Consider the following 53,631-nt stretch of genomic DNA (forward strand, 5'->3'; position numbering starts at 1 on the left):
CATTATTAGGGTTTTGGGAACCTTTTAAAAGAGGGCGTGATTATGGCTCAAACTCTTTTGCATAAAAGATGAGCGTGAATACAGCTTTTAAGCGCCTGACCAGAATAACGCAATAAACAAAAGCTTTTACTGGTGCGCAGGCTAAAGAGTTAGATTAATAACCTTCAACACTAGGCCACGTAAACGAGAATGTGAAAGTAAACTTCATGTAATGACATACCACAAGGGCCATTTGTATATATTCTCCCTTTTCATCGTTTGCAAATTAAACGAGAGTAATTAATTAAGAAAGCAGTTTTTTTTTCTGTGCTAACTAATTCGTTGATTAGATCACAGAGAAGGCAGTGTCTGTATATGAATACATCATGCATGATGAGGTTGGATCAGGATTCTTGGGTGCAGGAGCTTCCAAAGGCTAGACAAGAAGACAAACACAAGGTAATCAGTATATATGTTACGCATGTATGTATAAAAGTGGTCCCGAAGAACATCAATACACAAGGGAAACCAACTCATGAAACTTCAACTCCCAACATATATATATGAGCATAATAACAAAATAGAGGCTGTCAGAGTGGGGGGAAGGTCACCTTTTCCAGCAATAAATCCGTGGGGATTTCCCTTCTGAAAACCCTTATCATCTCTGGCCAGCGGACAGGACCACTCCGAGCTATTATATCAAACAAAGGTTCCACCACACTTTGTTGTGTTGTGCAGTCTTCACAATCTTCAGATATATATTGGTCCAGTTCGTGTGTTATCAATACAAATCCGCCCCACAAGTCCATCCATGATCCAACCCACCCACCTCCCCTTCCTTCAACCCCTTCACCTCCATCTCCACCTCCAGCCCTCTTGATGTCTCTTTCTACCATGTGCATATGAAACTCAGAGATCTCTTAGCTTGTGCTGTTCAAGCAAGTCAATCCCTGCTCTAAAGTCTGAACTACCCAACTACCATGCATACACCCTCCCGGGCCTCCCCCCCTCCCTCCTCTCTCTCTCTCTCTAGGATCAAGGGCCTCTCTAGTTAATTCTGTACCGTTCCTGTGATTCTTATGATTTTTGGTGTAAATTCGTAAATTTTTTGTGTAATCGTGAATAAGTTGCACGAGTTAACAACGTTTACACCAAAATCGTATCATTTTTCACTAAATGTTATAAATATTGCACAACTAGATGGAAGTTTTTAAGGGTAGACACTACTGCAGATTTTTAGCTCTAGAATATGTCAAATTAGTTGCTAGAAGTAGCCCTAGGTTTTCAGTTTTTTTTTTTTTTTTTGGACTAATGCAAGTTTTTCTTTAATTCCAGGTATTGTTGTTGAAATTCCATTGGGGATAATTGAGTTTGTAAACGAAAGCTGATTAACGAGATACTTAAGCCTTTTTTTTCAGTTTCTAAATACAAATCATGATATCTATTTTATACTTTAATCAACAGTAGATAATACACAATACTCTCCTGAACCTATAAAGAAGAAAAAAAAAAAAAGACAAGGACAAAAAAAGAAAAGATAAACAAATGATAGGAACCAAAAAAAAAAAAAAACGAAAAAAAACGATGATGATGTGATTGTTTTATGCTTGTTGTCCCCAGGAATCAAGATCCAACTCGCGTTACATCTTCTTTAGACGTGAACAACAGAGATTCTCATAACACGCCAAGGTTCAAAACTAAAAATTGCAGATAATGCTGATTGCCTGCTTCTTAACAATCAACTTGAAGTAGAAAATCCTTTTCTAGCAAATGCATCAAGAAAAGTACAAAACTATGTCTTTTTGGTTTTATCTCATGAATATTTTTTTTTTCTGCAGCCAAAACCTTGGACAAACACAATTAAATTAGCTTATTCAATATACAGAAAGCTTCATTCCCTTTTCAGTTGATCTTATGTTTATGCAATTTTCTTTGACATTTTTTCTGGTTAAATTTTCTGATTCCCAAGAAAAATGTCTTCATCGTTTCATCAAGTAATATCTGACTGGCCGGGCATGCTATGGCGGCTATCAACCGTCGACCCACCGAGCGGAGAAAACCTGTGGCACATTATTTTATTTTGGTCTTACATTTTCATTATGTTTTATTTTCTGTACACATATACAAATAAAGCAATTAAAACGTAAAGCTAACATGTACGGAATTTATATCTACCTTATTCTTGATTTTTTAGATTTTATTTGAGGCTATCTGCAAGTAATTTGCGTTAAGTACCTTAAATTGATACGTCCAGAGCACCTTGTATACATTTCAGTTATTTTAGACTTATTTGGGAGTGTGTGATTTAGTTATTTTCATTAGGTTGTAGTAGGAATTAAATACTTACACACGGAGTGAGATAGCTTTTTCAAAACTTTTTGCACGAAACTTTTATCAAATTTAAAACATATTTAAAACGATTAATCTTTAATGTGGAAAAAACAAACATAAGGGCCGTGAAACGGGAAAAAAAGAAAAGAAAAGAAAAGAAAAGAGGCAGTCAATTTCGTAAGCTGAGCAAAAATTTGGTATCCTGCTCGAAGTACCATCCTGCACATTTAAAGCAGCTATCTGACATTTTAAGTAGTTTTGAGCTGTGGGTATAAGTGACAGGTTTCGCGTTCCAGATATTCCATTTATACAGAAAAAAGGTAATTCTGTATTGAATTAGTTTATTACGTAAACTAAACGATTAATCTAGACTACACTAACAGCTATATTATATAAGCGAAATACATAAACTAAACGATTAATCTAGACTACACTAACAGCTTATAAAAGCATGTAAAGATTTTTTTTTTTTTGGTGAAAATAGGGATTAAACATTAATAAACAACATAGTTTCGTCCTATCTATTACATTGCAGAAGAGATAGTGCGGAGAAAACAGATCCCTTTCAAGTCCTCATCATAAACAAAAGCAAGGTCTTGAAGACAATTAGCAAAAATTACAAAGTTGGATTGTAATCTGCCTCCCATTCTTACGAGTGCATCCGCGCATGGATATAGTTCATATTAAAGATGCATCTCATGCACAAACCTTAAAAATATAGTTCATATTAAGTAACATAGATATATAGGCTGGTATATATACTGTTAGAAAAGAAAACATATATTTTAAGCTAAAATGTTCAATTGAGCGAAGGACTGGTTAACTACATACAGTGGTTAGTTCAATTCTCATGGTAACAAAACGTATTTTCAGACTAGAAGACTCAATTAGGAGCCTAACTGGTTTTGTTAGGTGAGCGGACTTTGAGAAGAAACCGATATTCCATGTTCAAGTAGAGGTGCCTTTAATTAGGGAATGAGACTGGAATTGAGAAGAACCACAAGTCCATATACACATTCGTGTGGTGGCTGGTTCTGAACTCTGATATTGTTCTGACCGGTGGGGTACAAATTTCACACGGGAGGGTACGATTGTTTGGTTTGGTTTGGTTGGTTGGTTCATCTCTTTGATTTGGGCCCTGAATGTGTATGTACAGAAATCTCCCATGACAGTACTAAATACATGTATATCTTCTCAAGTGGGAAACACGCCAGTTGCTGTTGCCTGGTTGTCACCCGTCTCCTTTGAGGATTACATAATATTCTCTTTCCTTAGTCTACCCTTTGCACGTTGCTGGTATTGCCACGTCCATCAACCCTACACCATTTGCAGTTCTAGAGGATGTGTCCTTTTCCCATTTACTATAGCCATCTTCACTGTCTGATAATTTTGGAATGGGTAAAAAACAAAAAAAGTCTCCGGTGATAAATCTAATATATAGAAAAGTCTTCCGTGATTTCAAAATATATAACATGAGACTTCATACTTTGAACTAAATTATAAAAGTAACGAAATTCGTTAAATTTAATGGAAATGACTTATTGAAACTTTAAAAAAAAAATTTATACTTAATTTTTAACAAATATATCTATTCTACCCTTTAGCTATCAATTTTCTCTCTTTAGAGAATAAAACAAATGATTTTGTTAAGATGTCTTTTACTTAATTATATCAGGGCATTTTTGTCATTTCGTCCATTTCTGTTAAGTTTAACGGATTCCGTCACTTTTACAATTTAATTCAAAGCATGAGATCTCGTATTATACATTTTAAAATTATGAAAAAATTTTCTGTATATTAGGTTTATCACGGAGGGTTTTTTTTGTTTTTTTTTACCCTTTTGGAATTGACAACGTTTCAATGGAAGAATTACTATATGTCATGAGTTGGTTGAAATCCTGTTTGTTTTTCTGCATTGGGAATTTGATTACAGTTTTTCCTTTTTTAGTGAATTTGATCCAATTAGGATTAAATGTATTGACATGGATTTTCTATTAATAGAACTTTTTTTTCTACTTCAAACTTTTTTCTTGGGAGGAACAATGTGATCATATAGTCAAATATGGTATTGCTCTCAGTTGCTTTAGATTTTAGAAAATTTAATCACAGAAATTGATTATAAAGAATAATCATAATCAATAAAAGCTATTGTTTAGGTGATTATAAATTTTAATTTTTTAGTAATTAAAAAAATCTATAATCAGAATACAAAAACAGCAATCAATAACATAACAAAAACTGATTATCCAAAATCAGAATCCATAATTAGTTCAAATAATCAACTGAGAGCAAGCCCTATGTGATATTGTGGCTTCTTAGGAAAGTAGTTAAGTTAGTAGGATACATGATGTCTAATATGTCGAGGTTCCTAACGATTATCAAAACAAATAGCATATGAAGTGAGCTATTCAACATTTTCACCTATCTAGGATTTTTGGTCCGTATAATTTTGTTATAAGAAAGAATATATATATATATATATATATATATCTATATATATAGGGTAAATTACATTTTACCCCCCTGTGGTTTTCCCTTGTTTTACATAACCCCCTTATGGTTTCAAAAGCTATACATAACCTCCTCATGGTTTGGATTAAAGTATCAAAGTAACGGAAATAGTCACTCGTAACGGAACTTCTAAAAATGTCAAAATTACCCTTATAAATACATGACACATTAACCCCGTATGATTTTTATATTTTACCATATAACCCCCTTATGGTTTAATACTTTACCATATAACCCCCTTATGATTTTTAAAATATACACATAACCCCCCTTGGTTAATACATAAATTTCAACTTTACATAACGGTATTTTTGACATTTTAGGTGACACCGTTATGAATGATCATTTCCGTCACTTTGATAATTTAATCCAAACCATAAGGGGGTTATGTATAGCTTTTAAAACCATAGGAAGGTTATGTGAAAAAACGCTAAACCACAGGGGGGTAAAGTGGAATTTGCCCATATATATAAGAACATTTAAAAGAAGCTGTTATGTGATGTAATGTAAACCAATTAGCATTAATTCTCCGTTTTATGTACATAGTTTTTGACTCATGTTCTCGACTATCATAATCTGCAAGTTAAAAAGGGGAAAAAAGGGAAGAAAAGAAATGATCATGTGCCTTTCCATTGCCGTCCCTCTCTCCCTTTCTTGTGCCTTCTTAAAATTAACAATTGTTAGATAAAAGAAATGGAAAATGGCAATTCTCTTTAGGAAAAAAAAGAAAGAAAGAAAGAAAGAAAGAAAACGGACTTTAATTTCATTAATTGACAAATCCATATTCCTTCATCTAGCAGATTAGTTGCATGGAAGAATATCATAACCACATTCACGAGAATTAGAAACTACTCTTGCATAGGTGCTTAAAAGATTTGCTACAGTATTGGCATCTTTCCAATCCACTGAAGCTTATGGTCATGTATTTGTTGGAGAAATTAGCAAGTGACGGCAAAGGAAAAGGGATGTTAGTAAAGACATATATATTAGTAAAAACATATATTAGTATTAATATTGTGTTACAATTCATATACTAGTGGAAGCAAATACCAACCACAAACTAATAAGACTTAATTCCAAGACTATAATTTACAAGAACCCGATTTCCCCTGATATTCATAGATGTTATTCTAAACAATCCTGATTATCCTTGATATTCGTAGCAATTTACAGTTAAATTCCTAATAGGTTGCTACCAAAGTGCTCGAAAATAATTGGCACCAACATGATACTAAGTGCTAATTAACAAGTGGGGGGTTGAAAGCTAGCTAGATTCTAATGTGAGGAGCTTGTAACAATTCTCACCTAATCATGCATATATTTTTGCAACCACTAGCTAGGTATATTGTTAGCCTAATGCTAGCATTAAGGTAGCCTCAAAAAGGCATGGTAATAGAATAGATAACCAAGTGACAATTTGAGACTTGATATGAGACTCTCTTACTGTCTTAGAAACTCAAAGGATATATATTAGGACTGCCAGAATCATTCATTGGCAAACTTATCATGTCTTTTGGGAAGGTTATTTGCAATAAGCAGCTTTCGGGCAGAAGTCATGCATCAAATTAAGCTATACATTTTGAACTATTGGGAAACCTTCGCAGTTCGGAAGCTTGTCGAATGAGACTCGGAATTTGTTAATTTCAATATGATCCAAGGAGTACTTGATATTGGCCTATCAACCTTGTAAATCCAATAGAATAGTGAGACCCAAAAAAAAAACATTGAACTTCATCTAAAGCAAGCTGAAAGTATGGAAAGGTCTCAACTCTAAGCAAACGTAAGTGATAGGGGAAGGATCATTCACCAAAAAATATATATATATATTTCTAATAAGACAACAACTTAATCATAATAGGAGCTAACACATTTCATGTTTGTTACTTTTCATCATCTGCATCACCTACAGAGTTGAACCAAAGCATACCATACAAATGTCGAATGCACGATTCCTATCAAGAATCCGTCTAGTTTTGAAATTTTCATCAGATAGATCATTGCTATCCGATATTGGTCCATTCAAAGAGATTAATGGACTTAGCTAGAATATTGCAGAATGTTGCTGTATTGGCCCCATAAAAGTAATTTCCTTTCCCTATCTTGGGTCAATAGAGTCAAAGAATGCGGTTCAGATATTAAGATGAGTGATGACATTTTTTTTCTGAGGTCCAGTTGCTTTCTGTATTCAATAGTACTCGTACTATAAGCTGCGGACAAGCTTCTTGTAAAGAATTTTCTTTCCCTTTTTTTGTGTTAAACGAGATAGTAATTTCTTTTTCTCAGATGCTATACGAAAAGAGGCTCTGCTTTAATGATGACAAGCTATGGTGGGATACTGGCTTTAAATATTGTAGCATTCTCATCAGGTGCGAATGTTTTTTGAGCAGTGAGGGTTAAGCATAATTTATCATCATTAAATTTTGAGAAATGACAGAATGTGACTAGAGAATGAATGTCATGCCAATAGTTTCTCATAGTGATTTCCACCAATAATTGGATCTCAATTGTGGAGGTACATTTAGATTCAATTGATGATTTGACATAGACTTGAATCTAGAGGACCACAGCAACTAATGTGTACAAATCTGTGAAATCCCGTGGTAAAGTTTAATTGTTGGAGCATAAAAAGCTACTAGTATCTATTTTTATTTTCCTATTACAATTACTGTCGTAGTAGATTCAACAGAAGAAATTGAGAGTTTGTTGAATGCAATAATAATGTGTTTTGTTGGTTTTAGGCTCTTTTTCAGACAGTCAATAAGGGAGCCAAAAATCACCCCGAAAATTTTCTCAACTTTTGGGGACAGCTTGTTTTGAATTCTAAACTGTACATTCATCTACATAGAATTAGATTTTCATTTAATCTTGATGTTTCAGTTTCAACAGAATTCGAATGTATGCCAACAAAACAATTGTGTAAATAGGCAGAATGTTCATGCATATACCTTAAATGAAAGAAAGAAAGGAGGTGTGTACATATATTTCTCAGTTAAAAGTACAGTGAACAAAGGAAAAGGCCCGTGATTGTAGGTTATCTACATCACATTATCAGTATCATCTTGGTTGAAATTGATAGCTACTTTTTCCTTAAGGTGCAAATGAATTGCCAAAACTTAATTAAGCTTCCTTCTTCCAATAACTTGTTAAATGAAATGATTGTCTAATGGTCAGCATTAAAATTGCATAACTCAGAGGCCCTGTATCCCAATCTCCCTTCCCCCTCTCTACTTCTTAAAACTCATCTTTCTTCTGCTAAAAAAAAAAAGGATACAATAACGAAATGAGACCTTTTATTTTTCTTTCTTGTCACTGCTTTTTTTTTTTTTATTCATTTTGCTGAACATATCTCATCTTTTCTCAAATTTATCGTAGCACAACTCGTTTGAAGTCCTTAATTACATGAATTGCACCCTTTTGCAAGCAGGGTTCTCTGTTAGTGCTTTTTTCTCTTCTTATTCCAAAACTCTCCCCTCTCTGTCCTAAGAAACTTTTACAAGTATTCTGTTGATTTTTTTCTTTGGTTGCAACTTAATTACTGCATTCAACTGCAGTACCAACCGATGACTTCATCCGTGAAGTATTCACACTTGAAGCTTGTCCCATCATTTTGGCACACCTACCAACAGGAACAGCTTCACTGTCTAAAACTTGCATAATTTTTATTTCATCTTTCCATGAGCTTGGTGAATATTCTTGGACTGGTTTAACAACAAAGATCAATTGCAATATTTCTTGTTCTTGAATGCCTCTTCTCCATAGGCTGTCATTCATGCAACTATTGGTGCTACTAAATCCATTCCGGGCCTCTTGGCAAAGGAGATCAAGTCCCATATTAAAAGGGGATCCTACTCCAAAAAAATGATTCACCCTATCTCTTTTAATATAGCAAATTGATCCTTTTATTAATTAAACCATCAACCAATATATGGTGTCTTGTCCATTTTCACACCATTAGTAAATCTTTGAACATATGTATATATCCCGTATCACCACCAAGATCACGCACTTTTTAACTATTCAACCCTCAAACTAATTAGTGGAGAAACTTAAACAATTAATTAGTTGACTTAATTATTTTTTCCTAGATTTAATTAGTGAAAATAGATCTAATTGATGAACATATTAACTCAAAACCGCGTAGATGGGAAGAAACATGATGAGCCCGAGGAAAGCCCGGTCAGACCCATTTGCAATTGTTAGACATTCCAAGCAATGAGTGCTATAATCAGCCCCCACCATGGGGATCCATTGTCCCAGCTTCAACCAACATCTGGAATAATTATTATTGTGGTGAAGATTCCCAAATATTGCATTTGTGGGCCTCACGTAATTAAATACGATTAGCGAGGACCTCTGGTAATTAATTAGGACTAATATTCTACTGATAGCCTGCATAACATGTCTCCTGAACTTAAGGTGGTAACTCCTGATGAAAGGAAAATAAGCAAGGTAAAATGACCTGACTGACTGGTTGACCAAGGACCAGTTTGGAACGTGAATAAGTTTTGAAATTAATTAAAAGCTTTATCGATGACGTCATGGCATAGCTTCCCAGAATATGAATTCTGGTTTGGGTTTTTCTTAAAATTATCTAAAAATAAAATTTTCAAATTAATTTCTAAATGAATTTGAAAGAAATGAAATGCTTATGATAACGTTTTTCTTTTTTCCTTTTTTTTTCATCAAATTTGAAGCACAGTTTTTTTTTTTTTTTTTTTGGTGTTGTGACTTGTGAGTTTTAGAATTACATGTTAAAAAGACAAAAGAAGAATGCAGTAGCATGTTCTATCAAAAAATAGAGAAAAAAAAACCGAGATTCAATTAATTTCAGAACTTAAACTCTTGCAGAATCCTACAATCTAGTTTAGCATTGGTCAACTTTAATCTTTTGAAAGCAAAGCGGCCTTTCTGCTCATTTAACGGGCAGCCTCGGTTGGCAAAGCACGGACAGACATGCAAGAATGGAAGTGGTGAAACTAGTTTAACCACTAGTTAAAGTGCAGAATCCCTTTTGGCAATTTCTAAGAAAGATTCACCACGAGGACATGTCGAGAATTTGGTACGATTTGCTCAAATTTTATAATGGATCGATAAACAGAGAATCACTTTTCCTTCCTACAACAAAAAATCAAGGCTTTAGGGTGAAAGTCCCATCATGTTCATGCCACATTAATCCAAATCCTTCAGAAGCATCAGCAACAAGGACTGAAGGATTTGGATCAATCTGGCCATGATCATGATATATAGGACTTTAACCCTACAGCCGGATTCATTGTTGTAGGATGTATAAGTGATTGTTTGTTTGTGGATCCACTATCAAATTTGAGCAAATCCTACCAAATTCTTGAAGAAGTAGATTATGATATTACATGCTCATGAAGGTTTGATTTAATAGTTAAAAGTTGAGATTCTAAAACTTGAGGATCTAGTAATTAAAGTTGAGATGATAAAAATTACACATCCTCTTACCAGATGTCAGTTCACTCTAATTTCGACAAATTCTTGCATGTTTTCTTGGTCATGTTGCTCAAGAGTGGTATTATTATTCTTTTTATTTCAATTTGGCATGCAATTTAAAGCAAACATTCATTCCATCAGATCGTCATCTTCTTTGACATCTCGATAAAAAAAATATATATATATATTAAACTTTTTTCAAAAAAAATTTTAGAGCAGAAAATCCTTATGTCACTAAGTCAAAAAGAGGTTCTCAAAGTTCGATAGTCGATGCCCGGCCACAACAGGATTTTCAGTTAATATATGTCTGCTTTTCTACATATATAAATGAAGATTAACTAAAAGTTACAAAATGTAGATCAGCATTTCCCTTCATTTGCTTAATTCTCTTTCACTTTCCTCGATTTCCTCGGTTCACGTCCAGGATAGAGTCTTTCCCGGAACAAGGGCAACAAGGCTTTAGTGCATTTGATGAGGAAGATGATCAATGTTTGTATATCATCTCTCGGCAAAGTGATATTTGACTCGTATTTATACATATCTTAGTGGGTATTAGGACCACCAAATATCCCCTCAAGAACTTAGGTTATTGTAAAAGTAATAAGACTCCAAAAGTTTATTTATAGCTGGGAGTCACTTTCTTCAATGAGATAAGAAGGAGATGTTTCGATTCATAAAGCAAAAAACAGTCTCTTGTATTCTTGTGTGATTTAGACTCAACCAAGTCAAAAGATGAAGAGGGATGTGTTTATCTTTTGGGAAGCCCTTTTTGGACAGTATTTCGGAAAATGTGGTTGGGAAAGTTTGAGGTCGGCACTAACATGGATTTGGGAGAGGGGGCGCTTAAAACTCATATATAGGTAGGTTAGAAAGAAACAGGCCAGAATGGGGTTGGGGGGATGTTGACTGGGCAAGGGCACAGCTAGGGTTTTGGGATGTTTCCCTCTCTTACAGATGTGACCTGTCTCAACTTCACAACCATACCCTCAAAGCTTAGAATGCAATGATGTTTATTATTGCAATTAATTGATGTTCATCTCTTGTGCAGGAAAACCAAAAAAAAAAAATTTTTTTTTTTTTTTTTTACACAACATGCCATTTATGTCGATCAAACCATGTTTGTAAAATTTTTTTTACTTCTGCTCATTACGTACTAGGGAAATGCATGCAATTATAGATGCAAGTAATTAAATAGGAGGGAGTGATACCTTTTTGTTACCTAAGTTGAATAGAGTTGTCCAAATCCTACTGGCATGGTAGTGCAAACAGTGGAAAGTTGCTGCTTTTCAATTCATGAAACTATTTCCGGTGGATATTAATTAGATAAAGTACACTATAATTTAAAGGCTTTTTATAACGGGTGCCCTCGTTAACACATCTACATTTTACCCAACCAATCATGTATATAGACACACTAACAATTATTATTTTCTTGCACATTTATACAATTTTAGATAGAACGTAAATACAAGCATAACACTCCCCAATTGCGAATCACATGAGATTTAAAAGATTTGCAAAAGTAACTAAGACATTAGGCATGAAATACCTAAAATTTAAGCATAGAGAGATAAAATAATTATAAGATTGCGAAAATTAGCAATTATATTAATCTATAACTTTGAGACACATTGGATTTGTTACTTTCTCATTTTCTGTTGTAATTACCACTAGTTTTAGAGTTTGTTGATCTCTCAGGGTAGGTAGGGGTCCAAGCTTAAGTTTTGATTCCCCATTACTCTTCTAATAGTATAAAATTGAAAGAAATGGTAAGTTAATGCGTATCCCAAGTGCTTGTTTGGATTGTTAATTTTCAAAAATTTTGTAAAAAGAAATATGCTTTAACAATTTGATATAAGTGAGATAAAACGGTGATCCAGAAATGTGATCATAAAAAAAATTAAAAAATTTTCTTTGAAAAACTCCAATCAAACTCCAGTCCTCTAGGGTCTAATAGTTGCCACTTACATTTCAAATCATTAAAGCTCGTTCAATAGTAAACATCAGTCGGTTTTGTGTAGAGGAAGGGCATGTTAGTCTCATGGCATGAAAATGAGAGAGAGGGAGAGAGAGAGAGATTTTGTACAAGGCAGCTGGATGTTATTTAATGATATCAATTCAATGCATAAATCATTCGTTCATGTGTGTGCATATGCATGATGGGGCATTTGGGAGCTTCGCAGAAGAAACATGTAAACATACCATCTTAAATGGACCATTAGAAGGAATAAAAAGGAAAGATATAGAACCAATATCCAGTCACAAAACCATCCATCCATCCATCTTAGGACTGTCTATGCATAACTCCGATTGATAGAACAGTTACACTCAGCGAATTGAACTACCGGCATAATTAGTTGCAGTGATAATAATGTTTCTTCCAACATCTATCCCATTCAATCAATTTATAATTTCAATGAGTAAAACTTATCATTGTGTACACATTGTTTATGGTTGACTTGGTATCCTGCCTCGAATTATTTGCTTGCACATCATTGTGAACATCAAACTAAATTTAACGAGAGTAACGATGATGTAAGTCATGGGAAGTTATACTTTATTAAACCAAAAAAAAAAAGAAGAATAAAAAAGATGACGTGCATTCAGTAAATGGATCTGTTATTCAGTAAATGGATCTGTCTAACAGATATCTATTAAACACTCATTAAGATGTATTTCGTGTGTTAAATTTTTGAAACGGCAAGAATAATCAAAGAAAATGTATAAATATAAGAGAATATAATAACTGTTAATATATGTATATGCGTGATAGATTACATGAAATTTAGTTGCGTTAACCAGTATCTGATAGGTGGTTGTTAAAAAAACCTTTAGTAAATTGAGGAAATTTGAGGAGACAATTTCAGACCATGTCAGTACTCTAATAGTCTAACATGGTTCGCTTAACAAGCGCTTAGTGACACTGATTAAATGGGCAATGATGCTAACTTCTAGAAAAGTGTTGAATTGATTAAATGACGAGTGCCAATAAAGGTAAGTCTATGCGTTTAGATTGCAAATTGTGTGGATTAATGAGTAGCCCCATAGACATGCATTAGATAATCCCTTAATACTTTCTTGACTTTGATTTGTTTGATTGGACAAGTTATACATACAAGTCGAGCCATTCTGAAAAGGGAAGAAAAAAGAAAAGAAAAAGAGGAGAATATGTTCACAGGGATGTCCAACTTTAGGCCGCCACATAATTAAATTATTTTTTGCTCATATTATTGCAGCTCAAATTGCAAGCATCAGGGACAATATCTCACGTCTAAGCAACTCTTTCCCTACTTTTGAAACCAAAATTTTTCTACCATGATATTATTATAGTGTTAAAAAAAAAAAAAAAACAACAACAACTATACGAAATTCCTCTACCCTTTTTTTCCCCAACAAACCATTCATCCTTGGGAAAGTCATTGCTAATAAGTAGTACTAATAAAGGGAGAACCTTGCCGAAATTCATGGTCTATGATTGCTGATGGAACAACACATGAAAACACATGGAAAGAGTTTAAGCAACAATAAAAGGAAAAGTTTTTTCCCCACAAATTCATGCTTAATTTTGTTATTCTTTTACTTGGTTTGCATAAATTAATTCATCTAATACGATTAGAAAAAATGAAAGCTCAGTAATTGGGCGAGAAGATGATCATGCTAGTTACTTTAATACAGGACCACAAATCACTCTTCTTGCTTCCCTTAATCATGCCATTCCCAGTTCTTCACATATATTAAAATCACAACCCCCATAAAATAAACCCTAACAAAGATAAAATAAATCATTAGAACATCATAATAAAAATAAAAATTTCACCCACAAAAGCAAAAGCAAGGGCTTTTTGGTAATCTGGGCACATAAACAAATGTAGTAGTAACATGCCCTTGATCCCAAAAGATCAACATACCATGTATCTCCACGTGTCAATATACGATCCGTGGGAACCTGATAGAGCAATTTATGCAACCATTGGTATATATGCACATGAACCTCTATACATTGTTTCCCTATTTGCTACATTATTGCATTGAGTTATCTCTCTTTTCTCTTGCTATCTTCATTGAAAGTTCAGCAGACAAGAATAGGAAGAGGAAGAAGAAGAAGAAGAAAGAATAAAGGGATAGTGAGCTGAAGAGGGATTGATTTTTGGATGGAAGTTGCCCGGAAAATGACCACCATGCTAGGGGAAGAGCATGGTGGCTTGAACCTCAAAGCAACTGAGCTATGCCTTGGCCTGCCTGGAGGCGGAGGTTGCGCTGGAGCTGACACTGAGTTCCTGAAGATCACTGGGAAGAGAGGCTTCTCGGAGACAGTTGATCTCAAGCTCAACCTTCAACCTAACGAGCCTGTTGTGGATCTGAAGGAAAAGATGAAGGCTCCAGCTAAGGAAGCTACCAAAGATCCAGTAAAGCCTCCTGCAGCCAAGTAAGTCCTAAAAATCTCATACTTCCCTTGTTCCGTCATCATCTGCATGTTACTATTACTGACACTAGGCATGGAATCATATACACACTATCACACTCAGGGTCACACACACTACCGTACGTAAACTTTTATATTTTACTTTAGCAACAATTATTAGCCATGTATTAATCAACGAGCTATCGTTTAGGCATGTGTATATATAGAAAGTCTTGCTATATATCTTGGATGATTTTAGAATTATTATCATGAATAAGATGGATGGCTAATCATGAAAATATAAAATGTTTATGGTTTGAAATTGTTCCAGGGCACAAGTGGTGGGATGGCCACCAGTGCGATCATTTCGCAAGAATATCATGGCTCAGAAGAGCAACACTGAGGAGGCTGCTGCTGAGAAGGCTGGAAGCAGTGCTGCATTTGTCAAAGTTTCCATGGATGGTGCACCTTATCTTCGTAAGGTGGACTTGAAGATGTACAAGAGCTACCAAGAACTCTCTGATGCCTTGGCCAAAATGTTCAGCTCCTTCACCATGGGTGAGTGAGTAATTTTGTACTTTTAACCCGTAGCCCACATTAAAAAAAAAAAAAAAAATTGGTAGTAAAATAGGGAATTATCCTGGTTTCTCTTGATTATACATGTTCGTAGCCATCATGAAATCCAAATATGGGAAATGGTGATACTCAAGATCACCAAAAGTGGATCTTTGAATCATCGTCAAGATGCTATAGCCAACCATTTCTGATTGCCTTAATGTTAGTGTAACAATTAAAAAAAATCAACTCCACTACTCCTTATAAAATTCTGGTTGCAGGTAATTATGGGCCCCAGGGAATGATCGATTTTATGAATGAAAGCAAGCTAATGGATCTCTTGAACAGCTCTGAATATGTGCCCACATATGAAGATAAGGATGGGGACTGGATGCTTGTGGGAGATGTACCATGGGAGTAAGTTTGCCTTCTCTACTAAGAACTCTAACACATGCAACCTTAACCAAATTAATGTACACGAGCTGTCAGGATAGAGAAGTTTTGTTAACATATGTCCAAGGATTTACCAGATTTAAGATTAAGCACGTTAATCATGCATTGCCAAACTTGGGACTCATTAGCTAAATATTATCTGTATTTTGTCCGTGTCAGATTTTGCACATGAAATAATACACATCTTCCATACCAAGAATCACTTTCCCTTAACCGGCCGATATTTTGAATTAGCATTTAGCATTTCTTAGTTTAGTACTTGTAAAAATTTTGAGGAAATTGAACAAAGACTTGAGGATAAAAGTATCATGTGAATGGCAAAATTGGCAGCTTCTCAAATCACATGAAGCGATATACTAAAATAGATATCAAAACTGATGATTTGATTAACAAAAAGTTGAAAAAGACGTACAATTCCAAGAAATTAGCAAAATGATAGAGCAACAACCACGGCTTGCTAATTTTCACTTACTATCGTGCAGGATGTTTGTAGATTCGTGCAAGCGATTGCGCATCATGAAAGGATCAGAGGCAATTGGACTCGGTACGTTTGCAGAATTCCTGATTACAAATTAATCTTTCCTTTGCACTTAAAAGATTTTGAGCTCTCAAAAATTACAACTAACAATTTCAATATTCCAAAAAAGTTGAATTTTATTGAGACGAGAGCTAGCAAAAGTGAGCAATTTTTGTATGTTGTTTTGAAATTTCAGCTCCAAGAGCCATGGAGAAATGCAAGAGCAGGTGCTGAAGCATGCCTGCAGCAGCAGCTTGTTGTTTGAAGTTAAGAATCCATATAGCTAAATGAAGATGAAGCAGGATGTTGTTTGATCAAGTGTCTGTAATTTTCTTTTAATTATAGTATATAGATATTAAAGATCTGTGGAAATTTGTAATGGACAAGAAGCAATAAACTATATCACTATTGTCTGGCTTGTTTATTACTAATAATCATCTGTTTGCTGTTGCTTGTTGTTGTCTTGTCCTTGCTGTCATAGTTGTTGAGTGTTTTATTCCTTCAACAAAAAAAAAAAAAAAAGACTCGAATGCCATCAATTTTATTAAATTTTTCCTTCATCATGAGATTCTTCAAATCATGTATTGGATTATATATTTTTTTTTGTTCTTTTTATTTATTTATCGAGGTCATGTGTATTCTCATAATTTATTGATCTTTCAAGTCCATCGAAAACTCGAGGGAACAAGGCCATGTGCATGTTGATGGGGTAGTCCTTCATAATAACCAGTTATTATGCTAGCATTCGTTTTGGTATTTTAGATGAATGATCGATCGATCGATCTACTGTGTATTTATCTGTCTGGCTGGTAAAATATTGTGAGAGAGATTGAATGGCCGGCCATTAATGGGTTGGAATTTTATACTACAAGTGATGGTGGTTAGGAGCACATGCATGCCCCATTCTGCAAATTTGTGTCTGTGTTTTTAGTTGTGATATACTACTACGTATTCTACAACTTCTTTTATTTAATTTTATCCCTTCATTAAATTCAACCAAACCTAGCTAAGCCAATATATATATATATATATGGGAATTGAATTTTTTTTTTTAAACTATCAATTACAGTATATGTTAATAAGTGGAAAGTGGAATTCTATTCGGGGAACATTTTACTGTTTCTTGCATTAATTGGTTCATTAATTGGTATTAGGTAGTCAATACCATTTCCTTTTCAAGAAATTAGTTTATACCCATAAGTTGAACTCTTTAATGACTTTGATGGCCATTTCTCACTAGATCTCTCTATCTCTCTCCCCCCACTAATGGGCGTTCCAAAAGAATAATAATACTACTATTTCTTTGGATCAGAGATTGTGAACCCTAAGATATTCAACCCAATAAAGTATGACTTCTTGTTGGCAAATAGTTGATGGCATGAATGATGCTAGGGACACAAAAATGGGAATGATCCCGGAAGCAACAAAAGCATCTAACAAAAGTTACTTACTTTTATTTAGTTTTTTTTTTTTGTTTTTGGTAACAAAAGTTGCTCTACTTGGTAGGCGATGAGTGATATGGCTGTGTTGAAGCCTCACTTACAATTCCCTGCAGGAATAGTAAATTATGCAAGCAAACTGATGATGTTCCTGGGATAGGGCATAATGAGAAGACACATTCCACAAAGTTCATATCTAAAACTTTTTAATCAGACGCGCGATCCTATTTTTACTCCTACTTTATCCTACACGCTAAAGAGAGATCCAATGGAACTTAGTAAAATCGATGGAGACCAAACTACTATCGATCCAGACTAATATTAATATGAAGCTTAGCAAGTAAGAATGTACCTTACATTATACAAATTTTTTTAAGGCCTGGTATTTCATTTGTACATGTAATTAAACCTGTGTGGCAGATTAATGACTCTCTTCAGTCTTGGATTCAAGCAATACTTTAGAGTTTTCTTCATACAATTAAAATATTAGACAACCTTATGCATCCTAAAATATTGAAATCTTCACTACTCAAGCTGGATCTTGCATACTACACTTCCATATATAATGTTTTTTTTTTCTTTTATGGTTTCTTTTTCATTTTGTAACCCTAGCTACGATGCCTTTTTGGTGGATCCAAGACTTCGAGTCCATGCCATGATTTTCTCACTGTGTCTCCTTTATGTCATTTTTAAGGTTAAGCTCGACAACAATACTACAAAGATCAAGAAAATTCATGCACATTCTACAATAAACGCAAGTATGGTCCATCCATCGTATTCAGATACACTGACTTGACTATGATATTAAACGAAAATCCTCCGAATTTTTTTTTGGTCCCTTTTAGTAAGCTTCTCCAAACCCTTGAACATGCATAATACAATTAAAGTTGAGGCACAGACCTCGTAGCTGAATAGTATTGGTTATTTGAAGCCTCTAAATCAACTTTTGTTGGTTAAATTTTTCTAAAGTATATGGGTAATAAAACTAAGGAAAAGATTAAAAAATCATAGCTATGTAGTATAATATTGCTAATGTTACGACCTTGTTTGGATTGTCAATTTTTTTTTCAAAATTTTTTTACATTTTTCATGAACACATTTTCCAATCAACTTTTTATCTCGCATACATCAAATCGTAATAGTATATTCTTTCTTAGAAAACTTGAAAAAATAGCAATGCAACAATACCAATCACTACACGCAATTTACAGATTACAAGATACCAGTTACTAGACACAATTTATTAAATTGATAACTTTTTTTTTTATATACTACCAATGTAAAGATTTTTTTGTACAAGTAGATTTAGATCAAACTACATAATAAGAATTCAAATTTAAAATTTAAATCATGCACATATGACATATATTCTAGGCTATCAGTATAAAACAATCACTACACACTATCAGTGCATAAAAAATTAATTTTAATAAATTAGCAATCCAATAATACCAATCATACATGCAATTTACAAATTACAAGATACCAGCTACTACACACAATTTATTAAATTGATGCCTTTTTTTTAGATATTGCTAGTGTAAAGATTTTTTTTTACACAAGCAGATTTTGATCATACTATATAATATTAATTCAAATTTAAAATTTAAATCATGCGCAAGTGACATATATTCAACGCTATTAGTATAAGAAACGGTAACATCCCTAGTGCTAGCTACCCTTGACAATTTAGCCTAAGGGCTAGATCTTCGTTTGTGCCCATTCCGGACTTAAGCCCACACCATCCGAATACCTGAAAAGACATACCAGGGCATGTTCACAACTCCAACCCCGTATCAAATTATAAGGTCGCCAGACTCATGAGTGTGACCCTTTTTGGCCCATTCGTAATGCATCAGGCCATTAGATGTTGGTGCTCGTTGGATCTAGAATGGGTCATGGTGCAGATATAAGGTCCTCTGAACGTGGCTTCTACATGCTAGGTAGATTCTAGTGCCTAGTTGGGAGTTTAGGATGGATAAGAGAAGGAGAGAAAGTTAGGTAAGTAGAAAAGAAAAGAAGAGAAGAAAAAAAAAAGAAAAGAAGAGAACTTTTGACAAAAAAAAAAAGAAGAGAAGAGAAGAGAAAAGATTGTTATATCCTTTCATATTATTTGGAAGATTTGGGAGCGGAAAAGAAAGAAGTGATTTTACTTTGTTTGGGAGTGAAGATGAGTAGAAGGAAAAAATTTTATTTTACAATAGTACAATATAATTTGGAACTCGTTTATTAATATAATATAATTTGACATGGCAAATATCAAGGGTAAAACTGGTACACTAAAAAAGTTACTAAAGTCCCTTTCTTGCATGGATGGAAGATTTTTTGGCTTGTGGAGGGATTTCAGGTCCCTCCCTTTTCTTCTTCTTTCTTTTGTTATTAAAACTTCCAAACAAAAGGATGCCTCCACTTTCTTTCTAACTCCTTTCTTTTCTCTCCAAATCAACTCTCCCAAACTAGCTATAAGCTTTACGAGCAAAAAGGGGAAAAGGAAAGCTTGAGACGTGAGGATAGATTTCACGAGTACCTAATCAATGTCCTTACTAACAAGAGTTAGGTATTAAAAAGGAAATGTCCAATTTCACCTCTAACTCCAGTGAGGAAACTCATGCATTGAAACGAGCTTGAATTCGCAATTAGCCTTGACTTATTATTTTGTCCAAAACTTGGATAGACCTAATTTTTAAAGATTCAATGAACTAATTTGTGCCATATAATTTAGTGAAATGGTATAGTACAATTTGATCATTGAATCTTTGAACATCGGATCTCACCAAGTATGAGCCTATTAATTTAACTATTCATGTGACCAAAATGGCTGCGGTGATAGATGGTAAAGAGCCAATTGCCATAAGATAGTGATTCTGTGATTGCCCTTAACTTTATTTCAATAGAAAAAGGAGGACACGTTACGTTTGTTTTTCAAGAGTTCAATATGCAGAACTATTTGTGTGATAAGTTCATTATTGTTGCTATGAAAAGGAAGCAAATATTAAAGTCAATTTGGGTCGTTAAGTATAGTTTATGAACATCAATCATGTATGACCTCCTTAGAATTTTCTGAACATGTAAAACGCAGTATGAACAAAAGAAGTCTATCGAACAATTTGTGATTAACCAGTCAAACAATTTGACAATACCTTTCCAACTACTTGATATTTTTTTGTCTCAAAACCAGAATAATACTTGTTCTGCAGCCCGTAATAATAATCCACATCAGACCGGCTGAAATGGGTATCATGTATACAAGAAATCAAGAAATAGACAACTGAAAAAGAAGTTACTTTGATTACATATCCAATCTGCAATCTTATCGTCTGACAATGGCATCCGAACCATTTTAGATTTGTCATGCGCTAGAACCCTTTCTTGAAGTAGCCAACTTCATTACTTTCTCACATTTTTCTTGGCAAGTTTTCAAGTTCGTCATTCTGAAGAGGGACAAGCAGTTTCTTCTGAGAAATCGCTGATAGCCAACAATCTACCAAACACGCTTAGACAGAAGATTTGTCAAGACACGACAAAACAGCAGGCAGATTCAATCAGTGTGGAAAAATACAAGATTGAGCTTTGATCCGTCAATACTCTATAGTTTATTGAAAAAATCAAAGTCTAATTCCAATGTAAACTGAGTAAAACCTCCCCCAATGCCAGGAAGGAGGCACATTGTTACTCTACTATCAACTTGGCTAAAAGAACTCGTCAATTTTTAATCAAGATAGTAGAAAAGTCCGCAAACAGGTCATTGCAGTCTGCATATAAATCTCCTTCCCCTGCTGGATCAGATATTCCCAATTTAACTCGCTTTTTTATAGGCAGAGTTTCCAACTGTCTATCAATGGCTATCCCTCTTCAAAGGATAAGATTATCATTGAAGGAGCATAAGCAGGAGAAAATCATCTCCACTGCACCATGCAATTGGTCAAGAAATTCATTTTTTCCTGGGGTAGTAGAAAGAGGCAGTGCACGAAAATGTCTTGTTACAACCAAAGTGGTACCAAAGAATGACTTACCAATCAGAGTTTCCGACTCTGAAAGGATGAAAGCTAAAGAAGGTGATGAAGAAAGAGTTGCTCTAACTAAAGAGCCAAAAAGAAAGTTGGCAGATGCTTGGAGAGAAATTCAAGGTCAAAATGATTGGGCAGGCATGCTTGATCCCCTTGACCCACTCTTGCGAGCTGAGCTGATACGCTATGGGGACATGGCACAAGCATGTTATGATGCCTACGAATTTGATCCATATTCCAAGTACTGCGGAAGCTGCAAAGTCAAACCAAGCATGTTCTTCGAAAACCTTGGCTGGAAGAAGTGTAGTTACGAGGTAACAAGCTATATTTATTCAACCTACAATGTCAACTTCCCAAAGTTCTTCAACGTCTCTCTGAATCCAGATGGATGGAGCCATTCAGCTAATTGGATTGGCTATGTTGCTGTGTCAAATGAAGAGTACTCAAAATATCTAGGGCGCCGTGACATAATGATTGCTTGGAGGGGCACGGTGACAAATGCTGAGAAGATTGCAGATCTGATGGACTTCCAGAACCCAACCACATACCACACGATTCCTAGCCGCGATCCAACCATAAAAGTAGAGGCAGGATTCTTGGACCTCTACGCAGGCAGAAACGTAGATTGTCAGTATTGCAAGTACTCAGCCCGGGAACAAGTTTTAGCTGAAGTGAAGAGATTAAAAGAACTGTACCCTGGCGAGGAATTAAGCATAACGATTACAGGGCACAGTCTTGGTAGTGCCCTGGCAACATTAAATGCTTATGACATAGCGGAAATTGGTCTTGATGTGATGGAAGATGGAAGAGTAATTCCTGTGACCGTGTTCTCATTCTCTGGTCCAAGAGTTGGAAATGCAAGATTCAAGGAGCGATTGGAGGGTTTAGGGGTGAAAATACTAAGAATTTTTAACGTCCATGACCAGGTGCCTAAGGTACCAGGAATTTTCTTGAACGAACTTGTACCAAAAGTGCTGCAACAGCTTGGAGGATGGTTACCATGGTGCTATTTTCATGTTGGTGAGGAGCTGCCCTTGAATCACGAAAACTCGCCCTTTCTGAAAGATGAAAGCAACCTGGTGTTCTTCCACAATTTGGAGGTCCTGCTGCATTTGCTTGATGGGTCAGTATCAGTACATTAATTATTTCCTGATTCTTTTTTTTTATTTTCAAAATTAAGGGAAGGAAAGAACTCTTTTAAAACACTTCAGCTACTCTCTGTGTGTGATGTGACAGATACCATGGCAAGGGCCGAAGATTTTGGCTTGCAGGTGGGAGAGACATTGCATTAGTGAACAAAACAACAGACTTCTTGAAGAAGGATTTCCTAATTCCACCAAATTGGTGGGAGACAAACAACAGAATGTTCTTCAAAAATCACTTGGGACAATGGGTTATGCCCGAACAGCATGATCTTGAGATCCACACACCATCGGAAGATGTACAACATCACCTACAACAGCTGAATCTAGCATGTCATGCCCAATGGCATTAGCTTTGTACCAGTGCCCCACTGATCTTCACAAGTCCTCATTTCCGCTGATGATTTTACAAAGTTAAAAATGTCAAGGCCTTTCATCTTGTATGTTGTGAATACAGGTGATTTTCTAGTAATCCAGAGAAAGTGAGCTAAATGATGGTCTCTCTCAATATATTATTGTTAGTCTGATGCTGACAACTTAATTCAGAAACAGCCCAGTTGATCTTCTTAATGCTGGAATATCAATATACTTTTTCAAGGTTCTTTTGCCACTTGAAATTTAATACTAATGTAGGCAAAGGAATAATTATTACACCGGATAGCACACAACCACGGAAATAATAAGAAAAAGCACATAATTTTTCATCCATTTTATATAGTAAGTACTAATTTATTCAGCTGCTTCCATCGATTGCAGCTAAAAAATTTATTTTTATTCTTTTCTGGCACTTTCTGGCTGAGGCAGCCAATGTTGTTGTGTTTCATACCCCATAGCCATAGGGTATTTATTTTATTTATTAATCGAGCAAAACCAGAATCAATGCTTACAACAATAACACCAAATCAACCAAATAACAAATCAAGAAAAGGTCAAAAAACAAGAAACAAAAAGTTAACAATTACTATCACTGTTGATACATTAGAAAAAAGTTTTTTTTTAAAAAACAATTTTTTTTCCAGCAGGAGAGGAATAGAAGTTAAGAAGTAAAGCAAAGAGAATTTTGAATTCAGAACTTTCAATTCCTGAATCTCAACTTTAACTACTTATGATAATGCGTCGAAGAAGAAATTGTTGTAAATTCATCTTGTTTGGATAGGAAGATTTGCAAAAAAAAAAAATTGAATTTTTTTTATTTCATTATAAACATAATTTTTAATTATTTTTTATCTCACGTACGTCACATCATAAAAAATATTATAATAATTATCTCAAATAATCATTTCAAATCTGTTGATATTTGACTCGCAGAAAATTATACACAAACGAACTAGAACGACGTGGTCGAAAGCAGTATTCAATTATTCATCCCTTAGCCTTTGATAATCACGTGATTCATCACGTGATCAAAAAGCCTGCCTTCTCGGTTGTTCTCTCAACGTTTATTCCTTTCTTGGTTTTCTTCTTGCTTCCTAAGTTTCCGGTCACCTGATGGATTCGTCTGCGTAGTGCCTACTGATTATGCCCAAAACCCCCACAAGAAGTACCAAAACCCAGACCCATTTGAGATTTTTCGCCTAAAACCATGCTTAAAATTAAAAACCCAAAAAGGTTTCCCCTAAAAAATCCCTTCTCATCTCATTTCTTGAGCTGAAATTTTCTTTTCCATGGATTTCATCGAATTGGAAGCAATTGAAGGCCTCAGATGGTCATGGAACTCGTGGCCCACAACCAAATCCGAGGCTGCAGCTCTGGTAGTCCCTTTATCAATTTTGTGTACTCCTTTAACTCAATTCGGTGACCTCCCTGTACTTCCCTATGACCCTTTGATTTGCTCCAAGTGCGGCGCCGTTTTGAACCCGTATGCCCGGGTCGATTATCAGAGTAGAATCTGGTATTGCTCGTTTTGTAATGGAAGAAACCCTTTCCCAAAATCTTATCTTGGAATTAATGAAAACAGTATCCCAGCGGAGCTTTTTCCCACTTATAGTACTGTGGAATATCATTTGGGGAAAAAATCGATGAATTTGGGGCATAACCCGCAAAAACCGGGCTTTGGTTCGGGGCCCGGTTATGGCAATGGGTTGGTTTTGTCGGGTTCGAGTTCGATTTCGAGAATGGGATCGTTTTCTAGCTCAAATTCTTCATTGGCGGGGTCGGACCGGGCCGGGTCGGGCTTTGTCCCAGGACCTGCTTTTGTGTTCGTTGTGGATGTGTGTACTGCTGAGGAGGAGCTTAGGGTGTTGAAGAGTGAGTTGTTGCATGTGATCACACGGTTGCCAGAGAATGCTCTTGCGGGGTTGGTGGTTTTTGATTCTTTGGTCAGGGTTTATGATCTTGGGTTTTCAGAGTGTTTCAGGGTGGTGCTGTTTCATGGTGAGCGCGAGATATCGTCCGAGCAGGTACATTGATTGCCAGTGCTAATATCAGTGATTGCATTTGGTTATTACATTCAGTGCTTATTTATTGGAAACTGTTTAGAACCATAGTTTATTGGGCTTTTATCTCATGTATTGTGTGGCCTAATGAGGATTTCAAAATGTATGAGCAGTAATTCAGTTTAAAGAATAAAATGATTGGTAATGTGCAACTTGAAATGAGAGACAAGAAATATGGATGGCTGTTGGTGATTCTCTGCTGGTACAAGTTTAGAATCTGAATGTGTGATAGTAGATGTGAGTTTTTCTGTGGTATAGCTTTGTACAAGATCTGATTTGTCGGCTCTCTGACGCACTTGCTTCAAACAATTGTTTAACTAATAGACAATAATTTACTCAAGAGCAACGCCATTTTAATGAAGTATATACTGTTGTGGGTGGTTTTATGCTGTTTCTTTCCTCAGACTCCATATTTATAGATGCATCTGGGTATGAACTGACTAGACAGATTAGCTTCCCCCTCTCTTCCCCTTATACTGTGGTTGAGCTGATGCATTTCTTTTTGCATGCAATTATCTTCTTTCTGCCGAAACTTTTAATGCTAATTAACTAATTAACCTGGATCACACCATCTTAATCTGCAAGCTAGAGTATTTTTTGACTGCCTTTATTCATGTGTTCAAAGTTCACATAGCTCTTGTTTGAGCATTTGTCTCTTTCTAAGTTCCTATAGGCCTTCCCTAGTCTAGGAAGGTATGATTATTTTCCCTGAAAGTGTCTGCAGCATGTTGGAAACATTTATTTCCAGTCATGTCTTTTTATGTTATGCTGCGTGTCTGTAAATGTTGTATTTCTGATACTGTATGTGTGGAAAGTTATGGCTACAAGTGCAGATAGTGGTTCATGCACTGGTCATCTCTCGAATTCTTATAATCGGTTCAGATATACCTCTTATGTGAAGTCTAATTAGTGTGATTGATTGCTTAAGCAGTAATATAAATGAATCTTTCTTTGTGATTTTTATGATGTATTTACTTAACCAGATACTTGTCTGAATGCTTATCACATGAGTGTGATAGAACATTTTGTTCGAGTGTAACATGTAGTAGTCGTTTGTCTCTAGACCAAACAGCTGTTGGGGATTCATCACATAAAGCAGCAACTTGGAAAGACATCAACAGTTCATAAACAGGGATTCCTATTGCCAGTATCTGAGTGTGAGTTCAGTTTCACGAATGCCATTGAAGATCTTCATTCTTCACCGCAGGCTCTCACTGGTCATCGTCCATTACGGTCCACAGGGGTAGCAATATCAGTTGCAGTTGGACTATTAGAAGGATGCTTCGTTAGTTCAGCTTCACGAATCATGGTTTTCACTTCTGGCCCGGCAACTATTGGCCCAGGCATCATTGTAGCTTCAGATTACAGTCATGCCATCAGGACCCACCGAGATATCGATAGTGGTTATGCTCCTCATTACATAAGGTCCTGTGAATTCTACAAGCGATTATCGAAGAGGTTATGTGATTCTTCAGTTGTGCTCGATCTTTTTGCTTGTTCATTAGATCAAGTTGGAGCAGCGGAGCTAAAGGTCCCTGTTGAGAGCTCTGGTGGATTCATGATGTTAGGGGAGTCATTTGACTCTGAAAAATTCAGAAAGTGCTTGAATCACATATTCATCCATGATGAGGAAGGGAATTTGAACATGTGCTTTGATGCTACTATAGAGTTAGTAACCACGAAGGACGTCAAAATCTGTGGAGCTTTGGGTCCCTGTGTTTCTTTGCAGAAAAAGAACAGTTCTGTGAGTGACAAAGGAATTGGGGAGAGTGGTACATATGTTTGGAAGCTAGGTACACTCAATAAAAAAACATGCATTGCTTTCTTCTTTGAAGTGGGCCATGAACAACACATCCAACCTAACTCTGCATTTTTCATACAATTCATAACTCAGTACAGATATGGGAATATGGGGATTCGCAAGAGAGTGACCACTGCTGCTCGAAGGTGGGTTGCGAATCACTCACCAGGAATTCATGCTGGGTTTGATCAGGAAGCAGCTGCTTCAGTGATGGCTAGACTTGCAATCCACAGAACGGAAAGATTTTTCGCTCGAGATGTTATCAGTTGGCTGGATGAGAAGCTTATTCTTTTTGCTTCAAAGTTCGGGCAGTATGTGCAGGAGGATCCATCTTCCTTCCATCTGGCGTCCAACTTCTCCCTTTATCCGCAATTTATGTATCATTTAAGGAGGTCTCAGTTCATTGATGTGTTTAATAGCACTCCAGATGAGACTGCGTTTTTCAGGCTTATGCTAAATTGTGAGGGTGTGGTTGGCTCTCTACTAATGGTCCAGCCTACCCTTTTTCAGTATTCATTTGAAGGACCACCAATCCCAGTTCTTCTAGATGTTTACTCTATCTTCCCTGATGTGATACTGCTCTTTGATTCCTATTTTAATGTCGTGATTCACTATGGATCTAAGATTGCGCAATGGAGGAAGCTTGGTTATGATAGGGACCCCAACCATGAGAACTTTCGAAAGCTGCTGGAAGCTGTTGACCTTGACGCAAAGCACCTAGTGGCTGAACGGATTCCAGTGCCAAAGCTCATAAAGTGTGACCAACACAGCAGTCAGGCAAGATTTCTTCTTGCCAAGTTGAATCCATCAGTGACACAGAACTCAACATGTACAGATGGTTCGGAGGTTATTTTTACTGATGACGTGAGCCTGCAAGTGTTCATTGATCACTTGCAAGCTTTGGCTGTGCAGGGCTAATGGAGTGTTATTAGTTACGAGCTGTTACCGGAAAACCGTCATATTGTTGTATAGCACTGTAAAGAGGAAAGGCGTTTGTTTGTTAATGAAAAGAAGGGCATGGGATTAACAGGTGTTTTTTAAGTTTACCCCTTCTGGACCGTGTTGTTATGGTGGGGCATATGTAGCTGTAAATGCTTTTCTGGTAAGAGTTATACGTAGTTGAGCGCATAAGCACTATTTTGAAGTGGAAGAAATTTCCCTTGGCATTACAGGGTATTCTGGACTGATGCAGAGCAAGTCCAAATCTGACATATCTGACGTACAAAAGCGGGGTTTCCAGTTACTTATTAGTATTGGGACGAAAGAAAGAGCTTCTAAATTTTTGCAAGGGAAAAATAGCGAGGTTTGGGTACTAATTCAAGGCGTTGGCTTGATTGATCGTGTAAATTGATAAGAAAAAATTAGTACCAAAATTAAAAAAGTTAAACTAGCAAATGCTATAACAAAATAAATGTAACTGGGGCTAAGACTGTCAAGGATTAGACGAACTTCTTAACAATCATCTTTCATAATTAGGAAAGGTTTAGGATCAATACGAAACCATAAAGAGCTAAAGTAGATATCATTTTTATGTTTTTGGCATATCCCATGATACAACTATATCAATATTGCTCTCGCAATATTACAGTGGATTAAGTGAACATTATTGAGACAATTGAAGCGCAATTTGATCGATAATACGCTGCACCTGAAATTGACAGGCCACGTGTCCAAGTCATCAAGAAGAGTAAATAGGAAACTATTATTGTAATAGTCAGGGGAACTTTTGATTGTTTTTATTTATATTACGCCGTTGACACCAAAAAAAAAAAAAAGGAAACTATTATTGATTCTCTTTAAAAAAAAAAATGTGAACATTATGGAAAACAATGAGGGGATTGTTCAATGAAACCAAAACCACTCGGTATAAATAGTAATTAACCCATGAAATTACACATTAAGCAATGACATGAAAGCAAACCAGTTAATTTGGCACTTTCAGACTATAAAAAGCAAACCAGCCCATCAATCCCATGAATTCTTTGGAGGGAGGACAGATTGAATTGCAATCACGGGGACGTGACAGATTTTGTCACGATCCGGTCCTCCTCGCCCATCGATCCCATGAATTCTTTGGACGATGAATTCTTCAGGCATTTTAATTTCCAACTTTCTGAGTGTTGTAATAAACCTCAGCCCATCAGGAATCATCTCCAGTGCTTCACATCTATCGATTGTAAGATGAGATAGGTTAGGCATGCATCCTTCAGCCACCACCCACTTTTCTAAGTTTTTTATGCCAATGATCTCCAGAGATGCGAGTTTTGGAAAAGCATTTGCATCAATAATCATCACATTTCTATCCACCAAGTCCACAAGAAGAAAAAGCAGTCTCCTCAAGTTGGGAAGATCTCCCAAGACACTCATTGGATCTCCTTCAATTGAACACTGCAGCAAACTTAGCTCACTGAGGTTCGAGGGGGAAAGGGGTGGTTCAACTTTTTGAAACTCACACCTTCCCCACCACAAGCTCAATTGGTGGAGACAGTGGCAGGACAAAAGATCTAGAAAAGGAAGCACTACTTCACCGGATGCATAAATCTCCAATTGAGCCTCCCGTAGATTGTGTCGGTTGGAATTCAAGTATTTGAGCATCTGAGGGAGATCGTTCTTCTCTTTACGGATATTCACAATTGCACCGAGGAACCTTAGATTATTCAACCCTGACAAATGTTTCAAGTCTCCGACATCATCGTCAAAGCCAACTAAAGTCTCCAGCTTACTTAAGCCAAGAAAGCTTAGCTGTCCACCTTCTACTTCTGTCCTTGGAGAAAAATACAAATGCTTCAATCCTTTCAATTTGCACAAGACATCAGGCACCGTAATCGTAGGAAAGACTCGTATATCAAGTGTCTCCAGGTACTGTAATTGACCTATGGATGATGGAAGTGTCTCCAAGGCACTGCCCTTTAGACTGAGGAATCTCAAATTGACCAGCTTCTTTATTCCTTCAGGCAAACCTTTGCCCATTAAACGATAACCCTCGAATTTGAGAACCTTTACATATTTGAACTTGGTTGAATCACATATTACTTCAGGAAATGAGATACTTGCCGTGCGACGTTCAGTTCCACCACTTAATGTTAAAGAACGCAGTTGTCCACTGGCTTCCAGTGCCATACTTATCATAGAGTCAACATCACCTAGACAATGCTTTTTACCATCTTCCATGTGAATGGAGCATCTAGGAGTACAGTCGTCGCGCTCTGTAGAATAATCCGACAAGGGATCATTTCCTCCTCGAAAATCAAGCAACTTGAGAAATTCAACTTCTTTTCCACGGGCCAGGCAGAAGTCCCTCATCAGATCATGAAGGTAGCATGACTCAACCTTTCTGGATGTCGAGAACTCATAAAACTTCACTTGAAGCATTGACCTACTAGCCATCTCATACAGGTACCTTTCAGCTACATCTGTCAGAGTTTCTCCTTTTCTGCGATGATCTGATGAGACCATCCCTTCTGCTGTCCACATTCGATACAACATCTCTGCATCTATGTCCTCATCCTCACGATATTGCCCCAGGTAAAGAAAACATGGCTTCAAGTGGTAGGGTAGCTCGTCATAACTCAGAGCCAACACCTGCAACACGGCTCCATACCCTTCTTCTTTGCCACCTTCACTCATCCTTATATACGAATCCACATCATTCTTCACTGTCTCCCACTCCTCGAGTGAAGTCTTTTGACTCAGAACTCCTCCAATTGCAGAGATTGCTAAGGGTAGGTTTCCACACTTGCGAACAATTGCCCTCCCTACTGCTTCCAACCGTGGACCACTTTCACAATCTGCAAGAGAGAAAAATGTAAATTGTGTGTCTCTATAATTTGTCCAGATGTACCTTTGTTATTTTTGGATGTGAAAATGTAACTATTCTCCCAACATTTCCACTTGGTTTGGAGACTAATGCTTCTAAATTTGCCAAGTAAAAAAGGCTAACAGAAACTAATGCATACAGGTATGAACGGCATAGAATCTATAGGAATAAGCATCAAACTTTATATTCTGTTTTAACTAATGCAAGTCAGATATATGTACTTCACTAGAGAAAAGCTAACCTGCGCCATTTCTTTTGGCAAAAGCTCTCTTTTGAAGCAACTCCCAGCCTTCATCCTCGTTCAAAAGGTTGAGTGGATAGGGGAATTCAACTTCTGCGAGTTTCTGGTTCCGAGTTGTAATCAAAATTTTGCTATCCGCCTCTGCAAATGGAAATGCTACACTGAGACGCTTCCAGTCCTCAATTTCCCACAGGTCATCAAGAACAACTAAGCTTTTTGTCTCTTTCTGCACTTTATAAAGCTCTCCTACCAATTCCCTCTCATCCATCTTCTCAACACTTTCCTTCCTCTCGTCCGGGACAAGCTGCTTCAGAAGGTCTCGAAAGACAGTCATCGTATTGCACTGTTGGGTAACCGAAACCCAAGCAAACTGTTTGAAAGCACGTTCTACTTCAATGTGCTTGTAGATCTTCCTGGCAAGAGTGGTCTTACCGAGACCGCCCATCCCATATACTGAAATAACTCGATGTGATCTAATTCGCTCATCAGTGATGAGGGACACAAGCTGTCTTATATCATCTTCCATCCCAACAAAATATTCCTCAACTTGATGGGGATAGGTTTGTCTCAGCCGCTGTTGATTCTGATCCAATCTCGCATTGGAACTTTGCCCGTCTTCAGTACTGCTCAATGCAATGACACCATAAGTTTGCAGATTTTTGGTGATGCTGTTGATTCCTGCTATGATGCTAGCTATCTCTGAACCAACTCTGTGAAGAGCCGTTCCTTCAGAAACTAGGCCCGCAAATCTTCTGAAAGCCTTGCGGAAGCCGTGGCCCCTTCTCCTGGATTCGATTTCAACGGCAAACTCCTCCAAGACATCTTCAGTTCTGTAAGCAAGACGCCTGATCTTCCTGACATAATTACGGACTGTCGAGTCATTCAGTTGCTTTTTGTCGGCGTCTTTCAACAATCGTTGCATCCCTATCAATTCTACTTCAAGTTCCTTGACTTGATCCGCCACTCCGAACAAGAATCTGGCTTCTTCAGCTAACAAATCCGTCACCGTTCCCAAAGCAAGGGTGACAGCTTCGCTAGCCATTTTGGTGCAACAAACAATAACCCACTTTTTTTCTAATTCAATTTGCTCTCCTACAAGCTGTATCTTGGACGATGGATACCCAAAGCCAAAATAATACAAGTATAAGATTGGTTTGTGCGGGCTCTAAAAATAGTTTTTTTTTTTTTTTGTCGACACAGGGGTGTCCGGGTCAAGACCCGAAGGCGGCCCGACTAATCCCCTGCGGGCCCGAGAGGAGAGACCCCATCCCCTGAACACGATAACCCTGCACGACTCGAACCCCTGGCAAGCACTCCTAAGGAGGCGTACGCTGCCAGACGAGCTGCCCAGGAGGGGCGGCTCTAAAAATAGTTAGTTGAGATGAAATAATTGAGCAAGGCAATTATTTTCCCCTGTACAGCACGACGGCTGTGGTCGCACATGGTTTCTAAAAGATAAGTCCGTACGATCTAGATAATATTTCATCATTTTTTAAAAGATTTTATTTAATATATAAGTGAGAGATTTCGAATCCAAAACTTTTACTTTCGCTTCTTTCCCTATCACCTAATCCATCCCGCTCCTCGTGTATTTCATCATGTTTCTTATCAAGGCCGAAATGTTGTTGAAGTTGAATTATTTTTTGTTGGGTGGACATAGGGAATTAATTATTGACAGAATTTCTTTAAACTTCAGCATAGCTTTAGCTTTAGATAGTTGTTAAGTTAATCTTCTATCCACAGCCAATGAATACTAAATTAAGGCATACGGCCGGTATTTAAATAGCAGAGGGACAAGGCAGAATTTTGCATTTACCCAATACATAATAAAAAGGTTAGAGTTGAGAGGAGAAATTTAGGATCCTGATTCTCCGCAAGTGCAAAAAAAAAAAAAAAAACAAAATTTTGATTAATAAAAATAAAGATGAGAAGAGGACTCCCCCCGTAGGACCCCAATTTTGGAGAAGAAAAGATTGGTGGTTGGGGACAGGAAACGAATTGAGTTCTGTCTAGTTCAATTCAATTTGTATGAACTGACAAATTTTACAATTACACCAAAATTGTGCAAACTTATACCAAATTTAGATTGGTTTAAATCAGCCGGACAGAAATAAACAAAAATTAAAATATTTTAATTTAGAGGATTGGACAGTATCATTAAAATTAATGTGGTGAAGTAAATCATTGGGGACTTTAGTCTTCACATAATTATGAACCGTTTCTTGGTTGCATTAATTGTAGTATTGTGAACTCTTATGCTCATTTAGCTTAATCATTTGCATAGTAGTATTTTTTTTTTTTGGTCGGTACTTAAAAAAAGATATTATGTTTTGATCTCAAACGTCACCAACCACAGTTAAACACAATGCAGATGTAATCAGCCCACAGAAAATATTAATGCTGGTATGTAAATGCGTTGAAGTCAAGATTATATTATTTATATCCTATAGGCATATGACATAGTTAAAACAATACACATATAAGCAGAAACACGTCTCAGTTTGGGACTTTGAGGATGTTCAGAGCTGCTGAAGGGCCGTTACTATATACTCCCTCTGTCCCGAAAACTTTGTCGTGCTTTGGGAGCTAAACTTTTTATGCACAGTATTAAGTTTCAGATTTGTTTTCCGATTTTGCCACTAGAATGTGTGGTCATTAGTGGTCAAGAAGACAAAAATGACATGTGGGGCCAAAGCTACTTACAAGAAATGCAATCCGCCAACAGAGAGTGATTCTCACGCATCACTTTAAACCTTTTGTGTATCTCATGGCTGTCTTGCAACTTGAGTTGAGAGCAAATGAAAATCAAGGGACCCCACTAATAAAAGTAAAGAATGAGGGAATCTTGAAGGGTAAAAATTGAAACAAGAGAATTTTTGTTTTCCATTTTGAGTATGTGACAAACATTTTGGGACAGACCAAAATGGAAAGTATGACAGTTTCAATGGGACGGAGGGAGTAGTATGGAGGAGGTGGTGGTACTGGTGACTTGTTGAAGAAGGCTGCTGGCTCAAGGAGCTGGATACTAATGAATGCGTCAGGTCAAGAAATGATTTTGGATGTTGACAAGTACAAGATTTTGGACTGCTTACAAATTCATCCACGCGATCTTCGCATGCTTGATCCTCTCTTGTCCGATCCTTTCACCATTGTTAGTGATAGGATGCAATTTTATTATTTATTTTATTATTAATTTTTTTTATTATTTGATTTGATATGAATTAATTATTGAATTTTATTCACTTTTAGTATTTGACATATATTTCAGGAAGTAGAACAAAAATATGATAATAAGGACCAATTTAACAGAAAAGAAATTCAAAGCATTGTTGACGAAAGGAAAATTTTTGCCTATTTTGGTAATTGTGGCAAAGACAGCGGACGGAGAGTCTTCATTATTCCCTCGAGGAGCCGCCGCAAAGGGGAATAGACTATTAGATGGAAAATTAAACACTACCTTTTAGTTGCTTTTATTGACTTTTCTTTGATTTAACTTTTGAGTAGCTTACCTCTTGTACGCCATTGGCCATTGGGATGATTTGAATCATTCCCTGGAGCCTAGCTTTTGACTTTTCTTCTTCGTCTTTAGTGGGGACTCTTAGTAGTTGTTTTCTTCCCTCGTAAGTGTTAGGAGCAAAAGAAAAGTATTGGACGATTCCTTTTTCTTTTGCTTTTTGTTCTTGTGACTTTTGCTTTTCATCCTTAGTAGTTTTCTTCTCGTATGTCTGGACAATTAGAAAGAATTGGATCAATTGTTGTAGCTAGGGCTGCAAACGAATCGAGCCGCTCGCGAGCGGCTCGAGTCGAGTTCGATGTTAATCGAACTCGAGTCGAGCTCGAGCCAGCTCGAGTCAAACTCGAGCTCGAACTCGAGCTCAGAATATTAAGTTCGTTAGCTCGCGAGCCGGCTCGCGAGCTTGGGTATATATATATTTTTTTTTTATTTTTATTTTTATTTAATAATAAAATTACATATATTATATATATATTTTTTATTTTTTATTTTCATAGTAAAATTACGTATATGTCCTTAATATTTTATTATTTATTAAGAAAAAAATATTATTTTATTTATTTATTTTTTAATAAAATATTTTTTTTTTATTTTTTTTCGAGCTCGAGCTCGAAATTTGCCGGCTCGTCGAGCTCGACCTCGAGCTCGAGTTTGGTAAAATTTAGTCGAGACTCGGCTCGATTAGCTCAAAACTCGACTCGTCTCGGCTCGTTTGCAGCCCTAGTTGTAGCTTACTTTTCTCATTGATCGAAGCGAATTGAATTCTCCCAATTTCCAAGAAAATTGCTGCTACTCTCTCTACAATATTGCGTGGGTCTCTCGTGTCAGAAATAAACTAAATCCCTTTTTCTAGTCAAGAAATAACGGATGTTTTGGATCGTCTAAAATTATGAGATTGATTTAATTTTAATTTTTCGCTTATTTATTGGTATTTACATATTCTCTGATTGCAGTGCGTATGGTTATTTAATTAATTGATTGTCTTGGATCCGAATAATTAGTTAATTTAGTAACCCATTGTCAATTAGGGTATTAAATCCGTAATTATTTAATTATCTTGAAATAGTGACAACTGACATGATTGGTTTTGATATGGTATAATTTATTAGTAATTTTATTATTAATCTCCCCTTTTATCCTTGATAAATACTGTGTTAATTGCTGATATTTACTCATATTTGGTATTTGGAATCAATTTCAAGAATGAAGCAGGAAACTACCAAAAAGGAGGGACTTTATGGAGAAAATGGAGACTTTTAAGGGTTTCAATCCTTGGGCCCATGAATTGGTGGGGGACCACAAAGTTAGTGAAAGACATTTAGTCATTTGAGCTCTTCAAAGAAAGCAACGTAGAGAGACATGGAACAAGAAGTAATTTGGAGACTTTGTCCACATGTGTGGGGACCACCTAGATAGCTTTTAGTCATCTTTCTTTTGGTCCTTTAAAAGGGAACAACGTACAGAAGCAAAGGAGGTCTTTTTAGTTTGAGCTTTTTAGTTTAGTTCTAGTTTTCTTTCTTTTGACTGGCCTCTGACACACGCCAGGTGTTTGACAATATTCCTCAACGGGAAAACATCTTTTATTCCTTGCTTCCTAGTAAAAAGGCGATGCCATTGCAATCATTTAATTCGTGTGGTGATTTAATTATGCGGCGTGGCTAAGCCTTCCATCTAGTCAAGGGTCAACTCGACGGCACAGTTCTGAAAATCTGTGAGATCTAATTAGTTTTCACGCGTTTCTCAATTTATTAATATTTGCACGTTACCTGCTTGAATTTTCATGAGATTATTTTATTATTTGAATGTCAAGGGCCCGATGTTCAATGAAATTTATTAATCTCGTGCCAAATTAGTCAATTAAATCCGTAATTGTTTGATTGATTAATATTAGTGGGAACTGGTGTGTTTACACATTAGGGGAACGTGCAATCTAATTTAAATAACCCTCGTAGCGTGTTATTGATTAGGGTTAGGTTTTTCTAGTGATTAATGCAATTGAAAAATTAATTCCTACGGTCATACCTAGGAGTATTTTCTGGTTAGGGGTAATCAATGATCGTACCTTGGTTATCAATAAATTAAGGAAAAATTGGTCGTTAGAATTCGTCGGCGACTATAACTAGTCTATTAATAAATTAAGTGAACCTCTCTTGTATCAATAATCGGGTAAACGGACTGTGTCTGAATAGTTGTATCCTTGGTTAGAATTTATTTATTCTTGATCTAATTCCTGCTATATTTGTGTTAGTTAATTATTTATTTTTAGTTGGATTGTTTAATTATTTTTTGTTGCATATCGGTGAAATCCCCCTCTTATCAATTGGACTTTAAAAGAGGCAAATATCTCCAGTCCCTGAGGAGACGACCCTACTTGTCACTGTCTATTATTTGGTAAATTTTGTCAATTAATTAATTATGGTATATCGGATACAACAAACTCTTCGGAAACAGGGTGAATTAAGTAACCCATTGCACACCTAGAGTCCCTGCTCCAGTACCTAGGATTAAGTCTTGACTGGTTTTAGTGGTATTTAGGTTTCTATTATTATTATTGCACGGATTCGGCACCTGTCAATTTTTGGCACCGTTATCGGGAAACTGGCGTTATTATTTGTTTCTTTTTAAATTCATTTTTGTTCTAATTTTCTGGTATTTTTCTAGTGTATGCCTCGGTCTTCTCGTACAGGTGATTTGATTTTTGACCCTGAAGTAGAGAAGATCGCGCGTAGAACGAGAAAGGAAACCAGACAGATCAGAGAGGAGCACTCCAGTGCTACGTCTCAGAGACCTGAGTCAGAAGTTGAACCAACAGATTCATTTGGTGACACTTCGAGTGACTCGGAGCAGGAAGAAATTTCCATGGCTAATGCACAAACATTAAGGGAGTTGGCTGCTCCTGATTTAAATCAGTAGCCTTTATGCATTACTTTCTCAAGTTTGAGTGATAACACTTCATTTGAATTGAAATCGGGTCTAATTCACCTTTTACCCTCTTTTCATGGTCTACCAGGTAAGGAGCCACATAAGCATCTGCAGGAATTTGATGTCGTGTGTAACAGTATGAAACCCCCGAGAATTACAGAAGAGCATATAAAAATGAGGGCATTCCTCTTTTCCTTGAAGGATTCTGCAAAGGACTGGTTATACTACCTACCGCCAGGTAGCATCACTACGTGGGACCAATTGAAGAAAAAGTTTTTAGATAAATATTTTCCTGCATCCAAGGCTGCGAGTCTAAGGAAAGAAATTTGCGGGATCAAGCAGCACCCATGGGAGTCACTCTATGAGTATTGGGAACGGTTCAAGAAGTTGTGCGGCAATTGCCCCCAACACCAAATAAGTGAGCAGTTACTCATACAGTATTTTTATGAGAGACTCCTTTTCAGAGACAGGAGCATAATTGATGCTGCAAGTGGAGGGGCACTGGTGAACAAAACCCTTCGGGAAGCACGGGAGTTAATAGAAGGGATGGCAGAGAATTCACAACAATTAGGTACGAGAGAGGATGTCCCAATACGCAAGGTGAATGAGATAGAGACATCCTCTATCCAGCAGCAGCTAACTGAGTTGATCTCGTTTGTTAGGCAACTGGCTATAGGGAATGCATCTCAGGCCAGGGTGTGCGGGATTTGCACTGGTATGGGTCACTCTGCAGATATGTGCCCAATGATTCAGGAAGAAACTGCAGAGCAGGTGACCATGGCTGATCACGCGCCCACGCCAAGAAGGCCGTATGACCGGTACTCGAATACGTACAACCCCGGCTGGAAGGATCACCCGAATTTCAGTTATGGAGGAAATAGGCAACCCAACTTTGCACCGAACAGGCAGTCTAATTTCGTGCCAAATAAGCAACCAGGGTACCAGCAGCAATACCTACCCCGACCACCTCCGTCCCCAAGCTCTGGTCCATCTTTGAAGGAGATGATGAAACAAATGATGGCAACCATTACGCAAAATCAGCAAAGGACAGTGGCAACCATTATGCAAAATCAGCAAAGGACGGACTCCTAAATGCATGACATAAGGAATCAGATAAGTCAAATGGCCACAATAATCAACCGGTTGGATTCCCAGAACCAAGGTAAATTGCCGTCTCAACTTGAATTAAATCCAAAGAACGTGAGCGCAATGATCCTAAGGAGCGGGAAGGAAATTCAGGGGCCTGAACCTGTGATCTCTAAGGATAAGGATGAGGAAAAGATCGAAAATGAGCTTGAGAAGGAGGACAGCAATGGTGCAGATCCAAAGGTATTTCTAGACCCAATAATTACAGTTAAAACTAACCCGCCTCCTTTTCCTAGTAGGTTGGAAAAATCGAAGAAGCAGGATAAGGAGAAGGAGATCTTGGAGGTTTTTCGCAAGGTTGAGATAAATATCCCCCTGTTAGACGCAATCAAACAAGTACCAAAATATGCCAAATTCCTATGGGACTTGTGTGTTAATCGAAGGCGGTTGAGGGGAGATGAGAGGGTCATTGTTGGGGAGAATGTGTCAGCGGTCCTGCAAAGAAAGCTTCCACCCAAGTGCGGGGACCCAGGTATGTTCACTATTGCTTGTAGAATAGGCAATACCTTGATTGGAAAGGCTATGTTAGATTTAGGAGTTTCAATTAATGTCATGCCGAAATCTATATATGCTTCTCTGAAATTAGGACCACTGAAAAATATTGGAATAATAATCCAACTGGCTGACCGAACCAATGCGTACCCTGACGGATTGATTGAGGATGTTTTAGTAAAAATTAATGAATTGATTTTCCCTACTGATTTTTACGTGCTTGATATGGATGATGAACACTCTCACGACCCATCACCTTTACTGTTAGGAAGACCCTGCTTGAGCACAGCTCGAACTAAAATTGATGTAAATAAGGGCACCCTATCTATGAAATTTGATGGTGAGATTGTTCATTTTAATATTTTCGAGTCCATGAAATATCCTTCAGAATCACATGCTGGCTCTGTTTTCTCTATAAATGTTATTGACTCTGCTGTACGAGAAGTTTTTGAAATTGAAGGTAAGGATGAGTTGGAAGTCGCCTTGACCAGGCACTTCGAGTCAAAGATGTTGTCTGGAGTAAAGTAGAGTGAAGAACACAAATGTGTGATTGGAGCGTTGCAAGCGTTGCCAACTACAAAAATAAGGTATGATCTCGCACCCGTTTTTACACATGAACCTCACCAAAGGTTACTTCCATCTGTGGTGCAGGCACCTATGTTGGAGTTGAAACCGCTGCCGAAACACCTTAAGTATGCATACTTGGGTGAGGGGGAGACACTCCCGGTAATCATCTCCGCGAGTTTATCAAAAATTCAAGAAGACAAATTGATTCGAGTTTTGAGGGACCATAAGCAGGCGATAGGATGGACCATCGCCGATATCAAAGGAATTAGCCCCGCGGTATGTATGTATCGAATTCGACTCGAGGAGAATGCTCAACCTATCCGTCAAGCTCAAAGGAGATTGAATCCCCTTATGATGGAGGTAGTGAAGAAAGAGATTCCAAAACTGCTGGATGTGGGGATAATCTTTGCCATATCAGATAGTCCCTGACTGAGTCCGGTACAGGTGGTCCCGAAGAAGGCAGGGATAACGGTGGAGTCAAATCAAGAAGGCGAGCTCGTACTGGTTCGAAAGCCCACCGGGTGGCGGCAGTGCATAGATTACAGGAAATTGAATGCCGTCACGAAAAAAAATCACTTTCCCCTTCTTTTCATTGATCAAATGGTAGAGCGATTAGCGGGTCGAGCTTACTATTATTTTTTGGATGGATTTTCAGATTATTTCCAAATTGCTATCGCACCTGAGGACCAGGAGAAGACTACCTTCACGTGCCCGTTCGGAACATTCGCATACCGGAGGATGCCATTCGGGTTATGCAATGCACCTGCTACCTTCCAACGATGCATGGTAAGTATCTTTTCAGAGTATGTTGAGAAGATTATTAAGATTTTTATGGATGATTTTAGTGTTTATGGAGAAAGTTTCTATAATTGTCTAGATAACCTGAAATTAATTTTGGTTAGGTGTATAGAAACTAATCTTGTGCTCAATTGGGAAAAATGCCATTTTATGGTCAAGCACGAGATAGTTTTGGGTCATATAGTGTCATCTAAGGGTATTGAGGTTGATAAAACGAAAATAGATGTTATATCTATTTTACCTTACTCTGCGAATGTGCGGGAAGTGCGTTCTTTCTTGGAACATGCAGGTTTCTACAGGAGGTTCATAAAGGATTTCTCCAAAATTGGAGCGCCCCTGTTCCAACTTTTGCAAAAAAGAGGTGCCCTTTGAATTCAAGGAAGCATGTAAGAAGGCGTTTGATAGGTTAAAGGAGCTATTAATCTCCTCACCTATTATCCAACCGCCCGACTGGAACCTGCCATTCGAAATCATGTGTGACGCCAGCGATTATGCAGTGGGCGCGGTGCTGGGTCAAAGAGTGGGGAAGGCAGCCCATGCTATATACTACACATCTCGAGCCTTGAACGGAGCTCAGTTGAACTACTCGACCACTGAAAAGGAGCTTTTAGCTGTAATTTTTGCTTTAGAGAAATTTCGGTCCTATTTATTTGGTGCTAAAGTTATTATCTTCTCTGATCATGCAGCTTTGCGGTATTTGTTGACCAAAAAAGATGCAAAACCACGACTTATGAGGTGGATACTATTGCTACAAGAGTTTGACCTGGAGATCAGAGATAAGAAAGGGGCCGAAAATTTGGTAGCAGATCACTTGAGTCGAGTACAAGTCACCGAGGACGACCTCCCACTGAGAGAAACATTCCCCGATGAGCATTTATTTTTTGCTAATTTATCTTTGCCTTGGTATGCAGATTTGTTAATTTCCTAATTACTGACAAATTTCCTGCAGGATGGTCTAAGGCAAAACGGGACAAGTTAAGGAGTGACGCAAAGTCTTACATCTGGGATGACCCTTTCCTCTGGAAGCGTGGTGCCGACCAAGTCATTTGCAGATGTGTAAGTGAAAATGAATTCCAATCTATTTTAGCTTATTGTCAATCTTTTGCATGTGGATGTCACTTTGGACCAAAAAGGACGGCTCGTAAGGTTCTAGAAAGTGGAATCTATTGGCCGACCCTCTTTGAGGATGCCTACTCGTTTTGTAAGTCATGTGATAAGTGTCAACGAGTAGGTAATATTTCTCGTAGGGATCAAATGACCCAAACCCCAATGATTTTTGTTGAGATTTTTGACGTTTGGGGTATTGACTTTATGAGTTCTTTTCCTTCGTCTTATGGTTTTCTTTATATATTGCTTGCCGTAGACTATGTTTCGAAATGGGTGGAAGCAAAACCCACCCATACTAATAACTCCAAAGTGGTTGCAGAATTTATCAAATATAATATATTTGTCCGCTTTGGGATGCCGCGAGCAATTGTAAGTGATAGGGGTACCCATTTCTGCAACAAGACGATTGCTGCACTTTTCAGGAGGTACGGTGTCTTGCACAAAGTCTCCACTTCTTACCATCCTCAGACAAACGGTCAGGCGGAAACATCAAATCGGGAGATCAAGTCAATTTTGGAGAAAATGGTTCGCCCCGATAGGAAGGATTGGAGCATGCGACTTGAGGATGCCTTATGGGCATATAGAACGGCGTACAAGACGCCAATCGGCATGTCCCCTTATCGTTTGGTATTTGGGAAGCCATGTCACCTCCCTGTCGAGTTCGAGTATAAAGCATTTTGGGCGGTTAAACAATGCAATATGGATATCGAAGAGGGCGGAATTCAAAGGAAGTTGCAATTACAAGAATTGGAGGAAATTCGCAATGAAACCTATGAGAATACTGTGATTTATAAGGAGAATAATAAGATATTTCATGACCGGCAGGTGTTTAGGAAAACGTTTGAATGTGGGCAAAAAGTTCTACTGTACCACTCGAAGTTGAAGTTATTTCCAGGTAAGTTACGTTCTCGTTGGATCGGTCCCTTTGTTGTAACTAATGTCTTTGATTATGGTGCAGTGGAGATCCAGAGTCTAAGGACGGAGAAGAAATTTGTGGTAAATGGTCATCGTTTCAAGTCGTATTATGATGGAGCTCCAATTGAACAGGTAGAGACGATGCATTTAGAGGACCCGATTTGCTTGGTTTAAGCGAATTACGGGCTGTGTCTAGCCAAAGACACTAAAAAAAGACGCTCATTTGGGAGGCAACCCGAATATTGATTTTATTATTTTTAGTTGTTTATTTCTTTCGTTTTGTCGTTTCTCCATTTGGTAGTATCAATGCTAATATCTCCTCCACTGTGACCAGGAAGTGAAATTTTGGCGTGCCCGTGGGGTGTTTGCGTCTTCTGAGACCAGAGGACGAAAACCAATCTTGGCGTACCCGCGCGGTGTTTGTTTTTTCTGAGACCAGAGGACGAAAGCCAAGATGTTTGTGTTTCCTGAAATCAGAGGACGAAGACTAATCTTGGCTCTTGGCGTGCCCGCGCGGTGTTGGACGACCTAAACCATGTTTTTGCAATCGAAAAAAAAATTTATTATTATTATTATTACTTACATTAAAAGAAAAAGAAAAGATTATTTTCTTTCTAAACCCTAAAAGAAAAAAATAATAAATAAATATATATAAATAAATAGAAAAATAAACAAAAAAAAGATAATAATAATAATAATATATATAAACAAAAAAAAAATTCCAATTTGGACGATTTACATTGGAGTAATGTTTGAAAAAAAAATATTTTTCCTTTTCTCTATTCTTTTTCTTCTTTCTTTTCTTCTTTTTTCTTTCTTTCTTTTCTTTCTTTCTTCTTCTTTCTTTCTTCCTTCTTCCCCGCTGCTTTCCCTCTTTCCCCCTTTCTTTCCTTCTTCACCCGCCGCTGACCAGCACGCCGCAACCTCCTCGCGCGCTGCCAGCAGCTCCAGGCCGCCGTAGCTTCGCCGCCACAGCCCGCGGCCGACGCTTGCCTCGACCGCCGCTACCGCTGCTGACAGCCCGCGCGCGCAGCCAGCAGTCAAGCGCCGCGGCTCCTTCTACCTCGCGCGCAGCTCCTCCTGAGCTCGCGCGCTACCACCAGCCCTTCAAGTCCACACAGCTCGCAGCCACAGGCCACGGCCAGCATCACCTCGCGCGCGCGTAAACAGAGCCGCACGCCGCCCGTGAGCCAAGCCCCAGTTGCCCACGCTCGCTGCGCGCGGCTTCTCTCAGCCGCGGCTCCCTCCGCCCAGCGCGTAACCCAGCCCAGCCGCGCCTCTCACCCCCGAGCTCTCCTACACTCTGCCCAAGCACCACGACCACAACCACCCTCGTAGCCAAAACGCCGCCTCCTTCCTCAGCACAGCTCCTCCGCACAGCTCGTCCAACCCACGTCGCACCTCCACCGCCATTCCACAGAGCGCAGGCCACCTGTCACATTTCTTTGACAGGTGGAGGTATTGATTTCTTCCCCTGATTAGCATTTTTCTAGATTGAGAATTGCTGGAATATGTGTCTCTGTCTTGGGTGTTTTGCCGGTTAAAGCAGGGGATGATTTGGGCATTCTCTGGGTTCAATTATAAGGGTGCAATTACATTTATTTGCTGCTTCGTTTGGGGGTATTTTCTGGCATTGATTGCATTGTTGAGTTGGCCATTTGCTTTAATTTTTTCCTGTGACTCACCAGTGGTACTGGTTGAGGTCTTTTGCCTATCATTGTTGCTGCTATTTGAGGATACTTGCTTATTTTAAAGTTTAAGTTCTTGTGGTTGAGTTGCTGCCGTTGAATTTAATACTTTCCTGTCTGTGCACCAGTGGTACTGGTTGCGGTGTTGCTTTCCATTTCTTAATCCTCTGTACTGGACTGCCTATTTGATTCTTGAGTTTTGGTGCCTATTGCTTGGCCCAAGTGCTGATTTTGAGCGTTTGGCTTGGGTATTTTGACTGTCCAATTGGTGACATTTGTTGAGTTTCACTTGCTTCAATCAGTTGAATTCATTGCTCTGTTGGAATCCCTGTTGGTATCACTTGCGATTTGTTTGGTTAATTTCTAACTTGTGCCCCTTGAAGGGACGTTGGCTGGGTATTTCTCTATACTTGTTTGCTGAATTGGAAGGCTATTGTGCCCTCCCTTTGTTTATTGCTGATCGGTTGTGTCTTATTGACTTGACTTGGGGTATTTGGAGTAGTATTGCACTTTTGGGCTGCTTTGTTCTTATATTGGACTCCATTGGAACCGTTGCCATTTCTTAATTGCATTTGCTGTCTGGTTAGGGTCCTTTTTTAGCCTTTGGGGTGCCTCAGTTGTGCATTTTATTAATTAGGTTGGCCGTGTGGTTCCCTTCTTTCCTATGCATACACCAGTGGTATTGGTTGTGCTAGTTTTCTTCCAATTTCTTATTCCGCTATAATTGAGCATCTGTGACTGAATATCCTTCACTTTTGCTGCTTTGCTGGGTTCATTTTTTGTGTTAATTGAGTATCATTTGGTACTTTCTGCCTGGAGTCTATTGAGCTGCCTTTGGTTGGGGTTTACTGCATTTAATTGGTGCATTGGACGGCTCCTGGGCCATCTCCGTTGCTTATTGCAGTAATTGCCTCTATTTGCCTGGTTTGGGGGCTATTGTGACTTTTGCTCGACTTATTCTGATTGGGTAATTCTAGTAAGATTGTTGGGCTGTTTTATTCTACTTTTGCCTTAATTAGGGCCACCAGTGGGTATTGCTTGAACTTGCTGTCTTGTTAAGGTTATTTTTATAGCCTGCGGTTGCCTGAATTGTATTTTCTATTGATTGGGCCAACTGTTAGCTACCATGATCAAACCACGATCTTCCTCTTCTAGGTCTAGGACTCCTAGGACCCCTCAGGCCTCTCCACCCCAGCATTCCATTCCCGCCTCTGACCCCTCGCACGACCCTTCCTCCTCTGGGAGGAAGGCTCGTCTTGGGCGACAAAGAGGCGTCCATATCTCTGACCCTGCACATTTTGGGGGGCATTTAGACTTCACCAAGGCAGCCGACAAGCTGCGATATGCTGCGGCTTGTGAACGGCGGATTATCCCATGCCGTTATCGGGACGCCGCCACCTTGGGCCTCCTAAATATTTGCGTTCGTTTTGACGACTTGATTGAGGCCATTGGATGGCTCCCCTATTCTCGTATTACTGACCTCCCGGCCTTATGGAATTAGTTAAGGAGTTTTATGCCACATTTGAGTTCGACCTCGCCACGGGCTATACAGTTTCTACCCCTAACGTCATCCGCTTTCGTCTAATGGGTCAGGAGTTTCACCATTCCATTACTGACTTCAATCTGGCCCTTGGTTTTATTGATCCTACATATGCCGAGTCTCGGGAGTATGCTGAGAGTGCATGTGACTATGTCCAACCTTTTTTCTCCCGGTATCGCTATATTTGGGATGAGATGTCCGTAGACAGGGATAACTATGACCCTCGTCTATCTAAGGGTTCTTATCTGAAGGACCCGGCCTCTCGCTATATCCACCGTTTTTTGGCCTATAGTTTCTCGGGTAGGCGAGATAGTTCGGGCATTCTGTCTAAATCCGAATTTTTCTTTATATGGTGCATGCATAACAAGATTAAAGTTAATCTGGGGTGCTGGCTCGCTTCTCAGTTCAAGTCTATTTTGCCTAAAAAGAAGCGCCCATTGATTCTTGGGTCTTACATTACTCACTTGGCTATGAATTTGCATGTACTTGATATTTCTAACCATAACTTGCATATAGTCTGTCAAATGGAGCATTTGAATATCCCGTGCTTAGAGAAAATGGGCTTAGTTCGGGAGGGCGACAATGGTTGGGAGGTAGTTCCCCCGGGGCCGCTACGCCCTCCCCCTCGATCATCTTTTGCCCGAGCTTCCACTGAGGGCGGCGACCCTGACCCGTCTTCCTCCGCTCCGCCACCTACCACCCCATCGGCCGACGATTGGATCCAACTCCGAAACACCATTGAGAGACTGGAGACTTGCATGACTCACATTGGCATCAACTTGCATAACATGGCGCAAAATCTGGCTGCATTTATGCAACAGGCGGGAATTGCTCCTCAGTTCGCACCCGATCCACCCCTGTTTTGATGACTACAGGGAAGTACCGTTGCCCCTCTCCTTGCTTTTTGCTGTTACATTATCACATTGAGGGCAATGTGTGACTTAGGTATGGGGGGGTCAGTTTGGGTGCTAGATATTTCCAGTTTTCTATTTTTGGGGTGTTTTTCCCATGTTTTTTTGAGTTTACGTGTTTCCAGTTTAGGTGTTGTTCCTTTATTCCTTTTGGATGTTTTTCCCTTGCTGATATCTTGGTAAATATGTTGGCAGCTCACTCTTTTATTGCTAGTTGTAGTTTACAATATGAGTTGAGTTTCGGTGGCAAGTAAGAGCATGCTATTTTGGTGAAAATTTTGAGTTTAATGACTTGATGCAGTTTATGGTTAACTTGTTTAGGCGATTTAAATATTTTGCTGGCACTGTTGTGTGGATTGGTCCCCTGTTGACCTTGGTCCTTCATGTTTAGGAGATGACGTGGGCGATGATCTTTAAGTGTTTGTTAGTTTGGTACGTTAGTGAGAATAACATTGGCTATACTCCGCTAGTGTTATCACCCAATAACCGGGAGTTTTCACCACAAGTATCGATTCTCGCGTCAAAAAGTGATGATATCTATGAGTAAGTAATCCTGAAGCTATGAAAAGTTGAGTAACTGGGTTCTTTAATCTAAAAATGTCAGAGTTCACGTCAAAAGGCTTGAATAGCTCGGGACTAAGCATTATTTATTCAATCAAAAAAATGAAAAATAAGTGAGTTTATGATCATGTTGGCCCGCCAATCCTTGGTTCGCAATATTGGGACTTTGGCTGCCAGTTGACTTAATTGCTGACTATGCTAGTTAATATTTGAATTTCCTAGGCAAGTTAGCTATGAATTGGACGGGTTTATGAACTTAGGAGCTAATCGGAAGAAATATGACTCGACACTTAGCCACTAAATCTTGATTTTTGTATAAGCACAGTTGGTAATGATAATGTGAAAGCTAGCCATTGTTGAGTTGAGTTGTCCCCATGCTTGAAGGCAAGCATGATTCAGGTGTGGGGGGAATTGATAGGGTATAATTTGTTAGTAATTTTATTATTAATCTCCCCTTTTATCCTTGATAAATACTGTGTTAATTGCTGATATTTACTCATATTTGGTATTTGGAATCAATTTCAGGAATGAAGCAGGAAACTACCAAAAAGGAGGGACTTTATGGAGAAAATGGAGATTTTTAAGGGTTTCAATTCTTGGGCCCATGAATTGGTGGGGGACCACAAAGCTAGTGAAAGACATTTAGTCATTTGGGCTCTTCAAAGAAAGCAACGTAGAGAGACTTGGAACAAGAAGTAATTTGGAAACTTTGTCCACATGTGTGGGGACCACCTAGATAGCTTTTAGTCATCTTTCTTTTGGTTCTTTAAAAGGGAACAACGTACAGAAGCAAAGGAGGTCTTTTTAGTTTGAGCTTTTTAGTTTAGTTCTAGTTTTCTTTCTTTTGACTGGCCTCTGACACATGCCAGGTGTTTGATAATATTTCTCAACGGGGAAACATCTTTTATTCCTTGCTTCCTAGTAAAAAGGCGATGCCATTGCAATCATTTAATTTGTGTGGTGATTTAATTATGCGGCGTGGCTAAGCCTTCCATCTAGTCAAGGGTCAACTCGACGGCGCAGTCCTGAAAATCTGTGAGATCTAATTAGTTTTCACGCGTTCCTCAATTTATTAATATTTGCACGTTACCTGCTTGAATTTTCATGAGATTATTTTATTATTTGAATGTCAAGGGCCCGATGTTCAATGAGATTTATTAATCTCGTGCCAAATTAGTCAATTAAATTCGTAATTGTTTGATTGATTAATATTAGTGGCAACTGGTGTGTTTACACATTAGGAGAATGTGCAATCTAATTTAAATAACCCTCGTAGCGTGTTATTGATTAGGGTTAGGTTTTTCTAGTGATTAATGCAATTGAAAAATTAATTCCTACAGTCGTACCTAGGAGTATTTTCTGGTTAGGAGTAATCAATGGTTGTACCTTGGTTATCAATAAATTAAGGAAAAATTGGTCGTTAGAATTCGTCGGCGACTATAACTAGTCTATTAATAAATTAAGTGAACCTCTCTTGCATCAATGATCGGGTAAACGGACTGTGTCTGGGTAGTTGTATCCTTGACTAGAATTTATTTATTCTTGATCTAATTCCTGCTATATTTGTGCTAGTTAATTATTTATTTTTAGTTGGATTGTTTAATTATTTTTAGTTGCATATCGGTGAAATCCCCCTCTTATCAATTGGACTTTAAAAGAGGCAAATATCTCCAATCCCTGAGGAGACGACCCTACTTGTCACTGTCTACTATTTGGTAAATTTTGTCAATTAATTAATTTTGGTATATCGGATTCAGCAAATTCTTCGGGAACAGGGTGAATCAAGTAACCCATTACACACCTAGAGTCCCTGCTCCAGTACCTAGGATTAAATCTTGACTGCTTTTAGTGGTATTTAGGTTTCTATTATTATTATTGCACGGGTTCGGCACCTGTCAGGTTTCATGTCATGGGAATACGCAGACTAATTTAAAATAACCTTGGTAGTACGTTATTTGATTAGAATAGGACTCCTCTGATACGTAAAATAATTGGAAAATTAAATTTTACGGGCGTACTTAGGATTATTTTCCAATTAGAGCGGTGATTAACGAGCGTACCTTAATCACCGATACAGTAAGGAGGGGTTGACTGTCATCGATTGTTTGACAGTTATAACCTATTTATTAGTAATTAATTAAAATTGCCTTTGAATCGATGATTAATTAGGTGAACCATTACTGAAGTTATTTCTTGGCTAGACCTTTAATTATTATTAATTTAATTTCAGTGAATTGTCATTTAATTTCTAGTTAGCTATTTATTTTTATTTGAATTCTTTTGATTGTCATCGTTTACACAAAAACACCCCTCGTAATACTTTGGATTTCGAAAGAGACAAATATCTTCAGTTCCTGAGGATACGACCCTAATTGTTCTGTTTACAAATTAATAATTATTTGTGAAAAATCATCCCATTCAGGTATATCAGATCAAGCAAACTCTTCGGGAATAGAGTGAATCAAATAACCCATTGCACATCTAGAGTCCCTGCTTCAACACTTGGAATCGAATTTTGGTTATTTTAGTTGACAAATAGGTTTATTTTTATTATTGCACAGATTTTTTGGCGCCATTTCTAGGGACTAGTGTCAGTTATTTGTTTCTTTTTAAATTCATTTTTTGTTCTAATTTTCTGGTGCTTTTCGAGTGTATGCCTCGTTCTTCTCGTACAGATGAATTAATTTTCAACCCCAAATTAGAGAAGACTGCGCGTAGAACAAGAAAAGAGACCAGACAGCTCAAAGAGAAGCAATCAAGTGCTGCATCTCATAGACCTGAGTCAGAAGTTGAACCAACAGATTCGTTTGGTGACACTTCGAGTGACTCGGATCAAGAAAAAGTCACTATAACTAATGCACGAATATTAAGTGAGTTGGCTGCTCCTGATTTAACTCAACAGCCTTTGTGCATTACTTTTCCAAATTTAAATGATAACACCCCATTTGAACTAAAATCTGGTCTAATTCATCTCTTGCCATCATTTTATGGTTTACCAGGTGAAGAGCCGTACAAGCACTTGCAGAAATTTGATGCAGTTTGCAACAGCATGAAACCCTCAGGCATTACAGAGGAGCAAATAAAAATGAGGGCATTTCCCTTCTCCTTGAAGGATTCTGTAAAAGATTGACTATACTACCTACCACCAGGTAGTATCACCACATGGGACTAGTTGAAGAAAAAATTCTTAGACAAGTATTTTCCTGCGCTTTGAATTGCAAGTCTAAGAAAGGAGATTTACGGTATCAAGCAGCATCCAGGGGAGTCCCTTTATGAGCACTGGGAAAGGTTCAAAAAGTTATGTATCAAATGCCTCAACATCAAATAAGTGAGCAACTGCTCATTCAATATTTCTATGATGGGTTACTCTTCAGGGACAGAAGCATAATTGATACTGCAAGTGGAGGGGCACTGGTGAACAAGACTCCTCGAGAAGCATAGGAGCTAATTGAAAGAATGGCTAAGAATTCGCAGCAGTTTGATACGAGGGAGAATGTCCCAACACGCAAGGTGAATGAGGTAGAGACATTTTCTATCAACAGCAGTTGACTGAGTTAACATCTTTTGTTAGGCAATTCGGTGTAGGAAATGCATCACAAGCCAAGGTGTGTGAGATTTGCACTGCAATGGGTCATTCTACAGAGATGTGCCCAATAATCCAATAAAAAAGTATGGAGCAAGTGAACATGACTGGTCACGCGCCTGTGCTAAGAAATCAATATGACCCATATTCGAACACCTACAATCCTGGTTGGAGGGACCATCCCAACTTCAGTTATGGAGCAAATAGGCAGTCCAATTTTATGCCAAGTAGACAACAAGAGTACCAGCAGCAGTATCAATTTCAACCACCACCACCTTCACCAAGCGCCAGTCCATCTTTGGAAGATATGATGAAACAATTGATGGCTAGTACTGCATAATATCAGCAAAAGACGGACTCCGAACTACGGAACATAAGAAGTCAGATGGGTCAGATACAAGCGATGCAGAGTTAGATAAGTCAGATGGCAATATCAATCACCGTCTGGAGTCTCAAGTAAACGGAAGATTGCCGTCCCAACCTGAACTGAACCTAAAGAACGTAAGTGCAATGACTTTAAGGAGCAGGAAGGAAATTCAGGGGCCCGAACTCGTGACTCCAAAGGATAAGGACGAAGAGAAGATTGAGAAACAACTTGAGGCAGAGAATACAAGCTCAAAAAATCCAATGGTACTCCTTGACCCGATCATAGACGTTAAAACTAATCCCCCTCTATTTCCTAGCAGGTTGGAGAAACTGAAGAAGTAGGACAAGGAAAAAGAGATCTTGGAGGTGCTTCGCAAGGTAGAGATCAATATCCCCCTGCTAGACACAATCAAACAAGTGCCAAAATATGCAAAATTTTTGAGAGATTTGTGAGTCAACCGAAGAAGGTTGAGGGGAGATGAAAGGGTCATCGTGGGGGAGAATGTGTCAGCGGTTCTACAAAGGAAACTCCCACCGAAGTGTGGGGATCCAGGTAGGTTTACTGTCCCATGTAGGATAGGTAATACTTTGATTAGGAATACCATGCTGGACTTAGGAGCATCAATCAACGTAATGCCTAAATCTATGTATGCTTCTCTGAACCTAGATCCATTAAAAGAAACTGAGATAATAATTCAATTAGCTGACCGAACAAATGCATACCCTGATGGGTTGGTCGAGGATGTGTTGGTTAAAGTTAATGAATTGATATTCCCAACTGACTTTTATATACTTGACATGGATGATGACCATTCTCCCAACCCCTCGTTTTTGCTATTAAGTAGACCCTTTTTTAGTACAGTTCAGACAAAAATTGATGTTCATAAGGGTACCTTGTCTATGAAATTTGATAGAGAAATAGTCCACTTTAATATTTTTGATACAATGGAACATCCTATTAACTCTCACTCCGTGTTTGCTATTAATGCTATTAATCCCTTTGTGTAAGAATTTTCTGAGTTTGTTTGTAGGGATAAATTCAAAGTTGCTGCGAACGAGTATCAGGGGATGAAAGTAATTTATAAGATGAAAATGAATAGAAAATTAAGGAAAAAGATTGCACTCAATGGCTATTTGGATCCCGAAGGAGGGCCACCGATTATAAGAAAAATTGAGTTACATCCAAATTGGAGGGTGGTGTTCAATGTCTAGCCAAAAACATTATAGGAAGACGCTTATTGGGAGGCAACCCAATTTCTTTTTAGTTGTTTGTTCAGTTTTGATTGGTAGTTTAAATATGTTTTCCTTATGCTTGATTGATTTCGGGATTCAATTTTCATTTTTGATGTTTCACAGGTATCTCTCTGACATGACGCGCCCGCGTCAAGTCATATGGAGAGCTCATGGTCAGAAGGGTTCTTGCCTTTTTGATGTGTCTGCGTCACGTTCGCGGGAAAGGTAAGTATTCAAAACTCGAGAACAGTTTTCGATTTTCCGTTCATCTCTAATTTTGAATTTCGAAAATGAGTTTTGTTAATAATAATATTTAAAAAAAATAAATAATTTAAAAAAAAATAATTTTTTTTTTAAAAAAATCTTTTTCCGTTTAGCTATAACCTTTGTTTCCAAAATTAAAATTTCAAAAAAAAATTATTTTTTTCTTTTTCTTTTTGTTTTCTTTCTTTCTTCCCTTTCTTTCTTCCTATTTTCCTTCTTTCTTCTCCCCTGTTTCTTCTTCTCTTTCGGCTGAGCACTTCTCACGCCCGCCCCCATCTCCTCCACCTCGCTTGCACGCCGCCGTCCTCCTCTGTCTCCTGCGAACCAGCCGCTGCAGTCCAGCTCGCCGCCCGCCCGTCTCCAGCTCGCCCTCTGTCTCTCTCTCCTCGATCCGGCCACCAGCTCCAATTTCTTTCACTCTCTCGCCGACACCACCCACAGCAGCTCGCGCGGCCACTTCGCGCGTCACCAAGCCTGCCGTCGCTGCTCGCTCACCATCCACGTCGCGTCGCCACCACTTCCAGCCGCTCCATCACCGTGCTTCGAAAACCCACTTGAATTTGATAGCCCTCATGCATCATGCGGATTTTACGCCTCACTTTGGTTATCACCCACCACTTTGACCCAATTTCATGGAAATTTTGTTGTCCTTTCTCCTACTTTTGATGTTTATTTGTTACATTGAGAGCAATGTATCGTTTAGGTGTGGGAGGGATCAGTTATGGTTCTAGTTTTTAGTAGTTTTTAGTTTTCAGCTATTTTTCCTTTATTTCTAGTATGTTATTTGTCTATCTTTCGTTTATTTCCTTTCTTTCTTTTTGGTGCTTAACTCTCATGTGAATACCAAGATTTGATGTTGGGTTATTGACTCTAATTCTACTATTATCAAGTTTTAATAATAAAAAGTGTATCGAGTTAATGTGGTTGAGTTCAGAAC

General features: G+C 38.0%; 5 protein-coding genes across 5 annotated transcripts; 4 read left to right on the forward strand and 1 right to left on the reverse strand.

Moving 5' to 3' along the window:
- The first annotated feature begins 14,286 nt into the window (after positions 1 to 14,286).
- LOC113734216 (auxin-responsive protein IAA14) lies at positions 14,287 to 16,669 on the forward strand. Its single transcript, XM_027260618.2, has 5 exons — positions 14,287 to 14,704; positions 15,012 to 15,238; positions 15,517 to 15,652; positions 16,171 to 16,232; positions 16,402 to 16,669. Exons 1-5 carry the CDS (start codon positions 14,430 to 14,432, stop codon positions 16,437 to 16,439), a joined length of 738 nt encoding a protein of 245 aa, XP_027116419.2. The 5' UTR covers positions 14,287 to 14,429; the 3' UTR covers positions 16,440 to 16,669.
- A 4,499-nt stretch (positions 16,670 to 21,168) lies between these two features.
- LOC113734220 (phospholipase A1-Igamma1, chloroplastic) lies at positions 21,169 to 23,390 on the forward strand. Its single transcript, XM_027260623.2, has 2 exons — positions 21,169 to 22,774; positions 22,888 to 23,390. Exons 1-2 carry the CDS (start codon positions 21,483 to 21,485, stop codon positions 23,144 to 23,146), a joined length of 1,551 nt encoding a protein of 516 aa, XP_027116424.2. The 5' UTR covers positions 21,169 to 21,482; the 3' UTR covers positions 23,147 to 23,390.
- Positions 23,391 to 24,118: 728 nt separating this feature from the next.
- LOC113734219 (protein transport protein SEC23 G) lies at positions 24,119 to 28,173 on the forward strand. The gene is made up of 2 exons (XM_027260622.2): positions 24,119 to 25,192; positions 26,292 to 28,173. The coding sequence occupies exons 1-2, from the start codon at positions 24,458 to 24,460 to the stop codon at positions 27,945 to 27,947; spliced, it is 2,391 nt and encodes a 796-aa protein (XP_027116423.2). The 5' UTR covers positions 24,119 to 24,457; the 3' UTR covers positions 27,948 to 28,173.
- Positions 28,174 to 28,867: 694 nt separating this feature from the next.
- LOC113734221 (putative disease resistance protein At1g50180) lies at positions 28,868 to 32,375 on the reverse strand. The gene is made up of 2 exons (XM_072081909.1): positions 31,088 to 32,375; positions 28,868 to 30,817 (listed from the first exon to the last, which is right to left on the reverse strand). Exons 1-2 carry the CDS (start codon positions 32,127 to 32,129, stop codon positions 28,995 to 28,997), a joined length of 2,865 nt encoding a protein of 954 aa, XP_071938010.1. The 5' UTR covers positions 32,130 to 32,375; the 3' UTR covers positions 28,868 to 28,994.
- A 6,357-nt stretch (positions 32,376 to 38,732) lies between these two features.
- On the forward strand, positions 38,733 to 40,157 carry LOC140038171 (uncharacterized). The gene is made up of 2 exons (XM_072083268.1): positions 38,733 to 39,680; positions 39,813 to 40,157. The coding sequence occupies exons 1-2, from the start codon at positions 38,733 to 38,735 to the stop codon at positions 40,155 to 40,157; spliced, it is 1,293 nt and encodes a 430-aa protein (XP_071939369.1).
- The last annotated feature ends 13,474 nt before the right edge of the window (positions 40,158 to 53,631 follow it).

The sequence above is a fragment of the Coffea arabica genome, chromosome 3c, assembly GCF_036785885.1.
Source record: "Coffea arabica cultivar ET-39 chromosome 3c, Coffea Arabica ET-39 HiFi, whole genome shotgun sequence".
NCBI lineage: Eukaryota > Viridiplantae > Streptophyta > Magnoliopsida > Gentianales > Rubiaceae > Coffea > Coffea arabica.

Excerpts from the sequence above, each read along its gene's own strand:
- LOC113734221 (XM_072081909.1), bottom strand. The coding sequence starts at position 32,129 with ATGGCTAGCGAAGCTGTCACCCTTGCTTTGGGAACGGTGACGGATTTG. Across the intron at positions 30,818-31,087 it reads TGCCAAAAGAAATGGCGCAG|ATTGTGAAAGTGGTCCACGG; the intron begins GTTAGCTTTTCT and ends TCTCTCTTGCAG.
- LOC113734216 (XM_027260618.2), top strand. The coding sequence starts at position 14,430 with ATGGAAGTTGCCCGGAAAATGACCACCATGCTAGGGGAAGAGCATGGT. Across the intron at positions 14,705-15,011 it reads GTAAAGCCTCCTGCAGCCAA|GGCACAAGTGGTGGGATGGC; the intron begins GTAAGTCCTAAA and ends AAATTGTTCCAG. Across the intron at positions 15,239-15,516 it reads GTTCAGCTCCTTCACCATGG|GTAATTATGGGCCCCAGGGA; the intron begins GTGAGTGAGTAA and ends TTCTGGTTGCAG.
- LOC113734219 (XM_027260622.2), top strand. The coding sequence starts at position 24,458 with ATGGATTTCATCGAATTGGAAGCAATTGAAGGCCTCAGATGGTCATGG. Across the intron at positions 25,193-26,291 it reads GCGAGATATCGTCCGAGCAG|ACCAAACAGCTGTTGGGGAT; the intron begins GTACATTGATTG and ends GTTTGTCTCTAG.
- LOC113734220 (XM_027260623.2), top strand. The coding sequence starts at position 21,483 with ATGGCTATCCCTCTTCAAAGGATAAGATTATCATTGAAGGAGCATAAG. Across the intron at positions 22,775-22,887 it reads CTGCTGCATTTGCTTGATGG|ATACCATGGCAAGGGCCGAA; the intron begins GTCAGTATCAGT and ends GTGATGTGACAG.
- LOC140038171 (XM_072083268.1), top strand. The coding sequence starts at position 38,733 with ATGATCCTAAGGAGCGGGAAGGAAATTCAGGGGCCTGAACCTGTGATC. Across the intron at positions 39,681-39,812 it reads AGTCAAAGATGTTGTCTGGA|GCACCTATGTTGGAGTTGAA; the intron begins GTAAAGTAGAGT and ends TCTGTGGTGCAG.